At 40.3% G+C, this 71,361-nt stretch overlaps 3 protein-coding genes and 1 non-coding gene across 5 annotated transcripts in view; 1 reads left to right on the top strand and 3 right to left on the bottom strand.

Annotated features, from left to right (window-relative positions):
• DCT (dopachrome tautomerase) overlaps positions 1–15,167 on the bottom strand; it is an 18,983-nt gene extending 3,816 nt beyond the window's left edge. The window contains exons 1-6 of the mRNA XM_054627668.2: positions 14,657–15,167; positions 6,408–6,707; positions 4,898–4,998; positions 3,668–3,834; positions 1,864–2,043; positions 1,638–1,773 (exon numbers count right to left, since the gene is read on the bottom strand). Coding sequence (XP_054483643.2) covers positions 1,638–1,773; positions 1,864–2,043; positions 3,668–3,834; positions 4,898–4,998; positions 6,408–6,707; positions 14,657–14,957 — 1,185 coding nt within the window. The 5' untranslated portion in view covers positions 14,958–15,167. The remainder of the gene's footprint in view (positions 1–1,637; positions 1,774–1,863; positions 2,044–3,667; positions 3,835–4,897; positions 4,999–6,407; positions 6,708–14,656) is intronic.
• A 10,928-nt stretch (positions 15,168–26,095) lies between these two features.
• On the bottom strand, positions 26,096–26,168 carry TRNAF-GAA (transfer RNA phenylalanine (anticodon GAA)). Its single transcript has one exon. It is a non-coding gene; the product is annotated as a tRNA-Phe (tRNA).
• Positions 26,169–30,780: 4,612 nt separating this feature from the next.
• TGDS (TDP-glucose 4,6-dehydratase) lies at positions 30,781–44,112 on the bottom strand. Of its 2 annotated transcripts, XM_054627852.2 has the most exons (12): positions 43,767–44,111; positions 42,242–42,308; positions 41,787–41,855; positions 40,476–40,566; positions 39,361–39,503; positions 37,789–37,887; positions 36,886–36,945; positions 35,196–35,239; positions 34,754–34,919; positions 34,144–34,202; positions 32,168–32,265; positions 30,781–31,795 (listed from the first exon to the last, which is right to left on the bottom strand). In XM_054627852.2, exons 1-12 carry the CDS (start codon positions 43,841–43,843, stop codon positions 31,695–31,697), a joined length of 1,074 nt encoding a protein of 357 aa, XP_054483827.1. In that variant the 5' UTR covers positions 43,844–44,111; the 3' UTR covers positions 30,781–31,694. The 2 variants fall into 2 exon arrangements, with proteins under 2 accessions (XP_054483827.1, XP_054483828.1); XM_054627853.2 differs by lacking the exon at positions 39,361–39,503 and having other exon boundaries at positions 40,480–40,566; positions 43,767–44,112.
• Positions 44,113–44,235: 123 nt separating this feature from the next.
• On the top strand, positions 44,236–67,791 carry GPR180 (G protein-coupled receptor 180). The gene is made up of 9 exons (XM_054627906.2): positions 44,236–44,464; positions 46,835–46,993; positions 49,981–50,175; positions 53,552–53,732; positions 53,930–53,979; positions 57,528–57,685; positions 63,924–64,115; positions 64,454–64,531; positions 66,215–67,791. The coding sequence occupies exons 1-9, from the start codon at positions 44,317–44,319 to the stop codon at positions 66,371–66,373; spliced, it is 1,320 nt and encodes a 439-aa protein (XP_054483881.2). The 5' UTR covers positions 44,236–44,316; the 3' UTR covers positions 66,374–67,791.
• Positions 67,792–71,361: the final 3,570 nt, after the last annotated feature.

Genomic DNA, 71,361 nt, shown 5'->3' with positions numbered 1-71,361 from the left:
CTCAGCCCTGGGGGCATTGGGTTATCCAAGTGTCACCTGCCCCCTGAGCCTTCCCCCTCCTACCTGGTTGGTGGCATACCCACCCCTTCCCTCCCCCTCTCCCTGGGCTTAAAAGACACAGGACCACACGGTTTGGTGTTCTGTTGGAGCTGTTGCAAGATTCAGAGATCTGTGACCCTGGAATAAAGCTCTGGAATAAACCCTCCAGTGGAATCTGTCTCCTTTCTCCCTTCACCATCGCCTAAAGCCTTTCCACCAGAGGTAAAAGTGAGTTCCTGCATGCCTGGACCTGTTCCAAGTGCCTAGCTGCTACATCCAGCCAGCCAAAGGTGTCTCTGAAGTGAAAACCGTCTCAGTTGCCACCTGTGGCCAAGCAGCAAGAGCCAGATGAGCCCAGGCACATTCCATCCAGTAATATTGGGATGATATCTCAATACCAGCTGACATCAAATGGGCAGGTTAATCATCACAAGTGAGGAGCCACCGAGCTCATTCAGGTAAATGTGCCTTTCAAAATTATTTTAATCCTTCTCATCTCTGAACAAGTATGGAAAGTTGCAGGAAAGTTGACTCCATCATGCTCATTCTAGAGCATGTGCCACCAGCTCCACATCTCCAGGTGCCCATGACTTTGATCAGGTGAGTTTATAGATCTAAAATTAACTAAGGCAGGAAAGCTGTTTCAGACAACTATTACAAATGTCTTGAAACTAATTTCTGATGTACTCATGTTTTTTTAATTACAACCCTGGAAAAAACTTGGAAACTATCCTGTAAAAATAATATTTTGTACAAAATTACAGCATAGTGAAATGAACTTCACTGTGTAAGAAAAAAAAACTAATGCAGGAATTAAATAATTATTAAGGAAACAATCTCAAGAACCACTATAAAAGTATGTGGACTAATTTCTCAAAAAAAAAGGTTGAAAACTTAAAAGTAAGAAAGAAATTTATCTACATAATATATAGATATAATATGTAAAGAATTTTTATATGTAATGTAAACACTGTGGTTTAATCTAACAAAGAGGAGAATAAATTTGCATTCATTTACTAGGGGAGAAAGATGTATAAGCAGAGTTAACTACTGGCTTTTGCACAATGGCATTTGCACAATGGTGTTTGTGCTGCTCATGGCAGTGCAGCACTATTCCAATGCACCATTGAAATCATATTCTTTCTATTTCTTAAGATACCCTGACATTAGATGGATTTCCTTTTAGCTTGTAAAATTTTAAACAAAGAAACATACCACTCAATCTACTGCTTTAAAATAACTATCCCCAGTTTCACCTTACCTTGTTGCTGTAAAATAAGGTTTTGTTATTGTTTGATATAAGCCATTAGATTTAGATACCACCTAATGAAATTATTCAAGGCAGCATAACTTGGAATAGCAGCTCTTCTCCCTAGAATCTTATTGTATATTTTACAAATTACCCTGAGATCTTTTTTCTTTTTAATTCAACATTTATGCAGGTGTGGCAGTGCCCAATAAAAGATAAAGGGTTCCTCCTTTTCTATTTAAAGAACTATTTCTTAGGGAATTCACTTTACTTGTTCTGCAAATCTCTTGTGAGAAAGATGCCTTTGAGCCTCAGTCATTGTCAATCACGCTGGGGGTAAAAGACATACCACAAAGATGGGATCATTGGCAGCTGCATGAGGGAGAGCACTGGTCCCATTCAGGAAAGAGTGAACCAAGTTATGAAGGCTCAGCATCGGCGAGTCAAGGGCTCCATCTGGTTTATCAAAGCCCTCCAGCGCATTCCTGCGGATGGGTAAAAGCACCATCAAGTAACCACATTTTGCTGACAAATGTGCTCATAAAGAAAACCAGTGACCCAGCCAAAGAACAAACCTGAAACTGAAACTGGAATTGCGGAAAAAGGGGGGTCTGTCGAACTCCTGCAGGGAAAGGCACCTCCTGACATCTTCCACGGTGGGGAGCTGCTCGCTGGAGCCGCGGGGCGGCCTCCGCCGCAGGGGCCCCTCGTCAGTGCCATTGCACAGCGTGACCAGGCGGTTGTAGTCATCCAAACTGAGCGTGGAACAGGCAGAAGCACAAATCAGAAGAAGGTGAGCACTTGTTTGTTGGCTTTTTCTCATGCAGTACAAAGAGGTCTTGGCTATACATGTGAGAGAGCAGAGGTTTGGGATGTACACCTCCTGGAGCAGCTCAGTTCACCTCCCACAGCCTGGGAGATGAATTTATTTCACAATTGTCACTATGACATGGCTTTCTGTGGCCCTGCATCCTCTGTGGACCATCAGTCATTTAGACCAAGATTTTCCAGGTTCATTGTCCACAGAGAGAGGATGCTTTAGAAAAAGCAAGGACAACTCCCATCGTGCCTTGTACCCTCCCAAGGGCTTTGGAAGAAGTTTTTGTCAGGTAATGTAAAACAGAGTTTTCAATTTTGAATTGACAAACTTTCACTCCTGATTATGAACTATTGTTTTTAACTCTTAACAAAAAGGGAAAAAATTGTGGGAAATGTGAGCTCAGAAAATGCGAGAAATGACAGAAAACAGATTTGCATTTGCCATCCCTCATCCACTTTAGAAGACAAGCAAGAGCAATGCATTGCATCCTTTTTTTTCAGGGCCTTCCAGGACAACATGCTGCTGCAGGGGTTACCCAGTAACTAATGGGGAGTAAATCCCTTATACCAGGGAGAGAAAGAGAGAAGAAGAAAAACAGTGTTAACACTGGTGAAACAAAAAAATCTGCTCTATTCAGTGTGAAATGAAACAGCATTTTCAGAAACTTTTGAACAAAAGCTCTTCTCAGTTTAACCTTGGTGAGACAAAAGTTTAGTCACTTCAAGTTTTCAAGGAAAAATCCAAAGCCCTATTTATCTTCGAGGAAAAAGTAGGGGAAAGACTTAAATCTAGCTGGTGCCAAAAGCTGGAATTTCAAACATCTCTTTAGGTATCCAGAAAAAAAGACTATTTTGAAAAACCCTGAGCTTTTAGTACCTCTGTCTGACTAACTGCACACGGCCCCTGAGCTGAGAGAAGAATGATGTATGAGTATTGTAACCAACAGCATTTTATGTCACAGCACCCTGATCCTGCATCTGAATCCCCTGTCAAAGCCCTGCTCTCATACAAGTCAGCACATTCCCACAGGGAGCTGGCAGCAAGCTCCTGGCTGGCTCTGTGCTGTTTTTCATGTGAAATCTCAGATATTTCAAAGTCAATCCCCAAACTGCATTAAATATATCAGGGTTAAAGCCTCATCCAAAACAAGGTAGCAGACTTTGCAGCCTATCTCTAGCTTCCTGTATGCCAAAACAATTTTGTTTTTCTGCTGCTGAGATCAGTTGGGTGTATGTTATAGAGAAACAACACACAGGCATTTCTTTTTTAGAAAGATACTTGCCAATTGGGAAACTCTTCAGACTCTGGCAGCCATAAATTGGCTAAATCAAAAATCCTGTACTAGAAGAGTCATCTTTAAAAAATACACTTCCACAATATGAGAAAGTTTACACAGAACCATCTACACATAAACTGATGGCAATTTCCAGTTTTAAAGAAGATGGTCTTGGCTCCTTTCCTGCCACTCACTCAAACAGAGAGAGAGCAGCCCATGCTGTCGATACTGAATGACAGCAAGGTTTTGTCCACATGTGAGCTTGCCCTGGGTGCCCTCCTACCTGTTACAAACTACTTGCCACCGGGAGAACCTGGAGCTCAGATTGATCAGGCCGGGGTCGTCGGGCCGGGATGCCCCGAAGAGCTGGTCCGTGCAGATGTCACACTCGCTCCTGCCCGTGGCAAAGTTCCAGTAGGGCAGCGCAAAGGACTCGTTGCCCATCAGGCGCTGCAATGGACAGAAATGCGTTAGTTGGGAATCAGCTCCAAAGGGAAGAGAAAGAAAGGGACTCCTTCAAGCTCTTTGACTGGACATTTCACTGAATATTCAGCTTTTCATTCTGCATTTCAACTACCTGCATTTCACAGTGCCGCTCCAACTCCTTCCAAAAGATTGTGGCATTAAATCAATCTAAGCAAAGACACTATCACTAGTTTCCCTACTGTGAGACTGCACTTCTTTTGGCCATGTTAGGCTTTCTGCCAACTCAGAGACCAGGCAGGAGAGCAGGAGAAGAAATGAATTGAGCCTTGAGCAAGAGGCTTTGAGTGATGTAAGTGGGTAATGGGTAAAATTGTGCGTGTGGTTGGCTTTCGTTCCAGAAAACTGGCCCTGGGGAGGAATCTGAACTTCTCTTAATAGGGGAGTACAGTGCATTTGATTGTGCTTGCTTGCCAGATACAATTTCACACTAGCAAGATCCTGCAGCTATTTTGATAAGCAACCGTTTTCATTAGAGATCTGTAAGGCTGAAATACAGCAACACTGCCAATATAGAAGTCATGCAAATGGAAATGAGTCTATGCTTCCGCAACTGACTCTCGGGCATGTTAACATATATTTGTTTAAAAGGCATATTGCTAAATATATGTATGTATTAAATGTACAATATGTCATATTTAAAGGGAGTAATATTTAGAGCTGGTTTCATAGGAACAGCATCTTCAACATCAGCCAACAATATCTGCTACCAAGTTTTACATGAAGGTGTTGTTTCAATTTTACTAATAAATACTGTTACTTCACATCTTCTATCCTCTGTTGTGGAGATGAAGGGAAAAAATCTCCAATATAACACATCACTGTTCATGGTGAGAAACCATTTAGTCCTCAGCACTCAAAAAGCACTAATTTCACTTAAAACAAAACAAAAAAATGATCAATGAGCAAATACTCCTGGGAGTCTGGGTGGGAAACTGTCCTAGGAGGTAGCTTACCCTTGGCTGGCTCAACAAAGTGACAGAGAAAAGGAAGAAGCTGTGCAAGGAAAAGAAAAGGCTGTTCAACTAACCTGCAGTTCCCTCTCCAGCCACAGCAAGTGGTACCTATGCCAAGTAACAAAGGCAGGTCCTTGGTGGGAGAAATCAATACCTTTGAAGGGGCGGCCGGGACCTACAAAGGGAAGATAAAACAAGCATTTAGGCATCAAACAAGGCTGAAGAGAAAGACAGCACTTCCTTCCAGCTTGGAGTGGAGTTAAACAAGAACCTTCAGCTCTGCATCTTTAAAAAGAGTGAACACATCTGAAGCTACTTGGAACATAAGCTTACTTGGGACAAGTGAAACAAACTCCTCTGTGGATATTTGCTTCAATGCTTATCAAAACTTCACATTCCCTAAAAAGCTGGATATTGTGAAGATTTCTTCTTATTTTGGTGGATTTTGATTTTTAAAAGCCATTTTATTTTCTAAAACCCTATCTCCTTGCTAATAGGTGCATTACCTCATTCTCTTGCTCAGCTGCAAGACTTACACCATGCAAGACCTACACCATGTATCTACCAAGAGAACCCCAGCATTTTCCATGCCAATAGTAATCCAGAATCCTTTGCCAAATTTCTTCAAATTCTGCTTGTTATTTCTTGCATAGTGCTTTTGCTGGGTAAGAGGTGAGAGGCTTCAAACCACATATGGATTTCTTTATCACTGTAGAAACCTTCAAGCCAAATATGCATTTATTTACTATTGCAGTAGCACTAGAAATTTCCCCTTTCCACATCTCTGTCCTGTCCCCTGAAGAACCTTTGCTCTTGCTAGGCCAGAGGCTGCTTCCTTCAGCCCTGCAAAAGGGAGCTGTGTCAGAGGGGCAAACTGAATGATACCCACTGCAGAGCAGCAGTCACCCTCCAGCAATGAGATAAATATGGGCTGTTCAGCTTGCACATGGGGCTGCCAGGTAGAAAAGCCATACTGGTTGGTGCACCTCCTACAGGCAGGCTTTGTGAAATGGGGCTGGTATAGGTACTTCTGTCTAGAAAAGCAATGAGGCCAAGGAATCTGAATTTGGGAGCAAGCATGGGGTTAGATACCCAAACCTCTAAGCTAGGTTTTAAAGGTGACCGTGGTTAGTCAGGCAAATCCCACCCTTGGTGGGGACTTGGTGACTTGCTGAAAGCCACTGAAGGCATTAGCACTCTGGTCCCAAATATCTCTGCATGGCCTGTGCCTTCACCACTGCAGACCCCCTTTCCTACCTTGTCCTATGGATTGGGAACATCTTTTTGAAGTCAGTCACTGCCTGACCACACTTCAGTTCACTCAAGTGAAGACTCTGCATTGCTCCCTGTCAGACTGAAGATGCCCCAGGAGTGCAACTGGTGTGCTCCAGCAGCCAGGGGGTGTGGGGAGCAGACCATGGCAGGTCCAAAGGACACCTCCCTTGAGTACTGATGGCCACCAGCTTCGCACCACCAACTGTTTCACTCCACAGTTCTGTGCCTGCTACTGGGACCCTTGTCCAGCAGTGGCATTTTCACCCCTTTCTTTACCTGCAGAGCCCATTGGAAAAGAAAAGCACTCACCCAAGAGCGTGTCTCTGACTGAGTAGTAATGAAGCCAAACAAAGTAGTTATAGATACTGCAGTTGGCAATCTGTGGTTCATCTCCACTTGGACCAAGCAGACTTCTCCAGTGCTGAGTCGCAATGACATAGTCCGGGTGAATGGTTGTCTTGGCACGGTCTAGAGCATCAAAGAACTGCTCTCTCTCCTCTGCTGTCAGGGAGTGGATGTCCTTCCTGACAACTGCTGGCTTCCTCCTGTTGCATTCGGGGCCGGTCCAGCCAAACTTGCATTCACCACAGTTGTACCCACCAAAGTTTCCTGGATCGAGAGGGAACAATCAGTCATGACATTTAGAATCAGGGAAAACTAACAGTGCAACGTAGAAGAATGAAGAATTAGTGCTCTTCTTCCCCAGAGATGCCAGTTCCTGGAAAGGACAGCAGCTGAGCAGACTTGCAGCTTTGCCAATTGACTAACCAGAAGGATGACTGGCTCGATTCCCAGAGCCACAGCAGGGCCAAGAATCACAGTCAGCCAGTTGGGGAAGTGCTGGGTAATGGGCTTGATGCCCTGAGGTGCTCAGAGCTCTGCAAAGCCCTCAGGCACGTGAGGACTCTCGCTGAACAGAGAGCTGAGCAATTGAGGTTAAGCCTGTGATGAAGTGCTTTGCTCGACTGGCTCTCAAGTACTCCTCTACTTCCAGGATCAAACCCAAAACAGGGTCAATTCACATGGATCCTTAAGCACAGAAAAAAATCCCTAAACAAAACAGTTCTCTTAAGAACAAAACTTATGTGAAGCTAGTGCCTCTTAACAGTGTATCTGGGGCCCAACACAAACCAAGAAAAGCGCCAGGGTTGCTGCTGGTCACACTTTAAGCATTATTAAATAGTGCTGCAATAACAGCCTGTGAAGCACTGCAGTACTGTCATTCCCTGCTGGCATCACTCCTAAGGCAAGTAATCAGGTCTGCTCTAGGATATTAGCTCAGACTCTCTGATGAGATGGGAGAGCCCAGGGAAGCAGAGCTTGCTTTAAGTGTGGCCTCTTGCATGCTGTGGCAGACAGCTGACAGCAGCAGAAAGGCCCTACTGGATCTTGCTCCCCTGTTTCTGGGAGAGCCAGGGAATGACCAGCCATTCCCGCAGTACACACCTACCCCCTGCCCGTGTGCTGGCAGGCTGCAACAGTGTGGGACACAGGGCAATGCTGCCAGGGGCAGGGGGGAGCAGATGGCAACAGGGTTCCTCTGGGATCTCCACACTGCTATCAAAAATCTGCACTGACTCCTTAACCTGTTCTCAACCTCCCCTCCAACTCCCCCACACACTCATTCCAGAACAACCATGACAACTGTTTTCCAAAATGCCACAGAATCTCACTGCTCATCACACATACTGGTCCTGGACTAACATGGGATGAGGAAGTATCTTATGAAATGTTCCCAGATTGGCAGAAGTCCCCAGGCCGTAGGCTTGAGCCTATGACCAGAACAACAATTAACATTAAAGCAAGATTTCAGATTGTTGGGGGCTACAGGGCTTATTACCAAATTCAAGGTTACAAGGGCTGTTACCAACACGGCTCTGGAGCTTATGTCTAACTTTTAGGGTAAGAGCTGCTGAAATGTAAACATCTGTGGCAGACTCCTGTGAGACCTGCCAAGAATATGTGGGGACTCTTACTGCAGAGTTTGAACCAATTGTAGGTTGGTTATGGTTGCTTCAGAGCCCCTGAGATCTCTAAGTTTACATGTTGTCATGAAGCTGAGGATCAGTGCTCAGTTTAGGGACCACAAGCATGAAGGATTCAATGAGGTTTTGGATCATGCACATCCCAATGGCATCCCATGAGGGCAATTTCCAGATATATGGCTTACATTTTGTCATGAAGCAAGCAGAAACAGCTGGGTTCAGCTGCCGTATTCCAGCTATGAGGGAAGGCACTAAAATCCAGGTGTCTGTACTGGCTAAAGGGGATGAAGACATACACCAGGAGAAGCAAGTAAGTTACAGTTGTGTGGATTGTGTGGATTGTATGGACTGGGGGGGCGGGCGGCAGTGAACAGGTTTATTTGATAACAGTATCCTCAGGGTCCCATCAGAACAGCACAATTACTGTTATCAATTCAGTGTACTCCTCTATCTGTGCCTTGTTCATTCTTCATGACTCTGCCTAGATATTAGGGCCCATCACATACTCCAGCCTGAACTGACCAGATGACAAATATCAAGAATATATTGCAACATTGCTGAATTAGGCCATGTATACTGCTCGAGTTTCAGTCACGGATCATGAACTTCTGGAACGCACCTGTTGACCCCTCACACTTGGGTACAATTCAATCCTTAAGAGAAGGAGGAAAAAGCAGGAATTAACCATGAAAAGATCTGCCAACAACCTCTTTGGAGACTGGCAGTTATTCCTCCAGTCATTTAAGGGACCCCTCTAGTCACAATGCTGGATAAGCAACACATTGAAATACATCGCTAACGGAACTAGAGGCAGTGCAGGACCAGGTCTGTGCTGTCTAGGTTGGTACCAGAACAAGACACTCTCAGTCACTTGTTCTGATGAGGCTCTGATGGTGCCTATTCCTCTTTCAGGAAGGGCCCTTTGAGTCTGCAGGTCTTGATGCCTGAAATAATTTTATTAGACAATATCTATGTTTTAGGTATACTCTATGCACCTCCTCAGGCTCTGAGAAGAAATTTGCAAAGGCCTGAAATCATGAGTTATCTTCATGGAAAGAAAGCTTTTTTCCAACTCTATCTGGAGCCAGGTGGACCAATGACTTGTCACCTGTTTCCCTTGGGCAGGTGCTAATTATATCCAATTGCTCTGCAGGATTTTCTCCCTTAACCATCCTATAGATGAAGGAATTCCATCACTTCCCTAATCACTTTTCAATGGGACATGAGCTTTTACTGAGTGAGGAGGACTGCAGTGGAGACTTGCAAACAGGAGACAATTTCCAGGCAAAGTGGTATTTCACACTGCAATATTTCTACCAATTGCGTCGAACATTTTTGTCACGTCTTCAGGTCTATTTGGCAATGTTCCATTGTCAGAAACACACAAAACCACAAAACTTCATGCTATCAAAACTTGCTTTTTGTCATTTTCTTTCAACGTGCTCCATGCATCACAGGACTGCCGCTATGCAGCAGCTGAAATGGCAAGAAAATGATGGAGGTCTGTGGGATTTCTCATAATTCAAAGAGAAATTACTGCAGTGATCAGACCCAGCTTTTTTATGACCCACCCAAACCACTTTTTCAACATTTGTTTCTAAAGCACTCTACCAGGCCACTGAACTGGAAATTATGCATTACTTTCCAGAAAGTTCATTTACTGCCATGTGCACTTCCCACATGACAGCATTGTGAAATGCTGGTCTCTTACAACTTAACTCCCCTGTCTGCTGTGCTAGTGATGGTGGACTTCAATGGTACAGCTCTATGAGAGAAGGAAAAATAACCTCCTGATAGCAGGATATAGTGCACAGTAGATATTTTCAGCAAGGCAATGAGACCCTTTCAAGATCCTTTTGCACACAGGAACTCTAGGAACATGCAAGGATTCATGCCTTAGCATCTTTTCGCCTTCAGTGATTAACACATTGGAACTCAGTGCACAACCCTCCCGAGGCTCTGCCAGGGACAACAGAGATTCTTATCATCTCTTGTGGTTTCCAGAGAATATAGTCTGGGAGGTCATTCTGGTACACAGGAAGGAGATCATATCACTATTGGATGCTCCCAGCTTGTTCCACTGTTTCCAGGAATGTCCACTGTCAAAATATCATCTGTGTATTCCCCATTAACCCTTATGTCTGGAGATGGGATCACATGCCTGGGGAGCTGCCTTCTTTGCACCCAATCTCAGCAACACTTAAAGTGTTCTTTCTCAGTCAAGACTGTTTCTGTAGGCACTATGGCCTCACTACTTCTCCCAGTGGGTCAATCCATGGGCATGGTACTGAGAAAAAAAAAATACTTATGACCTGACACTTGCTATGTGCTCTCATACACATCACTGTTGCATGCTAACACCAGTCATCACACACCACTGTAGCTGCTTCTCAAGCCTGGAGGTTGCCTGAGCTCATGGATTTTCTCCCTCTTAGTGGCCATAACATGTGGGTGGCCTTCAGTCACCAAGCACAACACAAATTAATAACTCCATCAACTTAGTGTAATTTTTTTCAGTAAAAATGCACCCACTCAACACTTGCCATCTTCTGCCTTGTTTTAGTGCACCAAGATGACACCCAGGCAGCTGCCATGCCTCTTCCTTCTATAGAGACCAGTTTTAATGCCATCATTTATGGAATGGGGAGAAAGGACTCCCTTTCAGATTTCTTTAGCTATTGCATTAAAACAGGAGTTACACTAGATTTGAAACACCTGCATACTGCAATTTCTTAAGGCTGGGATCAGGACTGCTAATATGTGGGACAAATGGTTAGCTCTTCTCTCTTTTCTAGCTCTTCATTTGGACAACCTCACAGGCTGTAGGATGTGGAAGATCTGTACCTACACTGGATTTAATAGGGTCGTCAAGGTATGGCTATAATTTAGTATTACCCTACAGGCACATTACCCTACAACAAACAAATTAAATGTATTTTATAATCACTTCAAAAGCCCAGTTTTTACCTCATGGGGTAGCCATCATACCAGCTACATGGCATTACTGATAATTTGATTACAGCTGAAGAACAGATGTTAAATCATTTGTCCCCGGCTTGAATATATTGCACAGGAATTCAAAAGGATTTTTTTTTTTTCTCAAAAAACTTATATTAAAAAATGGAGTAATGTTCAGCACATGCCCATATGTAAACCTTAGAAAGTGGAAGCAGAAAAAAAGAACTATAATTATGTTTAATTCCTCAGTGAACTCAAACTACGTCATTGTTTAATCACAGTCACAATCTGTACTAGCCACCACATGACTGACTGCAGTGGTTTTTCACAATAGTCTTCTGTACTGAGTTTTTAAAACGCTATACCAGATCTGCATATCTATCTACTGCTACCCCAGCAGTACAATGTCATTGATTAGAACTCAAAATAGCATTTAATTCACAAGTCTTCTAAAATAGTTTTCTTCTAAACTTACTATCTCACTGAGACACTGCTTTGTTGTGTAAACAACTACAAGTCCCAATATTCAAGGTTGGACTCACATATCCATCACTTGGTCTAATTCAACACGTACACCTTCTTGAAAACAAATTATCATATTCCCCTTCACACATACTGCACACTGTCTGGATCTGTCAGGTCGTTTCAGTTTAAGAATTTATATAAATTGAATAATATGAGGGGCACCCAAACCAATTGTAGAACACATTCAATGTATTCAAAACTGAAATTAGTCAAGAACTAAAAACTCTTTGCTACCTTCCAACTACGTTCATGCCATAACCCCATATTTTTTTACAGAGATTATATTTTTGCTGCAACAAGACAGTGAAGGAAATGTGAAGCATCCTGACAACAAACTTGCAATTGCTTGTTGACCACGGCCCAGGGCACAAAAAGTGGGAAGCAAAGCTTGAGCTTTCTTTTGTTCTAATCCTGTTCTATTTGTCCTCAATTAAAGAAAAACTCATGCATATTTTCTGCTGAAGCCTAAAAATGAGGGGGAAAATCTGATCCCATTATAGCCATTCATCCATATTTGTGTTTGGGGTTTTCTTTTTTCTTTTTGGCTTGTTAAGCTGTTTGGGAGGAAGGGGGGTTCCATAAATATTCAGTACCCAGACCTGGATAAATTTGATGTTAAGGTATTTTTCCTCAGTGAACGGCTTCTACAAATGGAAACATTTTCTGTTTCTTTTCTCCATAGATACTAAGATTTTAGCAAAAAGCAAAATTTATTGTGAAAACTCCAGAATCCCACTATTGGAAACTCTCAGCCCCTGTCCCTCACCATTCCTCCAGTTTCCTTACCATATAGCCATCAGCTATGTGACAAGTTCAGTTGGCACTGTCTAACCAAATAATCAGCTACATGGTTGTTGGATTTCCCATAGCTTATCATTCTAAACTATAAAGATGGAACACAACAGTTTATATTGTTTAGTTCATATTGTTTATAAAGTGCTAGAAAGAGGGTAGGGTTGGTAGGGTTGGAGTCTGCACAATCCAGGAACTATTCCAGGCAGGCAGTTTGCAGCTTGGAAAATAAGACACTGTAATAGCAGAGATGTGTGCTGTTCCATGTCCCTTTGAATGGGCATATTTAATTTCTATTACCCTGTGTTATCTAGCATTATTTTACACAGGTAGCATAGCTCTGGATGCCTAATAAATACCACATGTCATGCCACTTACAGCTGGTGTGCTGTAAGACAGCCACCAGTGTATTAAACCAAGTGGAAAAGAAACACAAAAAACCCCTAATAGACAAGGAGACACGATCACCAGCATTGTAAAAGTATCAGATCTAACTCAAATCCCTGTGAACTTCTTAGCATTCTCCCAGAAATGGTTTTGTGTACAGCATCAAGCAGAATACAGCCCAGGAAAACTTTCTGAAAATCATGCTTAAGGATACGTTTCACTTACTGTTTTATCACTGGTATATTTAGATTTTAAAAAAAACTGCAAGGAGAAAGAGGAATCCAAGGGATTTGAGGAGCCAAGGGGAGCAGCCAGCTCAGAAGAAGCAAAGCTGAAGGAAAGGACACTACATTCTGCTCACATAACTTGGAATCCAGTCCTGCAAATATCAAATACTAGTGCTTATCTCTACATGGACAAGCAAATTGATGTCTGCCTGTGCAGAGCATGTCTGTCTCTGCTGCTCTTCAATTTTCTCCCAGGTTTTGATGCTCTAATGGCTTCAACTACGTAAATATTCGTGCATGCCAATGTGCTCCAATGTTCTTGTGACCCAGGATCTGTGTCTGTATGTGACACCTTAATTAAGTTTTGGAAGTATATAAGAACCTTTAAGAAAAAAAATTGGCATCCAATTTCTTTTTTTTGCAAACCATCTTGAAAAGTCCTCTCGTACAAGCATTTGAAATCCAGTCAAAGAAAGAGATAAAAATTGATGTATACTATTAAGTCTACTGTTATTATTTTGAGGAGTTTTGCTAACACCTTGTATCCATTTAAGTCATCTGCCACTACCTCTCTGTTTCCAGTTGATAACTGCACTGGAAAATTTAACCTCTTCAGCTGAAATTCTATGCAGTGCTGCCTTCCCAGATTGAAAAATTGGGCTTTCTTGGTAGTGTGAGCCAAACTATACATTTTAGACAAAACAGTGCAGCTCATTCTAAGGATCAGGCTGATGCAAAGCCTTTATTCTTCTCATGTTAAAAAACTCAAACAAATTGATGTTTTCAACAAGAAATTCCAGGTTTCATTTGAAATGTGCCTAGAAAGAAACTTCAGTGCCTGGGATGTTCCTTTTGTCCTACTAGTGGTGCCATCTCCTGCCAGCCCTGCACAGAATTCTGGGCTGAGGCTGCAGCTCCTGCTCATTTTAACCCCCCTTCAGCCAGGGCTGCTGCTGAGAAAGGGTCTTGTCACCTTATTGTGCCCTGAGCTCACCTTCCTGCTCACTGCCTCCTGCCAGCATTAGGGAATTGGTTTCATTAGAACCTTATCCCTTTGGCCAGGGTGGCCTTCAAGCACATCTCCTCCTAGATCCCTTTCACCTCCAGCACTCAAACCCAGGAGCCTGTGTAAAGTCACAGTGAGGAGCAGCAGCTGGAGATGAGGAGGAAAAGGATGGTATGGCCTCTTTGCTTGTTGTACTGACACATTTTGGATCAGTGTAAGACATAAATTGAGTTAACAAACTTGGAAACACCCTGGCCTGACGTGGGGAGACTTTTAGTGCACAGGGCTATGTCATGCTGCAAAGTATTTGTCCATGAGGAATAAATCTTCAAACAATGCATGCTGATCCAGGTTCAGTGCACTGTGAGTAGCAGTGATAGAGGTTTGAAAGTAGCATTGAAGGGTCCAAAACCCTGTGGAGAAAGGGGATTGCTGGCTACAGGGACAACTCCATGGGCAAAGAGGAAAACACAAAAAGTTCACATGAGAGAAAACACTTCTTTGACCCTGATGCTCTGAAGAAGTACTAACAGTATCATGAAAATGGAAGAACTTTTCAGATAATAGTAATATTTGAAGCCTTCTTGATGCCTTATACCACCAGGAATGTCTCTGGCCTTTGGAGCAAGGTTAGCAGACCCCTCCAGCCCCATCCCCTCCCCCCAGCACCCATCTCACCTGTGCAGTGACAGCTGTGGTTGAAGAACTTGAGGGGCCACCGTTCACGGTCATCCACATTTTGGAGAGTGTAGGGGCCACTCCAGGGCTGAGTGTCTGCCTGCACCCCCTCACACTGTCCCCTGCCCTGCAGGGACCCACAGATATTGCCTGGCTCTGTCCCCAAGGGCGGGCAGCAGCGTTTCAGGCGAAGGGCTTCCACCGTCATGCAGGCACGGGGAAACTGTGCCTGTGCCTGTGGGGGACAGCAGCAGCTCAGGTAGCCCAGCCCAGCCCAGAAAAGCCACCTCAGGGCTCCCATTACTGCTGAGTGCAGGCTGTGCCTCCCTGCTGGAGCTGACTGCAAAGAGCAGGGAGATGTGCACTGTGGGACAACCTGGCCTCACCACAGCTCCGTGCCCCAGCCAACCAGGATAATAACCCTTGCTGCTGAGGATGCTGGTGCTGGGTGTTTGTTTAATCCCAGCCTCTAATTGCCTCAAATGCAGCTTAAAAAATGGGTGCTTTGACTCTGTGGTGCCTGCCCAGCAGCCACAGCTTTGAGCAGGGTTTATATAGAGGTTGGGAGAAGCCCTCATTAGAGGGATTAGCACGGCACAAATCCTCGTGTTTTGCACATGACATCAAGGGCAGAAAAGATGCCAGTGTGAAAGCAAGGTTCTGGCAGCTTGTCAGGAGAGTGAATGCCTCAGATTCATTTCTCCAAGTCTTTTATGAGCTTTGAGAAATTGATGGTCTTGTTTTAGCTGAGGTGGCTGGAGAAACACATTTATTCTTTTAATCAAAACCCAGTAAACAGATGATAAATAAAAGAGGAAACCTCTTCTCTTTTAGTTCATTCACTGCAAGATAATACTTTCCATTAAAGCAGTAGCAGTGGAAAACTAACTGGAAGCACAGAGGATAGAGATGCACCATTAACAAAAATTAATAAAGTGGTAATTTGTGGTAAATTTGGGATGGAGATTCCACCTGCCAACTGCTGAACTTCACTGCTTGCACTAAAAACATCTGAGTGGCAAGTGGGGAAGGGTTTGCTTCCTAATAGCCTTTTTGCATGCAAAATTAATTATTTAATTGTTTTAAAGAGTGAATGGTCCTTATTTGCTCTGTAGTCCTTTCCCCATCATTACACCAGAGGTTGTTGTAGAGGTGGGCTGGCTGTTAGACTTTCAGAACTGTCACAGCTGAACATTTATTACCCACCTGGCAGGAGCCAGTCTCTGAGATCAATACACACACCAGACATGCACTTCAGTGGTTCTGTTCAGTACACCGACAAAAATATCCTTAAAAGGCTCCTAGTATGCAGCAGTTCTTGCCCTCAATGCAACTCCTACAGCAATAAAATTAATAAACAAAAATAAAGTAGTGGTAAGTGATTCTGTGAGTCTGAAGCAATAGCTATTAGTTCAGATCCACCATACTAAATAAAAACTGGCAACCCCCCTGCTTCACTGAAAGCTTTCACTACCTTCCCCCTCCACCTTCCCTGGCTCTGTTGTTTAGCCATTTTTATAAGCATATATAATGAAAAAAAACCATGGTTGTTGTGTCTGTGGTATTCAATCCTTCCATGGATGTTCAACCATTCTGCCACAAGAAGTTTTTCATCAATGCAGCAAATTATTGCCATCATGTAGCTAAAGAGTTCATCCACACCAAGAACACTGTCATCAGCACTTTTAGGTTCTCAGATCTTTATATGAAAAGCTTACTGTTTGACAGACAAACTGAAATATGATTCTACCTCATTTATGGAGGCATAAAGCATATTAGCAATACCATGTATTCTGAAATGGGTTTCAACTCACCTCACTTTGGATTCAATTTACCTGGAACTGGCTTTTTTCTGCTGCTCTTGACACAACATGTGAAAAGGACAGAAAGTATGAATAGCTGCTGAAAAAATATCTTGAAGAAGCTCAGGAGTTATAAATGGAAGAACTGGCTCAAAAACCCTCGGAAAGTCACTCCTCCCCACCCCACTCAGCACCAAAGTGCATCTCTCTGCTGTGTGAAGGATCTGTCTTTGAATCAATCAGACAAGGTCTTGTACCAAAGTCACCCACATAATATCTGAAAGCAATTAAAGTGAACGCTCACTTATCAGCATCACCAAAACAAACTCAAAATACACAGATAGCATTCAGCTAACCAATCAAACCCCTGAACTGGTGGGTCTATATGCAAAATATGTGTCCAAGCAACCATTTTAATCAAAGCTGGCTCAATTCAGACACCGATAGGAAGGTTTCTACAGCTATTTGAAACCTTATATGAGACAGAAAGAGTAAGCAGAGAGAAAGGTGAGGTACTGAGGCAGGCAAGATAAGGTAAGGCAAGAAAATAGGTTTCTAATGTAGTACATGAGGAAGGAGAAATCTGCTGTTTTTAGAGAAGTTGCAGTGTGGAAAAGGAACAGCAGGTAGAGAATGACATGGAAATTACTTAGTGTGCAGGGAAAATAAAACTGAGAGTAGAAGAGTGGCACATGTGTAGATTTTATTATGATTACTTCCCTCTGTCACAACCACGTAATTCTACAACACTGGGAGCATGCAGTCCTGGCATAGATGTAGCAGCAGTCTCTTGCCCTCAGTAATGCATTAGCATTTTAGGAGTGCCTTCCCTGGCTGAGGGGGAACACCCAGACAAACAGAAGGAGGATGCACAGATCCCACATCCTGGCGTCACTGCGTCGCCAGCAATGGTGGTTTCTGCTGCTGCATGACACGCCATGAGGAACACACTGAACAAAATTACAAAAAGACAGTTGTATTTCTACTAATCACTGGAAAACAGCAGGCACTGTCCATTCTTTAGCGTGTCACTACTGAGAAGTTCCTCTGTTTTTCCCACGCAATCACACTCAAATAAAGGAGCTGTTTTTGGGGCTGCACAGAATCAGCACTATACCAGTTTACAAATTAGTAACCTGAATGGCTTTCTATTTACTACAGAGTTTCACTATGCCTTGAAAAATGGGTCATGCTGTGTGTTGGTACTACTGCCCTGAACCATCAAAGGACTTTTCAGGCAGCCAATCTGAGCATATGAGCCATGCCAATTAACCAAACTGTGATTGCACTGCCTTATCCACAAGCACTGGGCTAGCATGCCACAGTTTGGCAGATGGGGAGCTACAGGAGTGGTCTCTGTGAGAAGCTTCTAGAAACTTCCCCCATGTCCAAGAGAGCCAAAGCCAGTTGGCTCCAAGGCTGAGCCCATCAGTGAAAGTGGCAGCACTTTGGGGATAACAGATTTAAAAGGGGAAAAGAAATTACTGCATAATGGCAACTGCAGACAGAGAGAGGAGAGAAAATATGTGAGAGGGAAAGCCCTGCAGACTCCAGGGTCAGAGAAGAAGGAGGGGCAGGAGGTGTTGCAGGTACAAGAGCAGAGATTCCCCTGCAGCCCCTGGTACAGCCCATGGTGAGGCAGCTGGGACCCTGCAGCCCATGGAGGTCTACAGGGGACCAGAGACCCACCAGCAGCCTGGGGAGAGCTCCACACCAGAGCAGGTGGGTGCCTGAAGGAGGCTGTGATCCTTTGGGAAGGAGGGTCCTGGCAGGACCTGTGCAGAGAGGAGGCTGTGCTGTAGTAGGGCTGCTGGCAGGACCTGTGACCCTGCGGGAACCCACACTGGAGCAGTCTGTTCCTGCATGACTGCACCTGTGGGAAGGACTCATACAGGAGAAATTCATGGAGGACTGTCTCCTGTGGGACCCCCCCAGGCAGAGAAGCAGGGGTATACTGTGAGGAGTTCTCCTGCTGAGGAGGAGGGAACAGAAGAGGCATGATAGACTAACCACAGCTCCCATTCACTGTCTCTCTGCACTGCTGGTGGGGAGAAGGTGGAGAAATTGGAGTGATGTTAAGCCCAGGAAGGGGGAAGTGTTTTTAAGATTTTATTTCCCCCCAGGAAGGGGGAAGTGTTGTGAGGGGAAAGTGTTTTTAAGATTTTATTTCTCGTTGCCCCAGTCTGATTTGACTGGTACTAAATTATACTAATTTCCCTGAGTCTGTTGTGCCCATGATAGTAATTGCTGAATGATCTCTCCCTGCCCTTATCTCAACCCACAAGCCTTTCTCTATATTCTCTCTCCCCTATGCAGCTGAGGAGGGCAGTGACAGAGTGGCTTTGGAGGCTGTCTGGCATCCAGTGAGAGTCAACCCAACACACCACACATCTGAGCTACTGGATAAGGCTGGCACATCTGAAACTGTGTTCAATTTTTAATTACATTATTTAGGATTTACTCTGAAAGTACAGGAAAACAGTATTTCAGCTACCTTGTAGTTTGGATTCATGCATAGGGTGACCCCCCACAGAAAACTTCTCAGCCTGTCATCAAAGGCTGGCAAAGAAGCTTATCCATAGGCCAACACATTTCTGGGACAAATACATTCACATATTTTTGTGGCAAGAGAGGGAATAAAGAAAAAGAATACTCAAAACTACAGGCAAAGAAATCACTAAACACAATTCACACAAGTAATACAGGATTCCTGAGTAGTAAGTAGGCAGCAAGTTCACTTTTTTTTCTCAATGACACTATTGTTTCTCAGGCTCCTTCTACTGTACTCAAGCACAGATTAGTATCAAGCCAGAAAAGTATTTGGCCTTTGGAATTTTGGAAAGAATTTTGGTCAAAATAAAATATTCTACATATAAACTGGCATGGAAACCAGTATATCAACAGAAGAGTAAATAAATTACATGACAATTCATAATGACTCTAGAGATAACAAGAAGAAAGATCATTTTATAAGGAAACCTGTCGCAGAGGTTTTCAGACACCCGTTCATGTTCTAGGTTTCCCCAATCTCCTAGCAAATGTATGTCTTTGGGATCTCTCAACAAAAGCTACTGCCCTGTCACCACCTTACCCCTTGTCTCCCTGTATGGTATGTGGGAGAATGAGGCCAAAGTCTGGCAATGTCAGAACAGCTCTGAGGATCTCATGATCCTGCCATTGCATAGAAACCCTCTTCTATGAACTATGAACAGTCTCATCATCTCCTGGCTTCTCATATTTAAGTTATTTATCCAGTCCTTTTCTAATGCATGGAATTATTTTCCTGAAAACCAATGTATATTATTTATATGATTTATATGGAACAACATGTTCATATGTTAGAAGAGCAACTCAGAGAAGAACAATATGCATGAGAGGTCTACGTTTAGACAGAGGAATTCCCCCCAGATTCTTCATGGATTCCTCACCAGGCCTTGTGGTCCAGCTGAACTCGCCTCCCAGAGGTCAGGATCTGACTGCAGCGGGAATTCCTCATTACTTAAAGACACACACAGTTCCAGAGCTCTGAATTTGCTGGCACTTTGCTTCTCCTCTCCCCAAGGACACATGCCAGCTGAAGCATGTACCCTGCACAACTTGAATAGAAAGTCCTACACTCATAAACTGCTTTGGAACAGCACATGCCAACTTTGTCAACTTTGTCAAAGTTGTGTCAACTTTGCCAGATCTCTCCACAGCCTTAAATAAACATTATTTGCAGACACATTTTTACACTTTTAAGTCAGGTGTTGCCTTACTGTGGTTTTATTCGTTTCTCTCTGAGATAAAGATTGAGCGCAATTTCATTTCTTTTGTAAGATCTTTCTTTCATCCTACTCCCTCGTTCAAGATGTCTGAGAAACTTCTTCAGTGATCATGACTATCATCATTTGGTTTATGGGACTCAGTCACTTCCTAACTAAACAAGCACATTTTTTCCAGTGCCCATATTATGTAGGAACATGGATATAAGCTTAAGCCATTTATAATTTAGATTAAAACAATGCTGACTGGCAGATCAAACTGTTGCTGTGGCGACCACCTATCCAAAGACAGCTTTACCTTCAGAATTATTTAATAAGATTCTATCCTGGGCTTACTATAAAGGCAGACATAGAATATAAAGTATGATTCACTTAAGAAAGACAGAATCTGGAAGGTAAGAGAACTAAATCTCAGTTACCCTGATGTTCACCAGTACCCTATGAAGGGAAAGAAGCACCTCCAGGGAACAGCACACCCCATTCTCAGGCAGGCATCTTGGCAAGGTCTTCTGTCCTAATTTCTCTACCTTGATGTTAAAAGGAGGTAAGGGTGACTAGTTTGACTTCAGACAGACACTGAAATTCTAAATGTCACTGATATCCAATGAATGTCACTAAATGGCTGTGGTAGGGGAGGGCCTGATCTACATAGAGCAGATCTCTGCCAGTTTACAAAATATGAAGTGAAATAGGTAAGACAGAGTCTCTTGTCTCAACAATTCAGCTATGAAACAAACTGTCCCTGTCACAGGGGAAGAAATATGAAGAAAGAAATCCAGATTTGACTGTACCTTATTTTTAAAAAGCTGAAAGATAGGACAAGTATTTGAAATAATATCTGAAATTATAGTCACAGTGTAGTTTGTTTCGGAACCTTACATTCAACTTCCCAGAGCTTGATCCAGAAGGCATTCTTCTCTCACAATTTTTATTCAAAATACTAATGCTACTACTTATCCCAACAGAAAATATAAAATGGAACAAAATATATTCATCCTTCATGTCATGTGGTCTAAATTCCAAGACCATTGTGAACAAAGTAATGAATGCTCCCTTGCTCTAAGCAAGAGGATGTATGTAGATTTAAACAAAAAATATAATGTTCCCCCTGGGGTTCACTGAGGGATAAAGACAGCATTGATGATCTTAGCTAGACTGAAGGCTAAGCTTTAGGTGTCCCAAATTTGCCTTGGTAACTGTACCATAAATTCAATAGTTCTACATATAATGGAATAAGAGTCCTATATTATTAGAAATGCATAAAGTAGGAACTCTGGAATAGATCACTGAGAAAAAAAAATTAAAAAGGAGGAGGGGAAAAAAAAACAATCACAGCCCAAATCTCCCAAGGAATGGGATCAAATGAGGTTCCTGAGCAGAACTCAAACAAGATAAACAGATATCCTATTCTGCTCGCTCACAGGGGGACAGGGGAAATAAAAGACTTGAATGTAAACTATTGGATTCTAGAAATGCATCATCAGCTGAAAATTTTTGTTGCCTTTTTAACTGCATTTATTTCCCAGAAAATTGAAAAGCACCATTCTAGCTCTTCTACAGGATCAGAAACCAAATAGACTATAACTAAGATTTGTCATTAAATACATAAAAAACCTAAATGTGACTCCTGACTCATGTTTTCTAAACCCCTTGTATCTGTCCCATCATGTAACTAAATGAGATTTACCAGATATCTGTAAAGAGTGAAGGAGACAAAGTCAGAAATCCTTCAGTCAAGAGACAGAAACAAATCTTTTCTAGCAAACAAACCCAATTTTTAATCCAAAGAGAAGGAAATTTTACTGCTGAGAGGTAGACAAGACAGTAACAAATATCAAGTGCAGAAATTCCTTCGGGGACAAGGAGGAGACTTTTTAAATTATGTAGATGTGCAGCTCTACAGGGGGACATGGAGGAAAAGGAGGAGCACTTCACACAAGAAACATCTGAACTTGAGCCTATGGACAACACCAGGCACAGCAACTTTGTCCCACCACTGTCAGAAATTCCAAATAGAGGTATTTCACAGTAAAGCTTTGAGCTTCTCCATTATTTGTCATGTTCCATGACTGCAGCAGAGCCAGAAGGTGGGGTGTGCCTCTCTCTGATCCTCTCCTTCTGCCCCAGTTTTCATGCACTTGAAACAGGAGCCAAGGATGGCCATGGAAAAAGCACATGAACCAAATCCACCAGATTTTGAATCTTTGCCTAAGGCTGAAAGCACATGAAAAGGTTTTTTTCCTCTGAATCCCTGCCAGGTATTAACTTCAGTATTAGGTGGGCATTTAAAAAAGCATATGTGAATTTATCTGTAGGAGCAGAGAAGCTTCCCAGTTGCAGAGAAGGAACTTTGTGACTAAATCATAAAGGCCTACTTAGACAGCCTGTATTTGTGTCCTAGCAGGGGGTTCATCTTGAGGGAAGAAGCTGATAGAAAAATAAATGGAAATGTTTGCTGGCAAGAAGAGGCCCACAGTGCAGCAAAAAAAGATTGTGTAAAGAAGGTACAGCTGAATGAAAAAATGCCTGAATATTCTGTGACAAGCAATAAAGCAACACTTGAGGTTATTTTCACAGAACCTGCCAAATCACATTAGAAATCTGCATCAAGCCCGCAAAATCAAACAGACAGGAGTTAAAAAGTTCCAGAATTGGGGTTATCTCTTAATTTTATCCTCTTCTTTCACATAAGACTTCAGGCCTTACTCAGTGTGCGCAACCTAAATCCCACACCAAACAAAAACCAAGATTTTCTTCTCACTCTCCCCATGGCTACCACCATTAATATTTCAGTGCTCCACAAAATTTCTGTTTAACATCACAAAAGCTCTGAGATTGGAATTGCCATTACAGGTAATATTATCTTTATCAATAAAATAGAATTTTCAGACACTAACATAACACATATTTGTCATAGATTCTTGTGCCTGGGTACTCCTGCTAAAAATCAGACCCTTTTGAGGGTGAGGTGAGACCCACACCCTTCCTGGCCCTCGAGGAACTCAGAAGCAGAGGAGACCAAACCTCCAGAGCAGCATGGGAGGTTACAGCCATAACCTCCCATAAAAGGAGCACTGCATAAAAGCTGTCCCTTCATAGCAAATGACCCTGAGCTGTCTCTCAGGGTGCCAGTGCACAAGCCAAGCAGAGAGTCAGAGGTCTGACACCCAAGCTTGCACCATGACTCTCCTTTATTCAGCTGTGTGGAAAGGCCAAAAAGTAAACAGCCCTTCTCTGGTTTTGCTTCTTTGATCACATATCTGCAGGAAATTAATACGTCCCTAACTCTTCCCCAAAGCACTATAAAAGTCTTTGATGAATAATTGAACACTTTTGGTCAAAAAAAAAAAAGCTACTTAACATTTCCTTCCATCCTTGAGTACTCAAGTGTGCAGTCTTAATGTTATTTCAAAACCTTAAAAAACCTTTAGGAAAAATAGTAATATAAACAGTTATACTACCCCTTACATGTCTTATCAGTAAGGATCTAAGCAACACTACTCTTGCTTTGTACTAATTAGATATTCATCTGCAGCAAGTGCTCCTTGTATTGGACAAGTAATTCAATACCAGTGCTTGTTGTGATGCTGTGATTAGAAAAGGACCAGTGACACCTTCTCATGAAGAGATGAAAGATGCTGAACAGAGAAGTAAGGGAGATGCTTTGCTGCTGTGTTTTGCACTGGTGACATCAATATTGAAAGTCCTTTCTCTGTATATTGTTCTGGTGTCAGCGTATTAAAAAGGTCACCAGAAAAAATAACCCAAAGGCAGGAAAAAATGTTTTAAAGACAGAAAAAATTTAATTTCTTCAGCTTACCAATACAAACGTGGGTGCTGACTTGACAGTTTTGTAATGACCAAATGCCAGGTACCAAGAAAGATCTCTGATCTAGCAGAGAAAAGGTTTAACAAAGGGCAGGTCCAGATTAAAGGTATATATTTGAAAAAATTGCAACAAATTACCAAAGACAACCAATGAACTGTCCACCTCTTCATGTCTTCAAATCAAAACCAGACACCCTCCTAAAAAATATGCTTCAGCAAATCCAAATTATTTTTCTCAATTTACATGTAAAGAAAGGATCAGGAAGACACAGATGAATGGTAAAGACGAGGTGACATTAATCACCAGCTTTCCTGGCCTCAAAGCTATTCCTTTGGCCTTGTGAAAAACGCCAATCTTTAAAATTTTAAAAGTTTAACAGCAATAAAATGGTTACAAAAAGAGTAATATAATGAGAGTAATAAAAATTTGGACAATTAGGATTTAGGACAATATGAGACAGTAAGAACAAAGAGTTATGGACAGTCCGGGTACCTCTTTCTGGACAAAATAAGCCCTAAAAAGGACACTCATTAACAGAGGATTAACCCTTAAAAACAACAGCCTGTTGCATATTCATACACTTCATACATGATGCATAAATTCCATTCAAACAAAGGACTCTGTCAGTGTCAACTTCTTCCTTTTAATCCTGACGGTGTCTTCATGGCAGAGCAAGGCTGGAAGAAGTTTGTTTCTTCTGATAAGGGAGCAATAAATTCCTTTTCTCTGAAAGATTTAGGTGTCCTGTGGCTGCTACCTGATGCAAGTACCTCAGTCCTTTCTTTAAAAAAAATCCCACATCCATAGTTTCTATTTTGACTACAAAAGTTACATTTTAACTGCAAAACTACATTTACCATACTATTAAAACATTAATACAGCACTACTACTCAATACAACATAATACATATTGTGAAAAACACCAATCACTTGTTTTTAAAATTTTAAAAGTTTAATAGTAATGAAATGGTCATAAAAATAGTAATACAATTAGAGTAATAAAAATTTGGACAATTTGTATTAGGACAATATGAGACAATAGAAACAAAGAGTTACAGATGTCCGGCTACCTTTTTCTGGGCAGAAAAGGACACACGAAAAAGGACACACGAAAAAGGACACAGGTTAACAGAGGATTAACCCTTAAAAGCAATAGCCTGTTGCATATTCATATATCTCATACATGATGCATAAATTCCATTCAAACAAAGGATTCTGTCTGGTCAGTGTCAACTTCTTCCTCTTAATCTTAACGGCGTCTTCAGGCCTGAGCGAGGTGGGAAAAAGTTTGTTTCTATTCTGATAAGGGGGCAATAAATTCTTTTTCTCTGAAAGATTTTGGTGTCCTGTGGCTGCTACCTGGTGCGAATACCTCATTCCCCTCTTTAAAAAAATATCCCACATTCATAGTTCCTATTTTAATTTCAAAAGTTACATTTTAACTGCAAAACTACATTTACCATACTATTAAAACGTTAATACAGCACTACTAATCAATACAACATAATACATACAGTAAATATCTGCGTAGAGCCATATAATATGCCCTTTTCACACTTTTTGTGAAGTAAAACAGTTTCGGCCATCTATTGAGAGTAGAGGAACAGTGAGGTCCGGGAAGTTTTGAAGTGCGCTTCAGATTTTGGCAAGAAGCAACCTCTAATCGCTCTGTCCCCGTCCCAATCCCCTCGAGCCGCTCTTTCCCCCTCCGTCCCTTCCCTCCCGCTCACCCCGCTCCTCACGCACACTTTCACTTTCTCTTCTGCCGTCCCTGCCGCCCTGAGGTAGCGAAGGGCAGAGAGGGAGCAGGAGTGAAGCTCGCTGCTTTCCTCCACCCTAGATAAAAAGCTTGAACTTAGAGGAGCCGGAAAGGGAACCGGGAAGGCAGGGCACGCTGCGCCAGGAGCGACGCTGTGGGTACGAGCCCGCAGGGCAATTCCCAGGTGCTGCCCAAGCCCCGGGGCGCTCGGAGCCCGCGGGCCGGGCCAGCAGCGGGATCCGCTCGCCGCCTCCCGGGAGGGCGAGGAAAAGGAAGAAAAGGTTCTGCCGAAACCCGGGATCGAACCAGGGACCTTTAGATCTTCAGTCTAACGCTCTCCCAACTGAGCTATTTCGGCTGCCGTGGTCGCCCCTTTGCGGTGAGATAACACTAATCTATTTCTCCACACCCGTCACCCAGTGGCTCGTAGTTTATAGTCTAAATAAAATGGTTGTTATCAGTCCTGAGGCGCTGGATGCCGCAAACGGATCAATGACGGGTCCCCGCAAACAAAATTACGCCGTAAGCCAAAGACAAAGCAGCAGTAACACAAAATTGTGTATATACAAACATCTATGCATAATACACACGTTAGAATGAAGGTGTTTTGACAGTGGCTCCGTGGATTATTGCGGGAGGTAACAGGAACTAGAACATTATGTGGGACTCAGGAGCATGGAATTGGCAACATTTTACCTTCAGTTTTCAGGGATTTTATTTTAAAGCCTGACAAAATATGTGCAGAGATGATGGTGTCACAAAAATACATGAACAGGAAGGGCACCTGCTCCTTCTTGTCTCCATGGTCTTCCACTGGAGAAGCTCCCTGTGTCCACATAAATCACAAATCCTGACTAAGTAGTGTAAGAAGAAAAAATAGTCTACATTCACGTTGTGGATTAGGCATTGATTTCAACAGGCAACTGGTAACACACACCTGTGGCTACAGGGAAAAGGTATAGGATGCATCAGAGTGCCCATGTTAGTGCCTGTGGTGGGCACTGACATCTCAAGTTTGTGCTGATTTGCACAGCCCATGGTGTAGGAAAAGCCACCTGTGAGGGCATCTCCTACTCACACTTCCTGCACACTGTGAGGGGAGAGAAGCTGCTTTGCAAAACTGTCCACTGCTGCTCCCTCCTGTTAGTAAAAACACCAAGACTGTCTTCCATAGTACTAGAGGAATTTAACAAACCCCTCCTTTTTCAAGGAGGGAAGAAGCAGCCTCAGCCCAAGCCAGGCATGTGAATATTTGGTAACATAAATCACCCTGTTTCCTTTTATTTTTCAGAGTGTATTTTTCCTCACGTTGTCCCATATTTGTGGGTTCTTCAGAGCTGCTAAGTTTCCAGGAGTCAAATACCTGCTTTCAGAAGTACAAAGGCTGAGGACTGAGTGAGCAGTTTAGCGACTGAAAACAAAAACTCTTCACAAAAATAAATTCAGTCAGGGAGAGGTTAAAAATCCACCCACACTTGTGTTTAAGAGGTGTGTGAACAACATACTGATACAAAATCTCATCTTCTCATGATTTTCCATTGCCACTGGCAATGATTGTTTTGCTGAGAAATGATGAACATAATCCCTTAACAAGAATGTCTCCTACTGATGCAGCTAACACAATCTGGGATCTCTGGTGCAGATAAACTCCAAATGTGCCACGGCATGCACAGAAGTCAAAACACCATTGACTTAAGAGTTTTCATACATTACCACAACAATCAGAGGTACTAGGGAGCAATGGGTTATTCTGATTCTTATTTTTAGAAATCTCTGTTTTGCCAGGTGAAGTGGAAATAACAATGGGAATAAAAATAAAAACTAATGGTAATGCAAAACACAATTAAAGAGAAAGACAATTCAGTTTCAGATATAGCATATTTAATAAGAGTCAACTTTTCCCCTATCAGAATTTGGTGAGGGGGTTTGTATTAAGTTTCTCCTTGTGTAGAGAGATATTTGCATTTCGTGCCTGCCTAATGAGCAGAAGAACACAGTTTCAGCAAAACGGAGCATTCTGAGTCAAAAAGCCACAAACCAACAAAAAAACCCCCACATTTTTTACCCACAGTCTTTCTCCTACATCAAAGAAAGTAGAGTGTGGACAAACCAAAGGTATTTTCAGTCCGTCATCTCAGGACAGTGTAAACTATCCTAAACCACAGCTGACACCCCTTAATGCAAGCAGCACACAAATTTAAGCAAGTGCTGAATTCAGACCAGAGAAGGCCTTGGAGAAAGTAAAAGCTCTCTTTGTTGCACAAAGTGGAGCTGATACACACACACCACAAATGCCCCACAGGCCACAGCTGGCAGGGTAAGCTGTGCCTGCCCCATCCCTGGCAGTGCCCAAGGCCAGGTTGGACGGGGCTCTCTGTCCCTGCACATGGCAGGGGGCTTGAACTAGGTGATCTTTAAGGTCCTTTCCTGGCTGAATCACTCTGATTCTGTGAGTGCAGATGGCCCTGCCTCAGCTGCCCACTTCAGTATCTTCCTGTTGTATTTTTTGAGACCCTCATGGCAGGAAGGAAATGATGAATCTGACTCCATGTTCTCAGAAGGCTAATTTATTATTTTATGATACTATATTATATTAAAGAACACTATACTAAACTATACTAAAGAATACAGAAAGGATGCAGACAGAAGGCTAGAAAGATACTAATGAATCTCATGACTCTCTCTCCAGAGTCTGACATACCTTGGCCCCAACTGGCCAATGAGTGAAAACACTCACAGCAGAAACCAATGAAACAACCACCTGTTGGTAAACAATCTCCAAACACATTCCAAAGCAGCAAAACACAGCAGAAGCAAATCAGATAATTACTATTTTCATTTTTCTCTGAGGCTTCTCAGCTTCCCAGGTGCAAGATCCTGGGCAAAGAGATTTTTCCAGGAAATATGACTGTGATATCTTCCAAATCCTTTCACTTGCTGCTGGCAAGGGATGCACTGAATGGCAGCTGTGGTACACCAAGACAGTGAGTAGCAATCTTGGTTTTCCCCAATGCACAAGGGATTTCAGGAGCTGCTTCCCAAAGATCTGATCCAATTAAGAACAGTAATCCCAAAAAGAGATGCAAACCACCCAAGTTCCTGATAGAACCTGAATCCAAACTTCTGCCAAAGTCCAGCCCTTCTCCCTTAGAAAGTTTTAGCAGTTAAGTAAAATACATCTTTACTCCATTTATTTTTCTTACTGGTGTGGCCTCACTTTGCTCTGTGACATAAACCTTGAAAGAGTAGACTGAAAGGTTACAGTGTTCACAGTATTTTAAACCACTACCTCTGCCTTCTGCAGAAATGCTCCCCAGTAAAATCAGTGAGAAACAAAACCTGAAAGCATCACATTTCTCCACACTGACAGTTCACTAGTTGATCCTTTGTCCTTTTCTTCCTACAGAAGCCAGAAGGCCAATGGCAAAATAAGCTGTTTTCTATAACAGAAAATACTTTCCCTTGTGAAAGAAATGCTCCTACCACATCACTCAGCTGCTAAGAAAATCTGCTGTACATCAAAGTAGCTCAAAGCAAAAGCCTCCTACATTTCTTAAATACATATATTTCAATATTTTAAAATGTGCATTTGTTTATATATATACAAGACAAACATCTCAAACCCTTTGATGAGTTAAATCTTCAAAAACATTTAAATAAACTAGAACAGCTTTCACTAAAAAATTAATAGACCCTATTGAAAATCCACCAGGTAATATCACTTCTTCGGATAGTCATATAAATATCAATGCTTGCATCTTCAGCATCTATACATTAAGAACAACTTTCAAAAGTTCTGTTCAATAAACCAATCACTCCTTACTGCTTTCTTCTGTGTATTTCTGATAACACTGGTTTTAATGTTCCAAGACACTGGACCTATTTTCAAAGGTTAAAAATATTTTAAAGTTAAGGTTTATGCATGTTTAAAATAGTAAGATTTTAGTTATCTGTAATCTCTACTCTTAAAAACACAACACAGCCAGTATTCCAGTATAAGGAGATGTGAAAGACACATATTTTCATGCAACCCACCCAAAGCAGCTGTCACAGCAATGACAAATACAGCTAAGACAGATATTTCCAGCACTTTAGCTATTTCTGGTACTGACTTTTACAAAATACAGAACAGTAAGATGGATATCATAAGGAAGGATGCACTTTGTAAGGAAGTCATAGATCAAGAAAAGTACAAAAATTAAGGGAATCTTTGAATGTAGTCAGCAACATGCATTTGACAGTGATTCATCCATAAAAGCACATCTGGTAAGCCAAGTATGCAACAGATCATTACATATGAAATCCTGTATCTTCTATCTGTCCCAAATGGAGGCTTTTACTTCCAAATCAAGCATCAGTAACTGCCACACAATTCTACTATTATTATCCCACTGTGTAACAGAAAACTCACCTTCAATAACAGGCCCCTAGACTTTAAAACCCATACTTGGCACTGGAGTAAGCCTAGAAACTTCCTGGTTAGCCTTCTTTTAGAGTGACTCTTGCCAACCACAAGTGGCACTTTATCAACAGCACCGTGCACCACAAGGGAACACTTGTGTTTCAGGAACTAATTCTCAGTTGCTGAGACCCTTTAGGAGTCACAGCTTTTTCTGAGTACACCACAGCATCCCAGTCCTGTGCCACTTGCAGCTCTGCCCAGGGGCCACACAGGATCAGGGAATGGGCCAGCTACAGAAGCTGAAGTGACAAAACCAAGAACAGTGGTCCTTTTTATGTTTGTCAGATTATCTCAAAGACAAAAAAGTGAAGGTAATTTTTCAGGATAGAGGAAGAGGTAAGAAATACTTTTTTAAAAAATCCACCATCTTTTTCAGCATGCTCTTCTTAATTAGGAGAAACCAGATACACCATAATATTTATTATTAAATCAACTTTGAACAAGATTCATTGACATATTTCTAGAATTAGAGTTTTTTTCCAAATTTTATATTAAAACTCAAATACTGTTTTATCTTTAAAATGTTTATTACAGAAAAAATGCTGATACACTGCATTGATTAAGGTCTGCCAACACACAATTTACAGAAAAAGAAGAGTTTTAAAAAATTTTCTCCATAAGTAGCCTTCATATCACAGGAAATAAAATCATTGGAATGTTAACTGTGTTCCAGTATTTCAAGTTTGTTACAATTACAGCTAAGAAAAAGGAGTTAACATGTAATGGACAGTAATACAGTAAAAGGAGTACAAAGTTTAAGGAAATACTTCTGGTAATCTCAGCGAGAGCATCTGCTACTTCTTGACATCATTCCCCCCTTGTTCCCCTTAAAAGGGGCATTTAAAGTTATAGTGTAGGTAAGTTTAATCAGACAACTATAAAAGCTAAAAGTGCACCAGCAGAGAAATGGACGGAACCATACAGGTGCTGTGTCCAGATTTTGTCAATTTATAGTCTCCAAAAAATATGTAATTTCTCCCTTTGATTAAAAATAAAACCCAATTCTTTGAAGTGACAAAAAATTATATATATTACACTGTAAAAACAAACTAATACAGATTAATAATTCCAGTACTAAAACAAATTTAACTCCAAGTCTCAAAAGCTGCAATCACAATTATTCTTAATACGGCAGATTTTTCTTCAGTACATTAATTTATAACATTATAAATATTCTTCACTCCATACAGTTTTTTAAAATCAATACCTAGTGAGAATAGAGTATTGCACAGAAAGCTGAAACTAAGAGGTTCAACTTATAAAGTGCTGAAACCATTCCAAAGTTGTGCCATACTGTGGTTCTTTACTCATCATGGTTCATGTATCTTGAATACATTAAGAGTCCAGTGTGGCCACTTGATTGCAGGCTTTGAAGAAAAGACCATATGAGGTAGAAGAAACTCCTTCAGGTTCTGTGCCATGCTATGGACCACTGAGCTGGGCAAAGGGGTCTGTCACAGGAAAGGGCTCCAAAGCTTTCTCCGAGTTTTTCCAGTTGTGGAAATTTTCTCTGTACCATTCAACTAATATGGGAAGAATGTTGATGAGTCAAGCTGACCAGAGACAACAGAGAAATCCAAATATTCCACAAATACATGACTAACAACATGCTAATTGTTCTTTATGGAAGATTTTAGCCCATAATATTACAAAAAATCTAGTTTAAACTTTTAAAGTTCTTTATGCAAGACTTATTCTAGCACTAAAAAGTGATTAACTTTTTTCTTTTACGTCATGCAAATTCACTATTTAGAAAGCAGCCAATTTTATGTAAAATTCAAGAGTTATATTCAATCTCTTCAGCTTCTCATTAACTAAGCTATATACCCATTTCCCCCTTTTCCCTCTCCCTCCTCCCATCACTCCTAAATCAATGCAAAAGTCATCAGTCTTACTTGTTTTCGTTATTCCTTCTTTCCAAGGCACTTTGGGTCTCCAGCCTAAGTTGTGCATTTTTTCTGAACTCATTGGATATCTGAGGTCATTTGTAGGCCTGATAAAGTATAAAATGCACACAGAATCTGATTATACTGCTTCCTCAATTAGAGATGCAGTACCTACACTGTCTTCCAAGGAATATTAGATATGCTTCAATTTTGAAAATTCCCATCAACATAAACAGGTTGCATTGCCTTCAAAAAATATGTGGCAGCTGAGTGCAGCTACAACAACACAATTCAGTTTGTACAGTCAACTACTTGAAATTGACTAGAATAAATATTAATTAGTATTTTACTGGCACAAAAATAAACACAAAAATCACTGCCAACGCATTTGCACAAATCAGTGCATTTGCAACACAGAGCCACCATTTTCTAATATTAGCATTCATGTTTTTTACCCTGAAAACCCAGAAATTTACACATACTTCAGATTTAAAACACACAGGCTTTCAAAGGGGCATCATTGCAGTGGCTCATTAACTACATCAGCTTAGTAATACTGAATATGTAGAATCCCAAGCTGAAAGATTCAACACAGAAAGATACATCTGATATTTAAGCATGGCAGAAATTTTCACTTCCACAGTCTGGCAGATAGGTAGCCCAGTCTAGCATCCTGCACTGGCATATTGAATAGTCAAGGTACATGTGCAGGCACAAACTGAGCATTTATCACTTTTACTGTAACATGCTAATCTGAAGCAGAAGCAGAATTAATTTTTCCATAGCAAGTAACCCCCATGACCTTTAAGTCACTCATTATAGAATTATATAGTCATAAATTAGGTATATTAACAATTTTTTATAAGACCTCCACACTCCTGAAACATGTATTCCCATGTGGTTAGTTTTCCCCAGCCCATTTATGTTTAAACATTAGCAGACAAGGCCCAATACACGCGAAGAAACATCTCAAAATTAATTACACTGAGAACTCCTAAACACTCACATCATGTGAGCCAAAGGCAATTTGTTTGAAGTCCTGTAATACATTGAGATAGGATTCTGAAGAACATTTCCTTTTAAAAACAAAAGCTAGCACATTTTTAAAGACACTTCAGTTGCCATGATAACAATCTAACTGTGATCAGAAAGTAAGAATTCTAAAGGCCATAATACTTAACTGCTATCAGTAGACACATCATTTCTAATCACTCTGGAGAGAGTGATATCTAAAGTAAGCAGAGATTCATTGTTGCTGCAGAAAAGAAATGATATAAAAGAGCAGAGCCAAACCAAGCCTGAAATTAAGGATGGAAACATACAGCAAAAGCATACCTATGAAAGCTACCCATTTTTCCACTGCCCTAACTTTGGTACCTTAGAGCTTTACATCTACTTTTGAGATAGCAGCTTCAGCTTAAGATAGAAATCTAAAGTTAACTACACTCCACAGGCACATATTTCTGTCCGTGGAGACTGAGTCTTACTACAAAGTACATCTAAGTCTGAATTAGTCACATTAATGCCAAAATACTAAAGCTAGCAGTATTTTGGAACAGACGATGGAATTCATCTCACTCAGTGATGCTGAATAAAAAGTACACTGAATAAACTGTCCAAGCTACAGTTAAGGAAAGATTTAGTTGCTCTGTAAAACTTTTCCTCTTCCCAGAGCAGACTTCAGTAATGGCAAGTATGAAGTATGTTTGAAGACATATAGCATTACATGCTCCCCTTCAAGACATTTATTCTGACCTACAGATCCAAGTAATAAATGGAAGTCCTGATCATAGATATCAAATCCACTAGAAAAAAAAAAGAAAAAATTAAGGAAGCAAAACAGCTCTTACTCCCTAAAAAGTGTTCCCTCCTTTAGAGCAGAAACACTTCCACAAAAAACTATTTGGTTGTGAGTCTCAGAAAACCTGCAGGACAAAACTATCCTGCACGAGCAGCTCATCCTGCATGTCCTCCACATTTCTCACCTGTCTTTGACATAATCCATCCAGTGTTCCATTTCAGACTCTGAACTGGTCTTCTTTATCTGTCAAGAAGAAAAACAAGTTTCACTCCCATACATCTTGGGCTATCTAAACATATATTTAAAAACCAGTTTTTTTCTTAACAAACTTAAATCTTATTTAAAACTCCCACCAAATAAAAAAATATAAACCACAAACAGAAATGGTCTTTTGTATACTGAGTCTTCAAACCACCGAAATTATCAAAATTATCTTGAACATCTCCAACCTATCTCCTTCATTCAGAGCACTGCCAGAACATCCATAATCAAACTGTTAGATTTTAATAGTGCCACATTCTCAGACTAAAATTAAAGCAGTCAGCATGGAAAAAAATGGGTAATTACTCATGATGCCAGTCAGGATAATTGATAGAGCAGCCCAGCACAGGACAGCCCATACTGCAAACTTACACAGTCCAGCTGCCACAGAAAGGGTAGCACATCATTCTGCTGCAAGGATCTTCCAACAGCCACCACAAGTCTAAGCTCTTTCAGAGCTACAGAAGGTCTGTGTAATTATTTATATGTGCAATGAAAACCAGTAACAAAAAGCATCAGAACTCTTTACTCACTAAATGGATTAGCTCCTTAGCAAGCTGGGCAATGGACATCTCAAAGTTAGTTCCAATGTTATAAATTTCACCTGGTTTCCCCTCCTTCAGGACAGTAAGGAATGCTTCTACCACATCAGTTGCATAAAGGAAATTCCTTCTCTGAAGTCCAGAACCATGAATACAGCTTAAGACAAGAAAGAGACAAAAAAAGTTTTTTAGTTCTCAAATAGACACATTCAATTTAACTGGACTGTTTTTAGCAGTTTTGCTGTTAGATGGTGCCTGAAGGTACCTTAAGTAGCTGACATGCAAACAATCCTTTACTTTAAGGAAATCCTGCTATTAAAATAAGTGATTCAGAACTTTGTTTTGTAGTTATCATTTTACAAACTAATACGTATTTATAACTGCAATTACAGTTTTATAGCAGAAATACTACCGAAAAATGTGAGTTACCTACCATTTTCTGTTCTGTTGCAACAAAGATATAAACTTTGGAATAACCTAAGGAATTGAACAATAACAAAAAAAATTACTCCACTATTTTACAAGCTGTTATTCTACAAAGAATAAGGAACTTCAACAGTTATGAAGCGTTAAGTATTTTAATAAGATTCTTTAAATACTTCTAAGTTTTATTAAATATATTGAAAGAATATATCAAGCCTAGAAACTGCAAGGATTTTGGTTATTAAGAGTACATGCCTTTACTGTATTGTAAGCCTTATCTTTCTGGCTGTTACAAATGTAACAGTTTTTCAAAAATAAAAAAGTTTCCATTACTTTTGCACATGGCAGTGAATTACAAACTAGAAATATTATTACCAACAGTTCAGAACAAGGTTTAAACATCCAACAAACTGCAGTAATTCTAGAAACCAAGAGTTGTAAAAATAGTTAAATTTGGAAGAGAATCAACAGAGAATTTTAAGACAAGAGACAACAGATAAACAGAATTTTAAGACAACAAGACAACAGATAAACACAGATCAAGTGACAGTGTGCTCACTGCACAAAGATTTACATTATGTTAATCTAAAAGCTTAGATCCATTCATAATGCCCCAGATACTTCAGAACAGTTACCCCCACTATTAAAGTCCCTAAACTGAAGCCACTAGAAAAGTACTCAAATTACCTAAATTTAACTTCCTGCTCTAAAGACAGGAGCAGAATACTAGATAAAACGAAAAGTTCATGTAGCCCAGTGCTGTGTTTTTAGCAGTAACTACAATTTGGTATGCAAAGAAAAATATAGGTAAGTCAAAAGCTAGCAAATACATCCCCTAAGATACCCCCAACAATCATGCAACCTGTAGCAAGACACAGATCAATGAAAAATGCACTCTAAAAGCCATTGCTTATCCACCTGCAATAATGCAGGTGAAAATAAATGTATTTGGGAAAAAAAAAAAAAAAAACAAAACCACAAAAGGTAAAAAGCAATTTAAATTAAAAAACAGCTCCACAGAACTGTAAAACATAGCTACATTTTCCACCAGTTCCAAACTGCAAAGAGTACATGTGATGATTACTTTCAACAGTGTATTTCCATTCACTAACCAAGCAGATTCAGGTATTGACTTAAAAAGGCAATTCCTTCTCACAAGTAACTGCTCTAAATAGTTATCCTGCAAGGTCTGTATGAAAACAGGCAAAGACAAGTCACTTTACACTACTTCTCACCTTATATCTGAATGTTATAGTTCCATCTTACTTATTTTCTGTGCAGGTTGGAACATCCCTTTCTATACCAGACATTGTATTCTCAGTTTACTTTTTGAAATGTTTCCCTTACTTATTGAACACTCACAATTATAGAACATGACATGAGTTTATGTAATTTGTAGGGGAACTCTGTCAAAATATCTTTTGAAAAATAGAAAAATTACAAAACAAAGTTGCTGTCATAAAATTCATTTAAACTACAAGTCTCTAATTGAAGTTTTATCAACAACCAAAAAATATGTGTTCAGGGTAAGACACATTAGTGCAAGCTCAAAATACATAATCACATTAATTCCAAGAGTGCTTTTTTCAAAGCACTCTTCCACACACTTTTTCATCCCATGCACATGAGAAAAAAGTAACATCACTGCAACCCTGAATTCTGCTACACTGAAGCTCAGAGTAAAGCACAGTTTAACTTACTTTTTCTGGATACTGATGTGGTCCATAAACATTACTGCTCCGTGTGATGACAACTGGGAACTGGAGAGCATTAAACATACACGTGATTACATAAGCAAGCATATACCAGTAAAAATCTGTACCTTCCTGCTGATCAATAAACAAACCAACATATGCACAGTGCTTGCACAAAAATCTGCAAGCCCTTACAAACATTAGTGAACTAAGCTTTCTATATTTCTGTCGAAGAGGCAAAGGCCTCCAGCCTTCTCAGCCTGTCAGGAGCACCACCAGTGACGAATGTTTGAAATCTCTCTAGCTCTGGAACCACCGCAGGACATTGCATATGTGTATCTGGTTGACTGAAGACTGGCTTACTCCTACTTATTCCAGTATGTTTCACAGGTCATTAACATCCTGTTCTTGTTCACTTTAGAGCAAAAACATCATATATCAAAAATAGAAGTCTAAAATATCCAAAATGTGGATAAATGTGTTTGCTTAAACAAATCTGACTAGAAGCGATTTCTCTTGGTTTTTTTTTTTTTTGCTTTAACTATAAGCCTAGTCTTGATGCAATTTGATTTATGCATGTGTAATACTTTTGTATTCCTGCAAGCTTAGCACTGATTTTTAAAATTCCTAATGTTCTTTTTGACCATTTTATCAAAGCACATTTTTAGATATTACAGCTCAGATTTAAAAAACAAAACTTAAAAACATTTGATCTGTCCCCACTGTCTTGCAGTGTATCTTCATAACTTATTGATGGAGATTCTCTAACACATCTGAACTACAAGACTAACAATAAGGAAAGAGTTGGCACTGTGAGGACTAGTACTGATTTTTCTTTTATACTCTTACATACAAAATACAGACACTAAATTACAGGCTTCAGAATTTTTGAAGCTTCCATGGACTTACTTGGTACCTTTCCCAGTAAGACTGAACAAAACACTCTGCAGCTGCTTTAGAGGAGGCATAGGGATTTGTTGGACGTTTTGGTGAGGATTCATCAAATTCCTAAAATGAAAAGAAAAATTTGCGTTGCTCAATTTCTTTTGCCCAGATAAGTCTTAAAGTTACAAAAGAAATAAAAATCCATAGATATCCAAGCACATCAGCCTAATAAAGTCCCCTTACAACAGAAGACCATAACAAAAAAGGTATTTACTGAACACAGGAGACAGACAGAGTACCAGCAGTAATATTTTTATACTTGTAACAGAGTTACCTCACAGCAGCAGGTCCTCAGATTTTTATCTTATTAAATAATCACTGTTGCTAGACAGGCTTAATATTTTTCAGGTTCATATTGCCTCAGAGAGCAATTAGGCCACCATTAGCAAATTCACCTTTCAGCAAATAAAAGGAGTCTTTTCTTAAATTTTTGTGTAACTTTATTTCTTTAAAAAATGTAGAATTGCAACCCAAAAGCTTCCAAAGCAAGGCTTCAACAATTCTGACCAGTTCCAGCACAGGTATCTTCCAGACTATCCTGACACTTTAATCTATTCTCACTTGAAGAGAGAAAAAAACAAACCCAAAGAAGGAGGGATACTACCCAAGGTGTGATTGGTAACAATCACCTTAACGTGATTAAAACACTCACTGTTCTTGTCTAACCTTTGCCTCTGAAATGAAATGGCCTTCCTCCCCTCAAAAAAAAATTCTAGTGTGATTCACAAAGAGAAGAAAAAAAGAGATTAAAGTTCTCTTTTCAAGGCCCAGAGACAGAAAAAATTCACTTGAAGGTATCAGCCAAGCCACGGGTCTACACACAAGAAAATATCATCCTTAGGTATCACAAAAGCCCACAGATGGAAGCTGTGTTGAAGGAACTGATAAAGACACTGTGATAATAAGGAAGTGCATAGAACTCTTCTGAAATCCATTAATATTTCCAGGGACTATGGCAACAGGCTCCTTGACTTTATTTATGCCTTTAAAAAGATGAACATGCATAATTTGCCTTTTTACTGAGCTAAATTACATTTCCTGAATTAAGGTCAGGTATAAATTCTCAAAAATCAAAGATGTGCACATAACAACAAGAAACATCTGAATATTTATTACAGTAATACAGGAATTGTTTTCTATTTGAACTGTCACTGCCTACACCTCTGTTAATATCTTAGCTAGAATATAAAGCAGTTCCCCACCTGTTAAGCTGTGTGTGCACATTACTGAAGTTCTCATGAATGCTCCAGGACAAAACCTGTACAATACACTCCTTTGATACTATCTCTGAGTAGTGACACCATTCATGACTCAAATCTCACAATAAACACTCAATATAAAACAAGCTGTGAAAAAAAACCAAAAAAAAACCCAAAAAAACCAAAACAGGACAATTTTGATACTCAGCTTTCTAGAAGCCACCAGTGCTTACTTAAAGTCAAACATTTACAGAGGCCAAGAAAAGTTAGACTCAACTTTGTTTTCACTATTAAAAGCAGGTAAACTAGAAAAATCCTCATACATTTTTAAACTCACCTCATCAGTGCTACCTCCATATACTTCATCTGTACTAACATAGACAAATTTCTCCACATTGGCTTCATGTGCAGCAGCAACCAGCACATTGGTGCCATAAACATTCACGTAGGTGAATTCCAGGGCATGCCAAAATGAAAGATCTACATTAAAAAATACAGACAATTCTGATTAATATTTACAAGACAAGGGCTATAAATTAAATTTAGCAAGACAGGGCTATAGGTTCCACTTGAAGGCTGCAATATAGACCTGTCAGACAGCAAGGTCCTTATTAAATGAAGGCCCCTTCTACACTTACTTGAAGACAAAAATCCTTGTTCTCAACAAGAGGCTGGAATCATGAGCAAAAGCTTGCTGGTTATGGATTTTTTTTAATCTAAAATAGCATTGGCTAAGTACAGTAAGGAAAGTGTCATTCAAAGACAGCTGCAAGATGCAGTAATATGGACCCATGACTAATAACTCATCAGCAGCTGTTTTGATTCTCACAGCTGTTCCCCTGACCTAATGACTTTGTGCCTATCAAATCTGACAATTTCAAGAAGTATTTTCCTGGAGAATTCTTTGAGGATTTCTTCTCATGATGGATGGAGTATGGTGGGGATTGCTCTTTCTAACAGTGATACTGAAAAGCAGCCATCTGAAATATGCACTTTATAATTCATTCTCTCTTTTTAGCACAGAGACAAGATTCCAGTGGCATTTATGCCTAATCCTTCAGCTTTCACACTGTTTCCTCATGTGACATTGGAGCCAATTAAGTAAAAACTTCAGACTATGTACAAAGCCCCACTCCACTGTCTTTATGACTCCCTCAGTACATTGTCAGCTACGTGTCAGTCTAGATAGAATTTAAAAATGTAATGCAGACAAAAAGGTACATTACCATTTATATGCAATGAAAACAAGGCAACAGTTAGATTAAGAACTTTTTAAATCGAGGCTGTGAATCCCTCTGAGTTAAAAAGGACACCAGATGCTCACTCATGTGATTTGTAGAGACAAATTGGATCCTTGATTTATATGAAGACAAAAGACAAAAGGTAGGCTGGCACATATTTCAAGCAGGTATAGCCATGGAAAACAATACCAAAACATGCAGCAATGCTCACCTACATGTGTTTGGGCTGCAAAATGAAGCACTATATCTATTTTCTCAGTTTCAAAGAGCTGCTTTATAAAATCAGGTTCACAAATATCCCCCTAAACAGGAAAGAAAAAAAAAGGCAAATTATTTTTGATAGAAAATAGTCAGCTTCCCTTTATACCAAGTGTCACATAAGAAACCATTACAAAGGGAACACAGGATATAAACAGCACTATCAACTGAGTTCTGGGCCACTTATCAATGCCATGTCTAAAATAAGACCATACATAAAATTTCACCCATTTTTTAAAAAATCCTAAATGAAACTTATTTCAGAATTTATATTACTATTAACATTAGAAATAGCAATGTGCCAAAAAAACACACAACAAAAGTACAGCGTGGAGCTCAAACACTGAGGCTGAAATTCCAAGTTTCCAGAGCAAGTAAGAGTTCCCAGTCTGGCAAGCTGGCAGGGACATCTAGTGGTACTGCAAAATCTGAGAAGCAGATTCCCACTAAGGGGGATTAGATTATGTCTTGCAAGGGCTTTGCTGTTTGCTGTTTATTTGGGTGATTTATTTTTTAATTGACATATTTTTTTAAGAGACATTATTTTGAACTAAATGGCTAGTTACTGATTTTTTTTTAATGAAATTCAAGCTTAGTACATGCACGCTGAACAGCACCAGAAATTGTGATTAAAACATATGTTTCATACAGTCCCCGAGTCAAATTTTCTAAACTTACTGTTCTACTTTCCAAAACAGACTTCCTTTCTACAGTACCACTAGAGAATACATCCTTCTTGCTGTCTCCTAAGGTCAGGACCAATGTTACAGTTCTAATTATAAGGGCTGCACATTGGAAATTATCTTTTCCAGCACATTTTTTCCTGTCAGTGTAAACTGCTTGGTTGCATACCAGCTGGATGTTAAGCTGTGATCATAACCCCCATACTGAAATAAAGGGGTGGTGCATAAAAACATAAACAGCCATGGGGGTCACCAACAGGTCAGGGCAAATTCAGCTTCCAGCCTCACCTAAATGTAAGGAAAAAGGCAAGTTGACATCTACTACATCTGAGAAAGGTGCTGTTTCAGCAAACTGAGCTATAAGCATTTCTCAGATGTCCTGCAACCCTTGGCAGACCCCAAGACAGAGGGATGAGCACCAGCACTGCCTTTTGTAGACAGGAGGAACCTCAGCATACAAGCCCAAATATTGATCTGAACAATAAATCAAAATCCATCTCCTGTCTGAAGACAAAACTGTGAAAGCAGTACACCAAAAATCTGTAAAAAGTCACATTTTGTGGAATGAAAGGTTCTATCACCTGGATAAACTTGTAGTTTTCCTTCCCAGAGACAGTTTCAAGATTCTTCAAGCTTGCACAGTAGTCGAGCTAAAGAGAAATACCACACAACATCAGTAAGTGGGCTTCATGGAAGCAAAAAGGCTACTCAAACCCAACCTAACCACTGGAAAGTCTAAGAAAAAAGTAAAAACTTATTTTAAAAAAATCTACTTCACAAGCAGATGAGAAGCTTTAAAAGCAAAAATCTTCAAAAGAAACCCTAACTGCAAAAATTCTTAAACAGATATTTAGAGCTTGAAGTCTTGTTCTTTTTCTGAACACCACTTGACTGGTTTTTTGTGCACAGAAACAAATGGAAAGTCAAACAAAAATGAGTAACAATAAGCCATATAAATTTCAACATATTATAGATTACATGATAAATCACTTAAAACAAGTTGCCCATATCAAGAAAGAAAATAAGGTATTATTACCTTATCCAGATTTATAATCAGATAGTTTGGATAGTTTTTCACAAGGGAGACAACTACATGTGAAGCACTGCAGGATAGAAGAAAAACATATTTTACAGTTATAAACTTGGCTTTAAGGTATTAAAGAGATGAAAAAATACAAATAAATTCAGCGTTTTCAAAAGTCTTAGGGGGAAGAAGGGGATATATTCAAGACAAATGGAAGAAAAATTCAAAGATATTTTAACACATCAACATTATTCTAATATATATTCTATACATTATCCTAATTTCCTATATGTAAGGTTAAGAAACTAAAAATCAGAACAAAAGTTCATCCTGTAATGAAAGAAATCAGCACTGCCCACAGTCACTAAAAAAAAAAAAAAAAAAAAAAAAAAAACCTGTTATAGGCATATTCAGTTGCCACTGTAACATATTTTTGCAATCTAAAGCTTACATATTAGGTATCAGGGAGAACCAAACAGTCAACACTCCTAACCCACGACAGTGACTGCCACACTCACGTCTCTGACACTGCTGCTAGGTGTAAGTGACAACCAGACAACCAGGTGGCACTGCCCCTTTGGCACGGTCTTGTGTACATGGAACTCATTCTGAGAGTTCAGGTCAGTTCTGGGTTATTCATACACAGAAATTTTACCCTCTCACAGCTTCCACACACTGAGGGGCTCAAGCTTAATTCGGGCCAGACCCTTCTCTGACTCAAACTGAGCCCACAGCACTGGGGGTTGATACGGGAAATGGCAGCTGGCTCGAAGCCCTGCCACCTTCAACCCGAAGAATCCATTAGGCTGGAAAAGACCCGAGATGATCGAGTCCAACTTACGACCAAACACAAGGGTTAACCCCTTGTTAACCAGACCACGGCATTAAGCCCCATGTCCAGTCGTTTCCTGAACACCTACAGGGGCAGTGACTCCTGACCTCCCTGGGCAGCCCATTCCAATATCCAATCATCTTTTCTATGAATAAATTCTTTCTAGCGTCCACCCTAAACCTCCGCAGGCTCAGCTTAGACTGCGTCCTTTCGTCCTGCCTGGGAAATAAGGCTGAACCCCACCTGGCTACACCTCTCTTTCAGGGAGTTGAAGAGACGATAAGGTTGTTTCGCCTGAGGCTCCAGGCAAAACAACCCCAGCTCCCTCAGTCGCTCCCCGTAAGGTCTGTGCTCCAGGCCTTTCCCCAGCTCCGCTGCCTTCCTCTGGGCAGCCCCGTCCCGGCCGAGGCCGAGCACCGACCGCCAGCGCCAGGCGGTCCCTCCTTCCCCTCCTGGCCGGCCGCAGCGAAGGCCGGCGCGGGCAGGCTCCCAGCTCGTCCTCCGGCACTCACCACCTCCAAACCCAGACACGGGCGAGCCACCAGCGGCCCCTGAGTGAGCGCGGCCCGAGCCAGCGGCGCCGAGGAACCGGCCCGGGATGGACAAAGGGCGGCAGCACCGCGGGACCCCCACCCGCCACGTCTCGTCCGTGCTCCCGGACAGGAGACCGGCGGCCCCCCGCTCCGGCCCCGCGGGCTCACTCACATGAAGCCGGCGCCGCCCGTCACCAGGACCCGCTTCTCGAACGGCGGCGGCGCCGCGGGGCCCGCCCGCCCCGACATCGTCCGCGCTTTACGGCACCAGCCCCTCACTACCTGTCCCCCACGGCTGCACGTCAGCGGTACGCGCCCGTGGGTTTCACGGGCAGAGTCGCAGCGCCTACAAGAGGTTCATTGGAAGATCGCCTTCCTCGCTCCCCGCGCGGCCCCAAGAGCGGAGCTGTCACCCTCTGGGAGGCCACTGACAGCGGGGCGGGCGTGGCGCCTGAAAAAGGCCAATACTCCCCCTCCGCATTCAGCGGCAACCAGCCGTCTCTTTTACGACTCTGGCCCTTTCAACTTACGGCCGGACCTGGCAACGGGACACGTTGCCGCAGGGGCGGGGCCTGGCGCTCGGTCTCGCCCCCAGGGGCGGGCGCGCTCCCTCATTGGCTCTCTCGCCGCTGGCGCCTAAGGCGGTGGGGGCCGTCACGTGACGCGGCGGGGCCGCGCGCGGGAGGGGGGAAGGAGGATCCCGGCGTCCGGCGGCTCCGGGGATGCGGTGGCGGCTGCTGTGGCTGCTCAGCGCCGCCGCCGCCGGCTGCTGCTGGGGCCTCGCCGCGGGCAAGACGCTGCGGGGCGGCTTCGCTAGCGCCGCCGCCCGCCGGGAGCCGTGGCGGCCCGTGGCGCACTTCCAGTTCCACGGTGGGTGCCCCGAGGGCGGGAGAGCGGGGTAGCGGCGTCTGTGCCGTCCTGGAGCGGCGCCGTGGGGAAGGGGGAGGCTGTCAGGAGCCGTTGGGGTGCGGGGGGACCGGTGGGGGCCGGAGGGGCCGCGAGGTGCGGAGCGGGGTCAGCCCCTGCAGCTCTCCGTCCTCCCCTGCTTTTCTCTCCCTCTCTTTCCCTCTTTTCCTCCTTCTCTCTCCGCCTCTGCGGGACGTGCAACAGGTCCCATCCGCTGTCCGGGCAGCGCCGCGGCGGGGCCGGGGGTCCCGGCCGGCAGCAGGACGTGGCCGGAGCGCGGCGGGGCGGCCCCGGGCGCAGCAGTTGGCAGCGGCCCCTCCCCGCTGTGGCTCTCGGAGCGGAGCAGAGCAGCGCTGTGCCTCCCTTCGTGTCCCCAGCCCGTGCGGACACTCCCGGCCGGCTGTCCCGGAGAGCAGACGCGCTCTCGCTGCCACACGCATCGCTCCTTGCCCCTGGGAACTGCCCCAAATGGCAGTCTTCACGTCGCCGTGTGGTCTTGGTGACACCGCGCATCAGGATGTAAAATTCTCACCTGGTTATTCCCAATGGCTTTTCTTTCCTGTGTTAAAAACTCCTTGTTAGTCATAATTTCTGACTGTTAGTCAGTAATTACTTAGTAATAATTGCTGACCGCTATCCTGCTGAAAGAGCCCTAGCAGTGGCCCGCTGTGCTTGCTAGAGAAGTTTTACTTTATATAAAGAGATGTGTGTAGCCATGACAAGTGCCGTGTCCAGCCAGGCTGTGCTGGTCAGCCTGCTTTTTTTCCTTTGTGCTCAGCATTTCAGTAGCTTAGGCTGTTTTTCTTTCCCACTGAGCTTCGTGGCAGAACAGTTCTGCACATGCTTCAAAATCTAACGGGAAACAGGAGAACGTGACATAAGCAAAAGAGAGTTGGAGCATGACCTTCCAGTACTGAATGAGGAGTGATGGATAGGGTGGAGATAGCTTATGAAGTGACTTGAAAGCAGTTAATTAGCACTGTCCTAGAAGTTAACTGTACGAGTGCTCTAAATAGATCTGAAGGAAAAAATTGCACTGTTTAAATCTGAGAAAAGACTGTCAAAATTGAAGATGAGTGGTGTAGGTGTTCAGATATAATTGTATAAATTGATGTTGCATATTTGCATAGAAATACTTCTCTTCCTGCATGAATACCAACAACTATTTTGGGTCTCAGTGAAGGTTTCTTTAGAACCTTCTGTTAATATTTCAAAATCTTAGCTAAACTGTAGTTCATTAACATTTTACTGACTTTTCTTCTCCATTAAATTCTACCTTTTAATTTAGGATACTCCTAGGTTTAAAAAGTCTATGACTCTAGTCTTCTTTCATACTTTCGTATATGAAAGAAATTATGACAACAAGTTTGAAGGTTGTGGAATTACTCAGGCAAGATAAATTTCGTCTAATGAGCTAGTTCTAAAAGGGCTAAAATATTTCTGTGTGTCAAGATGCAGCCTATAGTGTCAAGACAAGGAAGAATGGTTTCAGACTGAAAAAAAAAGTAGGATTAGATTCGATATAAAATATTTACGGTGAGCGTGGTGAGGCACTGGAACAGATTACCCAGAGATGTTGTGGATGCCCCATCCCTGGAAGTTCTTAAAGACAGGCTGGATGGGCCTTTGTGCAACCTGGTCTAGTGGAAAGTGTCCCTGTCTACAGCAGAGGGGTTGGAAGCTAAGTAGTCTTTCAAGTCCCTTCCAACCCAGGCCATTCTGCTGTTCTCTGATTCTACAGGTAGACTGACACATTAGAGAACACTTTTGAAATTTGATTTTCTTTGCATCAATCTGTCATCTATAATTAATATTTTAGCAATAATCCACCCATAACATGAAAGTCCTTTCACATAAGTTCTTCTGGTGTTAGACTGAAGAGCTACCCTGCAATGCTCATAGTCATTCCACAGAGATCATAAACTACTAGACTTTGAACAAGATATTGAGACTATTGAGGCACTGTCTTTAACTTGAAAACAATAAAATTTGGGGTGGGAGGGAGTAAGGGGGAAAAACATTATCTGGAAGTCTGTTTTAAAAAAGAGGGGAGAGTGAAGGCTGTTTGTAGTAGTGAAGGTTAATGACACTTGTGCTATAGTTAAGGTTTGTTTAAGTACTATCATAGACAATTGTACATTCACTGGTTTCTTAATGAGAGACATAGAAATTGTTCCTGAAAGACCATAAATACTTCTAGCAGGAAGTAGTGGTAAAAAATTAAGGATAATATGAAGGTGTGTTGCAGCTAAGTACAAGAAAAATCTGTGCCACACTGTTTGCTTGTAACTGACATCAAGACAGAATAGTTGATGTTGTTTTTTAAATATTAAGGTGACCATGCTGTTCTGTGTGTCAGAATCAAGAATGTAGCAGTAGCTGTGGCAAAAGCAGCTAGACTTCACCTCTTTCAAGCACAGGAATGGCAGAAGCTGGAGAACAGTGTCCAAGACCACAGCTGTACAGAGAAGTTCTCTAAAGCTCAGCTGACAAGTGAGTTACTGGTTTTTTTCTCCTTACAGCGTTACTGTGTATTTAGAACTCTGTTAAGTTATCTATGTGTTTAGAATATTCATTTCAGTGAATTTAAGCTTTGCATCAACCAGGACTTTGGTCTTCTGCAATTAAAAATACTACAAGGAAATAAAATTTCTTTCTTTGTATCACTTCAGAAGAATTTGTTTGCAAGTTATGATTTAATGTGCTACTGGAAAATGAAGTCCATGACAAACAATGGCTTTAGTGGAAACAGCCAAACTTCATGACCAGTTCCAGTTCATGCTTTGACATGTTCACAACTCAGAAAGGGTACATACTTGACTGAAGTTTTCATTTAGTCATTCAGTACAGAGAATTTTTTTAGCTCTGCTTGGAATAAATGTCTTTTTGTTTGGTTTTTTAATCTCAAAATTTCCATAAAATAGATTATCTTGGGTATGAGAGAGAATTTGCAAAGAATACCCTTGTACTAAGAAACTGAAGAACTAAAGAAGCTGGATGTTTCGGACAGTCAGATGTTTGACTTGTTTGAGTTGTGACTCGTTTGTGTTTGAATTGTGACTTTCATTGCAGTGGAATGAAAAACAAACTAGAGGCAAAGTGATGGAACCTGCTGCAGTTGCCTCTAAACTTCTGAAACAAATGCTTGTAAGGTGGGAGTGTGTAGGCCAAGTACAAAGTAAAAGGGTAATTTTGTACCTATAAACCTTCTCTTTCACTACCTCATAATAAGTCTTTATTCTCTACAAAAATTAATCTGCATCATACTACCTTACTTTATAACTTCCCTCCTTAATGCTATTTCACCCTTTACTTTTATAACTTGATATTTGTTACTGAATCTCACATTCAGCTGTTTTTAATGTTTGAGCTAAGAGTTATACCAGATTAGAATATGTAGATTGTCTTTTTGTCTCTTGTTTACAAAGGAACATTTCTCACTTGTTAGGAGGCTCCCATTCTCCAGTTCCATGGAAATGGCATTTTTCAAAGCAGAGAAAACAAAAATAAAATTATATTTTCATGGCAGCACAAATCTGTCATGCTTCGATGTATAAAACATGCTAGAAAATTTTTAATACAGTATTAAAGGTGAGCTAATCAAGATAAAACTTAACTTGAGTATCCATCTAAATGTGAAAGAATAGTAAAACACTGAAGCATTGAGTTATGTAACTAGAAGACAGACAAATAATTTTTGCACCATTTGTTTATCGTAGTGGTACTCAAAGCATAAATTTTCCTCTAAGAAGGTAAATTAGTGTTAGACTCTCCATTCAAATGTGTTTTAAGTGACTTAAGCTTCTCTTTTAAATACATTTCCTTTGTGCAGTCAGAATCCCAAGAGTAACAGATCGATCATTTGTCATAATGAAACCTTACACAGATGTCACTTGTAGGGATGTGGTTTCCTTACCCTTCATCAGAGCTGGACAGAAGTGCTGCTGGAATAACTGGCAGTTGGTCTGTTGTTCCTGACTTGTCCCAGTAGTGTACTCACTGTTTTCTGCTCCATTAGGAGTTGTGTGACCACAGGGTGAGTTGGATTTCTTTGCTGATCTTGGACAATATCAGTTGCTTTTCTACCTCTGAGTCTGCTTACAGATTGAGAGGGAACTGATTAAACACACTGTGTAATCCCGTACTCTTGGCACAAATAACAGTGTCAGAACTCAGCTGAGAGGTGACATGGGGAATAAAGCCACTCCTGTCAGCCACAGTTTGCCTCTCATTTGGATTAAGCACCATATGCAATACTGGTTTGTGTGTCATCCAAATCTGTACCTCGTGACAGTTGCTGCAAGGACACATACACTACAATTCTTCCTGGATTCTAATGTTGCTCAGTTCATACCTGAAGAGAACAGAAAATAACTTCTTGTAGTTGAAACACGTTTATTGGAATTACATTGAAGTTTTTTACAGGTTGGCTTCAAGTTAAAAACTTGTTCTAAATTTTGTCTACAAAATATTTAGGGACAATGAGGTTGTATGTTTGCAGCTCTTATTTAGAAAGGCCCTTCACAAAAAAAAAAAAAAACAAACGTGTTTTGTGGATTTTTTATTAAATTTTTTCTTCATCCTTAGCCATTGCCATTTTTATGTGTGTTAAGGTGAATTATTCTGTTATTGTTATTTCTCCTGCAGAGAAATGATTGAGCTGATTAGCCCTCAAGTTCAGTAGCCAGTGTGACAGTGCTTTTGTTTCTTGCAGTTTCAGCCAAACATAGGGAGCCACAGGTTTCATTTGCATCAAGAGTTTGTTTTGAAGAGACTGTGCTTGGTTGACTGTTGTTTTCAGGCAAAAATAGTGGTAAGACAGCAAGAAGATGAAACATGAGTATCTTATGTAGTCATTTTTAAATGTAATCTGATTTGAAATGGGTAGTTTGATTACACAATGGTTTCAGACCTTAGCTGTCAATCGAAAATCAGTATATTACAGTTTGGGGAAGATCCTGTGAAATAATACTGATTTGCACCTTTTAAGCATGCCATGGTATTGTTTACTGAGCTCACATGCAGCTGTTCCTCTTTGATGTTGTAAATCTCTTCAAAAGCAAACTCAAATAAATTTCATAAAGGTATTTTTCATGCTGCAGAAGTACCTGGTGAGTAGTAGAGAACAGCTAATCCTGTCAGTACAGAACTAGAGGATGGAAAATGCTAAGCCAAGAACATAGTTTGCCCTTTCTGGCTTCTAGAAGGAGGGAACCCTCCCAGCAGAGCTGAAGGGTGGGATGCAGTGTCCTCCCCAATCCTTGCCCGCACCTACTTGAAACAAAAGCTGAAGTTGGAGGTCTGCTCTCTGGTGTTATGGATAGCTTTCAAAACTCACTGTGTTTTCTACTGTGTGTAGTTTATAACCTCTCTACGATGCTGTGGATTTAAGTTTTATCTTCATTCAAGCATGTGTTTTCTAAAGCCAAACTAATCAAGTATTTACTCCTATTTTTGTTTTTTTGTGCTTTCTTCCAAAGTGACTATGAACCACACAGAGCAAAATCTGACAGTGTCCCAGATTCCTTATCCGGAAACATGGTATGTGTTTTATGTAGACAAGTTTACCTGCGAAGAGAATTATTCTGAATCCGAGGATATTCAGTTTGAAATGGTCTTACTAAACCCAGATGCAGAAGGGAATCCATTAGATCACTTTAGCGCAGGGGAATCTGGTAAGATTTTTTTTTCTTAAAATTAGATTTATAAGTTAAGGATCTGATAACTCAAATCAGTACTTACTGTGCTTGGAAGAGTATGGGGAGTGGATAGCAGAGCCTTTTTTATTTCATATTCTGGTTTTGTAGAAAGAGTAAACTTGAGTTCGTTTTCTGTCATCACAGAAAAATCCTTTCTTTTCCCCAGATTGACTTTGCAAAACTTGCCTAACTAGAAGTGTAGATGCACAAGGAAAGTCAGTGTTAAATCCTTGCTGATAGGTATTTTGAACATGTTGAAATTGTAATCTTCCACTTGAATGTAAACTTAATACCTGATTTTAATTAATTAGTGAAATTCCTTAAATGTGTGAAACTTGATTCTCTGCAACAAGAGTACATGCATGGTAAAACATTTTACCAGTACAATTTCAGTTCAGTGTTTAGATCTTTATAAGTATCTTAGTCACAGGCTGTATATTAGCTTTGTCAGGCCTGATTTTGTTATAATTAAGAAATGTAATTTTAAATCTTTAAGCATCCAAAGAAAAACTCAAGACAGCAGCTAAAGAAATGCCTGTATAAAATTGTATGCTTTGGACAATCCAGCTTAATGTATTCTTGGTTGCAGTGAATAGCATCACTGCTCTTTGAGATGTTGAGGCCTCATCAACATGTCACTCACCTGGGTCTGTTGTGAGGAAAGGGCTCTGAAGGCTTAGTCTGCCTTCCTATACAGAGAGAGCCTGAATATACCAAGGATAGGCCTAAAACCTGAATATACCAAGGATGAGCCTAATTGCTGTGCTCAGAATCAAATGCCCTGCTGACACTCATGACCTCAAGAGAATATAGAAGCAACAAATACAACTCCGTTTTTGAAAGGAAGAAAATATTCCCTGGAATATTCTTTGCAGAATCTGCAAGAAAGTAGCACATTATTAATCTGGATTTCAAGGCTCATAATCAGACCTAACCTCTCTCTTTAACTTCTTAAGTTCTATAAACTTTCTAGTTTTTATTTGGTGAATTTGGCCTTCAGAAGTGAATTCTAGGTTAATTTACTTACTCTCAAAGAGGAGTAATAACTAAAGGAGTAATTGCTAAGTCAAGGGGCAAAGCAGCTACATGGCATTATATGGCCCACTAAAGTGATGTAGAGACCTCCTACAGAGGCATCTCAGCTCTGTATTAATTTTGTAGGAAGACTGAGCACTGGGAAGCAGAACTCTGAATAGTTTATGTGCTGAGTAAGGAGGTGTGTAAATGTGCTGGATGTATGTATTTCAGTCTAACAAGTAGGAAGCAAGGTGAGCTGTACATGCCATGTCTTTCAGAGTTGCAGAAGAACACTTCTGTTAATTCAGAATTAAAACCTGCATTGTTGCCATGAATCCTGAAGCTATGTGCACTGGTCTACTTTCAAAGAGCTGAGGAGCATTTAATCTCTCTGTTTTTCTCTTTTTTAATTTAAATTAATGCATCTCTGGGAAATAATCTTTGCTATTTTTCCACAGAAACTTAGAATGAGAGGGTATCAAAGAGAAGATCCAGCTTCGTTTCTTGCATATTTCATGCAGGCAACTAAAAATTCTGTAATTGCAGAAGGTTTTAGTTAGGTCTTCCTTCACTTGAATTACTTTAGGCTGTGGCCTGGCACAGAACATCTCAAAAATTAAATTAATAAGAAGGAAAGCATGAGAGAGAACTTAGGAGGCTTGTGATTAAGACATTTGCCTTCAGAGATGAGGGGGCCTGACTTCTAATCCCTGGCAAATAGTCTTATTTTATATGGTAGGGTCTTCTACATAAGACATTGTGTCAGTGGAATCCAGGGTTTCTAAAGGCAGATGAACAGGTGGCATTTTGAAGAGCTTTGAAGTAAGATATTTCATGTAATATTTTACTTTGTCTGTCAGCTAGGTTCCTTGAAAGTCAGGAAACTTAGGGGAGATAGGTTGAAAATTGTATTTTTTATTGTGGGTTTTCAGTGCAGCTTTCTCCTAAGCCTTTTGGTCTCAAACCAATAATTTACACTCTCCCTATGGCTGGAAGGAGTGTTCTATCATAAATGCTTAGTGTCTGTTAAAAGCTAGGTGATTTTCCTAAAGAGTTTTCCAAGGGTTCTCACTCCTCACGGTGAGAAATAACTTTTACTTACATGGTCTTTGCCAGCTTCAGTGGGTATCTTCTGAAGCAGAAAGAAGGATTTGATCTATACCACATAGATGGATTTGTCATTGATAACTCATGCTCATATATTGGTGTACAAGAGAAGCAGAGTGGCCTGGAATTTTTAATCCTCTTAATTACCTTAAGCTCTTTTTCTCCCATTTTCCTGTGTGTATGTCCAAAATGCTTCATTTCAGTCACAGAAGCTATAATGCTAGCTACTATTCAGAACTCATCCAGTTCTAATGTTTTTCAGCTCAGATATTTTTATATATACTTGCTCTTCCCAATCTTTGGGGGGAGGTGGCTGGGAGCTTTTACCAGAGTTATTTTGCTGCTGGAGAAAAAGCATTTTTTAGAATCTGATTCTATGGGCACCACTAAATTTCAAAGAAGGTTAGAGAATGAAAAAAAAGTTTTCTGAGAGAAGTGTTTGCTAACCTGTTTTTGCTTATATCTCACTGGCTTTGACCCTTTGGGAGCTCCTGATGGGTTGCCAAGCTTACTGACAATAGAAAAGATTTCCAGGTCTTAAGGGAAGCATTCTACCAGACTACTGCCAGACTGAAAATTAGAGGACTTCAGTTTTATAAATGATCTAAAAAAATTGGGGGACATTTTTTTTAGACAAGTCCAAAAAATGCATGCTAAGAACGAATTACTGTTTTCTGTGCTACTTTTCTTTATCTCTAAGTTTTCAGACTTGATCAGCTGTGCTTCTTAAGTGGCTTTATGTGGAGGAAGGGTGACACCCAGTGGTTAAAAAGATTAAACAGAAGTCTGTTTGAGGTTTCTCTCACCTCAGATTGTGCCTTTATGGAATCAAACAAACAAGCAGAAAGAGCTAAAAATGAGTCCTTTAATAAATATGTTACTTACTGAACAAATGAGCTACAATTGTTTTGTGTGTATCAAGAAACTGTGCACTTTATACTAGTCTGGTAATTGCTGTAAACCTCTCTGCTCAGAAAAGGTATTGTTGATTAAAAACACTTTGCCAGATCAAATAATAATCAGTTCTTTGATAAAATTCTGATTTTCTTGGATAAAATTGACTAGGATTTAGACCTTTTATGTGTACTATCACTTTTGGGTAACAGTTGTTAAGTATTTCCCAATGATTGTATTAAAGAAAACCCACTGTTTTGGATTTTTTTTAGTTACTTGCTCCTAGTAGCAACGTTTCTTTGTAAAATTAAGCTGTATTTTTTTTTTCCCACAGGATTACATGAATTCTTTTTCCTGCTTGTCCTAGCATACTTCATAACTGCATGCATATATGCACAATCCCTGTGGCAAACAATTAGGAAGCGTGGACCTATGCATGGTGTATTAAAGGTGTTGACAATTGCATTACTGTTGCAGGCTGGTTCAGCATTTGCCAACTACCTGCATTTCTCAAGGTACCTTTGATTCTTTCTGCTTTCAGTCTTTAAGAGCAATGTGTTGTGAAGATGAGTACATGATTTGCCTGGGAGGGATTGTGGCAAAATACAGGACTGACTTTTGAACTGCGTCATTATCTAAATGTACTTGTGAGAGAGAACACCCATTTAAGACACACCCACTTAAAAATGCAATCTTTTTGTTCTTGTTTCAGTTATTCTAGAGATGGGATAGGAGCTCCTTTTATGGGAAGTCTGGCAGAATGTGAGTCTGTCCTCTGTTTCTTACATATTCCTACCCATGCATCTGTATAATACATAGCAAATGCTGTTGCTGGACTATACTATGATATTGGATCACATCGTTTGATTTTCAATATAAAATACTAAAAATTGCTCCTTCAGAAAAAAAAATTGTTTTATGTGTTTACAATAACTGTATTTGAAGTTACACATCTGTGATATTGTTTAGGATTTTTCAAACGGTTTTTTTATCTCTAGATTCCTTACTACAAGCACTTAAAGGCATGAATATCACCTGAGCAGGTCTTTCAGTACATTGAAGAGTTTTGTTGAGTTAGATCTAGAAAGCCAAGCTTTTTAGGAAGCTTAATCATATTTTATAGAATTTGTTATTTCACTGACAAATTCAACAATTATTAAATGGAAAAGTATTTTACAGCACAAATCTTATGATTATCATGATGCAAAAAATGCTTATGTGAATGTTTGATGCTAACAAAGCATTTTTCTCCACTCTGTATAGATTCCAAGTTTTCACTGGAACTAAATTCCTGTAGCATACCTTTCAAAAATGCACTAACTTAATCTTGTTCCATTCTTCATTCTCCATTGTTGTTGGATAGTTTGGGGGTTTTTGTCCTGCAGTTCACCTTTGAAGAATTGGGGGTTCATTCCAAGTAAATACATTTGCTTTTGACTGGCTTAAAGCACTCCAAGAAAGTAGTGCTGCAGTAGTGTGATAGTGTTGGGGAGTTACAGCCTATACAGAGAAATATTCCCCTTTGCAGAGTTCATTTAGAAGGCTGCAGTTGGAATTATCAGCCTCTTGATGGCACCTGGCACCACAATAATTGCCTCTTTCTTGTTTTAACCATTTGAGCTGGCAGCTCCTTGCAGCCACTCCAGCAGCTGTGTAATTAAACATTCCTTCTCATCTCATCTTATGAAATGAAATAAAATGGAGAATATGAAGGTAGTCATAACTCCACCTCAGTGTTAACTATCCAGCCAGAACTTGAGAGAATAGCTTCATGTTAGATTTCTTTTTTTTTGTATATGTGTTGTAGTCAAAAATCCCACTTTTATTTATATAAGATTATAATGAATATTATTTTTGAATCAGTAGCTGAATTTCTTAAATTCAGCTAAGAAAGTTTTTACTTTCTTACTGTCTCTGAAGTTGGTAGTTTCCAAAACAGTAAGAGAGCTGAAGTAATAAAAATGTGGAAAGCTTCAGTAGCAATTGCAGTTCTGAAGAATGGCTGATGGCAAGTAGTATAGTTTGAAGGAGAAAGATGATACCATTTTTCCTATATGGGAGCAGAAATTTGAGTTAAAAATCAATGTTAAAATTTCTATTAATTGCAGTTTGGCCAGAATATCTTTCTAAAAACCTGTTCAGGTACCATCTCAAGCAATTATTTTTTCTTAGTATGATGTAGTCTTTGCCATGTATAAAGAGCTGATCCTCAGTCTAATTAACCACCTAATCCAATCTCATAAATCACACAAATAATGCTGGCACTCAGAAGCATTGCAAATGCTGTTGTTTTAACTTTTGGTAAAAATAAAATGTGAAGAGTCAAAGACCATTATTGTGTCTGTTGAATAGTCAAAAAAGGTGAACTGTGATGAAATCAGACAATTGGTATCAGCTCAGTAATGTGACTTTACACTGACATTGAATATTGTGAGATTATTCGAATCTTTAAAATTTTTCTTACCCTTTTTCTTTCCAGCACAATGTATAGGATGTCACAGATTAAAGCTGGTTGTGGATTTTTGTCTTACACAAATTTATGTGAGAATCCACTTGAATTGTTACCACACTGAAGCAGAGCAGTAGCTATATCCATATGATGGAGAGATGATGTCTGGCTATAATAGGGCAGCTTATCTTAAGGAATGACAGAAAAGAAAATGCTCCCTAGAACACACAGAATTATTCAGTCATTTTTCTAGTTTAGATTTGTGACACTGGTTTGGCATGCCTTTGGTTCATATAGCAATTTATTTTTCTAGTGAGTACTGTCTCTCAATAAGATAGCATTGGAAAATAACTCCATGATCATTTTTTTTCCCAAAATCAGCGCTGGTTGATTTTATTAAAGAATTTCCAATTTTGTATTTACTAAAAGTTCTTGACAGATCTTAAATAGCAAAGGTGTCTTAATACATTAAGAAACATTTAAGCATGTAAACTCTGAGAATACCAAGCATATCCCAGGAATTACATTCTGAAGTCTGATTTATACTCTTTATTTTGCTAATATTGCTGGATGTCAGGGGAATATTGTAGATCTTCTTTTGATATGCTTCCCTTGTATCCATATTAATTTCTGTACAGTAGCAACATTTCCTGTGCCAATATCTTTAGTAAATGTAGTATTTATCTTTTTTAATACAGTCCAGTTGTCTAAAAGTAGAGCTTTGCTTTTTTTGTGACAGAAATATTATTCTTGTACCTGATAGTGTAAGTGAAAATTACAAATAAGGAACAAATTTAAGTGAACTAAAACATTAATGAAGCAAAAAAGAAAGCATTGCTGTGTGTAGTGCCCCATCTCTTGCTTCTGAACCAAATTTACAGTATACATAGCGTAAGAATCTATTTTTCTTTTACATCTCTACTATGCGAGTACAATGAGTCAGATCCCAACACCATCTTTAAAATTGTTCATTAAGTCAAAAACTTACTAGGTCTAAAGCTAACAATTACCCAGAAAGGAATCTTCAGGTTTTTCTACTGTCAGTAGTGCTGCAGCAAGCCTACAAATAAAGGCTTTAATATATCCTAGCTTAAAGTTTTCTTTATTCTGATGCAGCTTTAAACACAAGTTTGAGACACTGATTAAGAATGTAACTTTATGGAGTATGTGTTAATTGTTCCCAAACAGAGGTAAAAATGGACATAGCAAAATGAGGTAAAGGTACTTTGCATTTAATAAAATGAAATACAGACAAGTTGTTGATCTAAATGAAGTTTGTGTTAGGGTTATTCATTATATTTTCCCCTTTAAGTATCTCAGAGTGGAATTTGTCCTAAATATTTGTGCTTTCTTCTGGAAGCTACTACATCCTCAAGACAAAGTGCAATTAATTCAAAGTACAATGTAACTATCTGATTTTTGAACAAAAGTTCTTCAGAGTGAAGAAAGAAGTTCATTTCATCATGTTGCATATTTGCACTATGATTAACATACATATGATTTTAGTTCTTTAGCATTTATAAGTCTATTTATGCAGATGGACTCCTGAGCCCAGACTACTCTGACACAAGAGTGGGATTTGGAAAGACATGGCACTGTGCCTATGTTCTTGCAGATCTGCAGCATAACTGCAGGAAAGCTTGATAGTGATCTGTTTGGTCACTGAAAACTCCACAAAATAGCCAGATTTTGTGGCAAAGCAACCTCATCTAATCTAACTCATCAAAATTAAAAGGTGATACAGAGGCATAAGCATCCATCGTTCATTTGCGGGTATATAGAACATTTCTCTTTGATATAGGAAAAAACCAAAACTTTATTTTGGTTGTAATTTTATTCCTTTTCCTTTTGTTTTCAATAGTGTGTGACATAATCTCACAGATACAGATGCTGTACTTATTGTTGAGTCTGTGTATGGGTTGGACAATAGGCAGAATGAAGAAATCTCATGGCAGACCTCTTCAGTGGGATTCCAGTCCAGCGTCTACCGGCATTGCTGTAGTAGTTGTTGTTACACAGGTTTGCATTTCATATTCTTTCTTACACTGAAGTATACAGCTGCTATTAAGTATGACAGAACTGTGAACCAAATAATTTCAATATTTTAATTTTATGAGGGAGGGAGGAGTATCAAGACTGGAAAAAAGCCCACAGCATAATGTGCACCCAGTATGTCTAATAGGTAACACCACCTTCTCTTTACTTGAACAATTTAAGATGTAGCTCCACAGTATGTTTTTGTCTAGCAGTAAAACCACTTAAGAAGTTCCCACAGTTTCCCAAACTCATGATTGTGCCAATTGTTTGTAGCATTATACTGTGAACCAGATTACTGGAACAACCTAGACTGAAAAAAAAAAAAAGTAAAAAAAAAATTTTTTACACAGTCATTTTATTGATCTGATTTGCAATGTGGTTCTGTAAATAGTTATAGGTACAGTACAGCTGAGGGATTGTGAACTACATTATGCAGGTTGACAACCAGCAGCATGGGAGGCAGGACAAAAAAAGTTGCTGTGACAAAGTCTTTGTCATGAAACCACGGAAATCATCAGCCCTCCTTTTGGAAGCACTCAAATAGAATGTCTAATGGTCCTTTCAATCAATAAAAGGAAGGGAATTCTTGAAAGGTTCATGTGCAGGATTGGTCTTGCAAATATACAAATGGTCTGACACATAATTTCATTCAAATATTTTCCATTAGTATAAATTAGAAAGTTAAGTAAACCAGTAAGTTAAAAGTAAATTGTAATGGAAATCATTCAACCCTGGTGGTGCCTTTTGTAAACAAATTTTTTTAAATCACATCATAAAGACGAGAATCTGAAAACCATTGAGAAAGAGAAGAGCAGGGAGAAACTGGAGACAGTAATGAGGAAGAGATTATACTGAAGATTTTTGTGCCATTTGGGTAGTATCTGTAATTAGTGCTGCTTCTAAACTAAATAAGTGGACTTCTAGAACATTAAGAGTAGCTGGCAGCTGGCATTTCTTGCTAATTAAGAATATAAACCAAAGGCTGTTAAGGTCAATGGGACTGTTGAAATTTAAAGATGGGTGTCAAAGTAAGGTGCAATGAACCTATCCAGCACCAGAAATTTTACATGCTGGTAGTAAAGAAGACTTCTAAAGTATTTAATTTCATTCTGCACTTGTGCATATGTATGGGTATGTTAGTACTCTGCTGCTTGAGACTGGAAACTTTTTTTCATTGTTGTTTCCCTTTACTATACATAGAAAAGACAGTATAATCAGCTTGATCTTATTTTGGTTGTTACTTATGGTAAAAGTGGGGCAGGCATCATACATGTGAGCTGCTTCCCCAAAGACTGGTCCATTAGACATCTTTTGGTTCTTGGAGCAGCACTGGAGCTGCATTAGCACACAGTTGTCTGTCTTACTTTTCACAAGTAAGGCACAGTTCTACCACATCTCCTTCTGTACCATTGGGATTGTCAGGTTTGGCAGGAGTCTTGTCAGAACACAATCTGGATATTGGAATATGTCATTGCCTAAGTAGTTTTGCACCTCCATATCAGTGTTTACTGTCTCCAGCAAAATTTCCCTCACACCAAGAGTATCCCTTCTGGAGAGGATATTTTCCATCTCATGGTTCAGTACATACAAAATACACCTTCTGTCAGATTTGTTCTCCTAATTACAGAGTGCAGTTGTTGGGCTCAGGGAAACAGGATTTAGACAGTTTTTCACTGGTCTGTCTAGATTGACATGGATGTTTGACCTGCTATAAACACTCAATTGGCCCTTTTAATGGCTAAAAACTTGGAATAACCTTCTTCCTGTTCTGATCTTTCCCAGAGATTCTTATAGGGGAACCAGCTTCCTCTTATGCCAGAGATTGGACAAACTTCATGTGGATAATCAGAGTTGTTCTGAGGACTTGCTGTGGAGGCTGCTGGAAACTATGTGTATTAACCTAATGCAGCAGATAGAGGTTGCACCATGTTAGTTTTACTGGCATTCTCCCATACCTGTCCTCATCTCATCTTCAGGGAAGTCAAGAAAGTGGACAGCCTGAGAAAACATGTTGTTCTTCAACTTAAATGCAGTTTTGATTAGCAAGCTATCTGAGCCTGTTTGCCTACTACTAGTTCAAATTGCTCAGCAGATTTTCAGGGGTTTTTCTCCTCTTGGTACTGATGCTATGGATTTTTTTCTTATTATTCTTTCAGAAGCACTAGCAATTTCCTGGGCTATGTTCATGGGTTGCCTTCAGTGTCAGGTGGACACAGCCTCCTAGTCAGCAAATGTCTTGTGGTCTTTGCAGCTGCAAAGAGGTAACATCTCAAAGGAGGGACAAGTCTGCCATTTAGCATCTCCCTTTGCCTTAACTTGTTCTTTATTTCAGCCACAGAATAAAAGATTCCCAGGCTGCTGTGCATTCATTAAAAATTCCACTTTCTGCTGCTGAATCACAAACCTTGTACAGAACTTTATTGATGGCAGGCCCTTCCCATCACATAGACCTGAGTAGTTTCAACTTTCAAGGCTGATCAGACTGTAGGCAATGATTCTGGAAAGATAGCTGATTGCTCTGAACCTGATGAAAATGGCATAGAATCTTACTGCATTAGACATCACCCTACACAGGGGTTCTTAGGTGTGCTCAGAATGAGCTCTGCCTCTGACCTTAGATCTAAACCATTTTTTGCTGTACTGCATTGCATGACGTCTGATAACTCAGTATACTAGATATGGTTGGAAACAGCTAGTTTGCCTTGCTGCTCCTTCTAATTTCCCTTTTGCTTCCCCCTTCCCCTTGCCTCTCAGGGGTGATCTGTCCCATGAGAACCTGTCTTTGCTGGAGATTGATACCTTATCTCGGCTTGTCATAAAGTCAGTGTTGGCATCGTGAAGGGAAGGAGGAGTTCTACCATAATTGTTTTCTCATGACATAAAGGAAGAGTTCTTCTTCATATGGATGTGGAGGTTCTGCTTGTATATCTGGAACATCAGGATGATATCTGTGGCCACTATTCCTCTAGTATTTGAAGAGGAAGGCCAGTACTGGACAGTGGTTCATGTCCCCTGTGAGCCAGGATAGGTCAGGATTATATACAGGTAAAGTCAGGCATTTTGAACAGTGTGTTATGTAAACAAGGAGATGGTCATTCTGTTTCATCTTATGAAGAAGCAGTGACTTTATTATTGGACATAGCATAGTGTGAGTCAGCTCTTTAGCTTCCTCTGTCATCCAGTTCTTTTGTCTACAGCCTAAGCACAGTTGTTCTTCTGGATAACAATTAGAATTGTCCCCCCTGATTTCTTCTCAGACCTCAAACATAATTCTGCTCACTGCAAACAAAAGAGGTCTCTGATGTCTACTTCAGCAGGTTGATATCTGGTGTTTTTAAGTTTGTTCCTGATATTGCAGCTAAGTGAGCTGATACTTGCCTTTCTGTGGTCAAGGTAAGGGACCTTAGGGTTCCTTGACCTCGATTTCTCAAATTTTAATTTTTTTTTTTTTATTTCACAACCAAAGAGATTTTAACTTCAACATCATGCTTGTCTATGAAGGTTTTTCTTCATTGAAAATAGATCGCCTAGTCCATTTTTCTCTAGAAACACTTGAACGCACAGTTTTCTGTGGGATCCTGCTTTTCCCAGGTAAGTGAGAACAGCCCCAGCTCATAGAAAGGGCAATGATACGTTTACTTTGTCCAAGTTTACACTGTGCTGCACTGACAGCCTCTGCCTTCCATCTCTCCCATCTCTGCCTCCTCTTCCATCTCTGCCTCTAACACCTCTGCCTTCTGCTTATTTTGGAAAAATCTAATGAAGCTGAAAGAAACTGGACTTCTGTGATCTCACATTCCTGTCACCATACACAGCCTTTGATCAACTGATGTTGTGTTGTTTACACTCTTTAAAGGGCTGGTCCAGAACACACTCTGCTCTCAGACACTATTATCCTATGAGGACTTGGGCTTTGTTCTCATGATCCCTTTACTCAGCTCTTTGTCATCTTCCCATGAAAGTGCCTTTTTTCTTTGCTGTTACTCTTGGTGTAGACTAAGGAAAATTCAGGCCTTCATGAGCTCTGGCTTTTAAGGTAAGGTAGGTTCCAGTGATATTTTCTTAGAGCAGTATCACAGTTCTGTCTCCATCAGCCTGTATGGCTTCCCCCCAGATGCTTGAGTCAGGAAGATTCTATACATAAATTCAGGGAGCCTTTTATTTTCTCAAGCAGAATATGTACAGTCCAGGGAAGTTAAATATTTTGGCTGTTCCCAAATGTAAATATCAAAAGGGAAAATGCTCACAAAACTGCAGTGATTCTGTAACTGGTAGAACCGTTGTTCGTTGTCTAAGCATGTTCTAACTGGACTGAAATAACTTCTGTGATAGGAATTCATCAATTTCATGCCAAAACTAGTGCTGTAGACACAACGTTACCAAACACAGTGCTGTATCTCAGGGATTCAGGAGCAGTTTAGCCTTACTTCAGTCTTACTCTCTGACAGAATTCTCAGTCAAGTAACTTGATCATTTGAAGATGTTTGCTTGAAATCACTCTTTTTCTGATCATTATGGTTAGAACATTCAAAGCCTGTTGGTCAGATTGTTTGCTAGTAGTCCGTGATGTTGAAAACATGCATGCTTTATGTCTGTCCCTCTCCCATCCTTCCATTTTCCATCCAGGTGGTTGAGGAGTGACTGAAGTGAGAGCAGCTGTGAAATGACAGGGCTGTGTCCCCCTTAGGTAAGGGAGGGGGAAAGGAGGAGAGTACTCTGAGGATATTCTTAGCACAAATTATTCTAATACTCAACTGATGAGACTCAAGGCCACCCACCTTTGGGAGGCTCAGGTCGATTACACATTTTTTAAAAAGTTAATATTAGGAACCTTTTTGTCTTTATGTAGTGAGAAAGCCTTTGAATGTGTTCAGAAAGGAATTTGACTAATTTATATTTCTAAATTGAGCCATACAATGTCTGCTTCTGAAGGCCTTCAGAGCTACTTCACTCATCAAATTTGCTTACTTTTCTTTTAAAAACCTGCTTTATTAGGCACCTGAAGCCTCAGTGCAAGTTAGATATGTGCAGTAGGTGGACTGGATTTCAGTGTATATTCAAGTTATAAAATGCCATTCAGCTGCTACATGATGCTCTGAGAGTCTAAACTTTGTGTATTCTAATTTATAATGTTAGCATTCCCAAAGTCCTGAAAAGGTGTTCTTCAGCAAGACACATTTTTTTATGCAGCTGGTTGGGGCCTTCTTCACAACTAAAATCCAGAAACTAGGTGCTTGTTAGTCTGTTTTTCCTTGGAGAATATCAATATTGTTTCTCACAGTGCTCCCAGAAAATGGGATTCCACAGCAGATGGATACAATGCTGGGAGTTAAGAAGGGGGTTACTATCTTTTATGTAGTTATCTGTTGGCTGGAGTGCTCGGCCAGATGTTGGAATGGCATTTGGAGCCGGTGACACTCCCTTTCCTAGACCCTAGGAGGTTTCTGAGCCAGGTGTTTGCAGAGTCAGGCTCGCTCACAGTTTCTGACCTAGCTGATGCTGAATTCTTTTCTCCACAATGGCACAGCTTCAATAGAAGGGGTGGAGAGTGGCCCACCCAAGAACACCCTATAGCCTGGCAGTTGCAGCACTCTCCAAGGAGGTGGGAGATGTGAATTGGATATCCTTTAGGCAAAGAAGGGAATTGTGGGAGATCCAAGTTCAACCTGGGTGAATGCTTGAGCCTTAAGGCTATTGTATAAAAGGGGCAGCAGCACCACCCTCTTACTTCCCCATCTTTGAAAAGAAAAGTGAATCCTGTTAGGATTTTGAAAGAAAAGGCGTAGTCGCCTGCCTTTGAAACAAGCTTTACAGGTTGTGGATCACAAGTGAAAGGAGACACCTCCCTGTAGCTCTGTGAAATCATTTCAGTGGTCTTCCTGCAGAGTAGGATGAGTGTGCAGGTGATTATTTCACATTTTTTTTCTAAGGTGTTACATTCCCTCTCTTCACATTAGAGGAAACTTTAACTTGTCAAGATTTCTAAAAGTTACAGAATCCAAGAAGTGAGAGCTCTGTTCCTGCCAGTTGCAGTTGGAGTAATAGGTCACAGCAAAAAGCATTTCAGACTAGGGTTTGTTGGATTTTTTTGCTTAGGATGGCAGTCCCTAACAAGTAGACTGGAGCATTACCAGATAACTTAATCTGTGACAGGAAGGTTAGTTGAGAGTTAATGTAAGCTGGTTTACTCTAAGTGCACTTTGCTGTTGTTCCTTTTCAGAGCTTTTTGTTAATTTGGGAGCAGTTTGAAGATACAAATCACCACAGCTACCATTCACACCATGGCTTGGCGAGCGGGCTGCTCATTGGCCTCAGAGTCTGCCTAGCTCTGTCCCTGGCTGCTGGGCTGTACCAGATTATCACAGTGGAGAGAAGCACACTGAAAAGGGAGTTCTACATCACCTTTGCCAAAGTATGGGTTACATCAAGAAAACTGATCCCTTCGTCTGTAAATACAATTGTGGCATGCAGTTGACTGAAGCACTAAACTCTTTCCCTCCATAAGAAAGTGTCTGACTTGATTACATTGCACCCTGTCATCATACTCTGAAGCAGGCATTTTAATTTGACAAGGAGTTTAGAGCTTTTTAAAACAGAAATCCCACCTTTCATTGTGTGGTTTTCGTTATGTTGATTGAAAATTAAACAATGGGTTCATAAAATAGACAGATGTAGTTCCTGTAACTGTCATCTCTTTCTTCTAAGCTGGCATGTAGTCATTTTACAGCTTACACTCATCTTCTTTTTTAGGCCTGCATTCTCTGGTTTCTGTGCCACCCATGTCTTGCAACCATTGCTGTAATATTCAGAGAATATCAAAGAGAAAAGGTATGTACAGGCAAGATAAAAGAGATGAAATTTGAATAGTAGTTGTTCTTCATGTTTAATGTTTGTTAGCAAACTCATGCTCTTAGGCTGTTAATCCTGTGACCCCAAAGCAACTTGAAAAGTCTTAGTCACACAGCTCTCATTGATGCTAATGTGAGTCATATTTTACAAAGGCATACAGGGCTCGAATTATCTAAGGGTAGTCATTTCTGGGTTAAGGGAGGGAGAGGGGGAGATTGTTAAGTCAAAGGAAAATGTGGAGGGGGTGTTTTGTTTTATTGTTTGCTTGTTTGCTTTTAATTAAAAACACCTTGGAGATTCTTTTAACAAAGGGAGTAGAAAGATAAATCAGTGGATTTTTTTTGTTGTTTGCTTTTTAGTCTTCATTCTTTAAAAGCTTTATGTGGCTAAATAGGTCAGGGAACCTGTAGCTGAACTGTATTCCTTAGATCAAGTAGTCTGTCCAAATATGTCCAAATATGTTTGGTTTGTAAGCTCTAAGCAGGTAAAAACAAAGGTGGACTTGCTGAGTTTCTCGGTTGCTTAAATGTATTGGGAAGTGGAGAACTCTGTGTGTGCAGCCTGCCATGTTCAGATGATGTGCACCACTGTTCTCAGGTGATTGACTACCTCCTTCCAGCATAGGGTTTGCTTCTTTTCTTTATGCTTATAACCATCTGTGCATTTGTATGCAAATATATTCAGAAAATGAGCTTTTATTTGTGTAGAGGATATGTAAGGGAAAGAAAAAGGTTTTATTAAATATAAATAATAAATTAAATTCTGTGTTTGATTTACAAAAAAAAAAAAAAGGAAATCTAGGCAGAAAAAATTGATTCCTCTAGAGTTACTAATGAAGAGACTTTTTGTTTTGCTTGATGAAAACATCCTCAGGGCAGGAGGACAGTCTCCAGAGGTATCAGTAAAGTAGTATTTTTGCAGTATTTTGAGCTTACTAAAGGAAGACTACAATTGCTCTGCTCTTGCATTTGAGCAACTTTAACCATTATGTGCAGCTGCAATTCCTACACTATGATAATTCAGCTGTGTTTGCTTCTTCAAATGCACCTCAATACAATAAAATGCACAATCAATAACTACCATACTTATTTAAGAAAAACATGCATTTTAAAGGATTGCCTGCACATAAACTGAAGACTTGTGCTTTCTCAGAAACAAGTTACACCTTTAGGCATTTGATAAATACAGCCTTAGACAGCTTTTGCAGATGAAGAGACTTGAACTGAAAGAGATCTGGCTAAGTGAGACTGACAAATCACTATCCTCAGCTCCATGATTTTGCTAGTGCAAAGTGTTTCCAAGCTTTCTTCCCCCCCCCTCCCCCCCAGTCTGTTTGTTGTAAGAATAGAATATCTAAACATCACCTCTGCTTGTGAAACTGCATGGGTGGTGAATTGAAAGTCTGAAATTCCCCAGAACAGAGACTGCCAGAAGGGTTATGTGACTTGCCCAGGGCTATCCACTGATTTAAAAACACCCAGGTGTGAGAGTCTGATTCCTGGACTTGAAATGCATGTTCCAATCTTTTGTAACTGCAGCAGTGTTAAAGGGTTTAATGTTAAACCTCGAGCACTCATGCTGATAGAAATTTATTGTGGCTTGTTAGTGAGAGAGTTTTTTTTTACTTACTATTTCTTTCTCTCTCTTTTTTTTTGTCTCTAGATTATTACCATAGGTGTTATCCTCTGTCAGTGCATCTCCATGGTTATCCTCTACAGACTTTTTCTATCTCATAGTCTATATTGGGAAGTATCTTCACTGTCATCAGTGACATTGCCACTAACAATATCCTCTGGACATAAAAATCGACATCACTTCTGAGATGTTTAGGAAGAATACATTACGTAATAAATGTGCAATAATGACTTGAATATGCAGGTATTTTGTCACAAGTGTATATGATACATTGGTTTCACTGGAAAACTGAGTAATAATATCAAAGCACTTCACAGACCTTTGGTCTGACAAGATTCCTAGATTAATGTGTTTAAAAATATTGTGGAGTTGAATACTGAAGAGTATTGAAAAATATTGAAGAGTTTTATAGATACTGTTTAACAAGTGGTGCTGAGTTGTATCACAGAAGAGTACAATGAATCTTTTCTCTCCCATTCACGGACAGGAAAAATGCCATTACTTTGTGTCAGTACTAGGTTTGAAGGTCTTATAAAATGGAATTCCTAAAACATCTACATGCTCAACAAAAAATGCCATTACTTTGTGTCAGTACTAGATTTGAAGGTCTTATAAAATTGAGTTCCTAAAACATCTACGTGCTCAAACAAGTTTAAAATAGGCCAGTTGTGAAATTGGTGTGATGCATAACGATGAGTAAAAGGGTTTTTTTGTTTTCATGCTTTAGAGAAAATGCATTTTATGTATCAGTGTAAAAGATAGGGAAAGAAAGAAGGGAGAATCATCTAGAAAACATATGTAAAATGTTCACAACTGACTGCAAGAAACCTTCCTTTATCATGGGTGTAAAAGAAAAGCCTTTTTTGCATCTAATGTTCATACTGGTTAAAATCCTAATGGGAATGTAAATAGGGTTTATGTCTTCCTTTTTAAAAAAAAAGTAAATGTAACTAAAAATTCCATCCAGTAATCAAGGTCTGAACAGTTTTTGAGGCTTGGAATACATAGCAACATAAAGGTAATTAAAACAGCAGCCTTGCATCTTTTAAAGGAGAAAAAAAAGGCAAAGAAAATGGAATGGGTGATGTGGTACTAGAATTTTAATCCTGATATAATTCATTTCTGTTACATTGAGGATTCAATCATAATTAAGCCATATACACAGATTAAATTAACAGAAGCATTTCAAATAAATGTTGGTTTCAGTCATCAACTACCCATGAATTCCTGCCCAAGGATACTTAATCAGGATTAAATTTTCTATGAATAATTGAAAAACAAAATACTCACTGGATTTGTTATAATCCATGTTGGCACTGGGTTCTAAGTAGTTGCCATCTTCCATCCATTGTAATAAAGCCATTCTACTTTGTGATGCCCTAGCATCCAGAAAGCCAGTGTAAATATATACTTTATTGAAGTGCCTATTTATAGAGTATGATTAAATCATGCTGACACTTTTTTTCTTTCATAATAAGAACATACCTTTTTCCATTGTGAGTGAAATTTTTCATTTTGGATTTAGCTTAGTTTAAACTTCATACATGTGTGTTTCTTCACAAAATGGATTTTATTTTCTAGTAAATCAATGTTTGCTTCTTCTTGTGCATTTGATTATGTCTCTGTGAAAATGTGAAGACACTGGTTCTATCTTTAAAATAGCCCTAAGTTTTCCATTTATCTTTGCCTGTTGTGAGCATAGTTGAAACATAAGTCTGTTCCATTTTAGTTTAGAGGCAAAACTAGATATTTGCCTTTGACTAAGGCAAAATGGCAACATGACAAAGTTGCTCATTAAATCATCTCCTTTCTTATTGTTTGTAATTCAGATCAAGAATGGCAGGTTGAGGCTGGAAAAGATGAGATATTATGATTTCACACCATCTTTAGAATGATTAAAAGATTAATTATTACATTCCTCTGATAACCACACAAAAATATTATTGGTTAAAACTTCAGTCTTTATTTCCTTGCTTATCTCTGTACTTTTCATCTTCTCAAGAAAAAAGCATCCTGGTTTTGATAAGTCTCCAATAATGTAGTAAAAGAGTTCTATCTGTCCTCATGTATAAGACTTCAAATTCACACATAAAATAGAATTTTCCAATAGACACAAGTACTGCTTTACAGTTTATGATCCATCACGATAAAAGTTTTAATCTATGCAAAAAAACCTCTATGTGACTTTCAGAAGAGGCACTCCACTTGTTTTGTTCTCCAGAAGTACTGTCTTACTTCCTGTAGTTCTTCTGACTTGCCTTGGTCAGTATTATGATGCCATTTACCTTCTTTTCACTTTATAGATATGTCCCACAACAAATCATGGTTCATTAGTATAGGCATGAAACATAAGGTGGTGTCTTTTGCATCTTTCCCACATTGCCCCATAGGTCAACAGTTTCTTAGTTTGGCATTGGATCCAGTTACTTGGAAATGAATTTTAATTTTGCTATTAATGTACTGTAGCAATGAAGTATCACTTTCTCAGGGGAAGTGGCACAAAGGGTCTCTTTAAATAATATTAAATTTATTATTAAATAATAAATGCACACTGTAGCAGTATGTCACTATGACTGCGGTAATATTCAGTTTATATGGTATAGGATATCTTGGGGAGGAAGGAAATCTTCAAGTATGACTAATGGACAAAGCTTCATACTTAACCTGTACTCTGTGTTGTAACTTACTGCCTCTGATCGTGCCTGAGGAGTGGTTCAAGTATGTAAAAGTCTCTCTCTTCTTTCTAACTTACATCTCCTGGGAGAACAGCTGATAAGACCTTGCTTTTTTCCTGCTTATCCACACTGTTACCCATTCTATCAATTTGATTTCATAACTTCATCTTGAAAAAACAGCTTCCAGCCTTCTTCCAGTTGTCCTCAATCTGTGCATCTCAACTTGAAAACTTCTAAAATGTGCTTTCTGTCACCCCCCAAAAAAAAAAAATACTAATTTTCTGTCACACACTGAGGCTTTTGTGTGCATCAGCTGGTGCTGCACCCTACATCAGGACTGTGTTAGGTGACAGTAGGGGACAGAAGCACTCTCCAGTGCGCCCATAGCCCCAGTGTGTACGAGGTGTGGGCTTGTGCCTGCTGCCATGCATGTGGGGAATGTTCGGGGAGAGCTTCAGCAGTTGCAGGCTCCCTGACACCTCACTGCTGCGCTGGGCTGAAGCAGGCTCCCCCTGAAGGCAGCAGTGCCCCTGCTGACCATGGTGAGCAGCACTGTTGAGGTCAGAGGACAGCATCTCACCTGAAAATTTCTGTGCATTGTGCAGTTCTGTTTTAAATACAGTTGGGGTTACAGTGTCTGCTCATTCTATGGCCTGTGTGTTTCAGTGCTTGCAAAATAGGAGTGTGTATTGACAAGACTGCAAACTGAAGTTGGTTGTGCTCTGAAGAAATCCACTTCTCTGTGTGAGAGGGCATCACTTGGCCAGCCATCACCATTTCTGCAGATGCCAGTTTGTGTCAGCTGTGATTTACTGGTTGGGAGGGAGGATCTCAGTGCAGTAGACAAAAGGGTGAGATCACCACCTCGATCTACAAGACCCCCCACAAGCTCTCAGGAGGGATCTTCCTGCATTGCTCCTCACCAGCAGGGGAGACTGGAGCAGTTCTGGGCCCCATCACAAGTCTCCTCAGCTATTCACTCCCCTTCCACATAGACTGTGTTTAGTGTATATTTATTTAAAGTGCTTCAGGTAGGAAAATGAATATTTACAATTAAATATATGTAAATGGAAGTGGAAAGACTTGATTGGAAAAATACCAAGTTTCTAATACATATTACAATACTAAGACCTCCCACACAAGATAAATGTTTATAGCCAGATCTAAATGAATATTTCTTTCTGGTTCCTGTGCCAGTGGAAAGCCATGGAAGTATGAAGATCTTTTTGTTTGCATCTTAGTCCTCTTCAGAACTGGAAGAATGCTTTATTTGATTTGGTTTTAGTTTATTCTGTGCAATGTCCTGCCTCTAATTGATAGAATAAATGTATGGGGCTAACCAACACTGATGTTAGGCTGTACCTTTTAACTCTTTGTGTGATTATGCAGTGTACAAAGAGCAGGTTCTCCTTCCAGATGTCAAACACGAAAAGAGAAACTACTGAGCTGGTTTTCAAAGGATCCTTCTTTTCTAACTGCACTGATCTGATCAGGCTGTGGTTTTCCAGTGAACGCTAAGTTCCGATTCCAGTTTTCCTTAAACTATTATTTTCTGCAAATCTATTTCCTGCCTTGTGAATTCTCTCTCCCACTGTGCTCTCCCTGCCCTCCCCTCTCCCCCTCTCTCATACATATGATTTTGAGTGTAATGGGTGTCATTTCTCTCTCTATCTCTCCATCTGTTCCCACGATCAACACTCACAGTCCAGCCCCTGCTTTGCATGTAGTGTGTGTGTATCCTCTTTATTCCTGGCCTGTTTTGATTTCGCGCTTTTCCTGTCTCTCCTTTGCCCTCTGTGCCATCTTTCTAGTCTCCATAGCCATCAGAGACCTGAGGGTGTGGTTTGACATTGCAGCTAATTTGGGCTATTAGCTGTTAAAAATAGTGTCCCTGTTCCCCTGGCCACACACTGCTCTCACTTCCCTTGAACTGACACTGGCTGTCACCTCGCAGTTTGAGTGAGGAATCGAGGAGTTAAACTGGTTAACAATTCAGCCTTTAGCAGCAGCCAAAGAAAAAACAATTTCGTTCTCAGTGGTTTTAGCTCAGCAAACCAGGTTCAACAAACTTTGTTGAGTGCTGATGACACTGCTGGAGATGGGGACGGAAAGGCACATTGAAGAGCGGCCAGAAACCCTTTAGAAGTCTGGCTGCAAGGTTGGTCAGTCTTTCATAGGCTGTCAGCCTTTTAATTCCTCCATCTCTCTTCTCTAGGTCTCCTGCTGCATTTTGCATGCTGAGGGTTGGACTGTCCCTGCCCTTGACCACTGTCTTTCAACAGGAGCGTGTCATTAGGGCTAGAGGGGTTCCAGCAAAAGGAAGACTGTTCAACTGCTTTGAAGTATTTTAACTTGAATTGAAGTTGTGCTTTCGCAGCCTTAAAAAGGAGCTGGGAGGTGTCACAAGCAGCCCCCAGTTTAAGGAAGTATTTTTGAGGAGAGAAAAATCGTGAAAACAGACACGACTGGAGTGGGTGCCATTTTTTTCAGCAGATGGTA

This window comes from Agelaius phoeniceus, chromosome 2 (genome assembly GCF_051311805.1).
Source record: "Agelaius phoeniceus isolate bAgePho1 chromosome 2, bAgePho1.hap1, whole genome shotgun sequence".
Lineage (NCBI taxonomy): Eukaryota > Metazoa > Chordata > Aves > Passeriformes > Icteridae > Agelaius > Agelaius phoeniceus.
The sequence above is the reverse complement of the archived record's forward strand: the minus strand, read 5'-3'. Positions and strand labels throughout refer to the sequence as shown.

Coding starts and splice junctions, on each gene's coding strand:
- TGDS (XM_054627852.2), bottom strand. CDS start 43,843: ATGTCGGGGCGGGCGGGCCCCGCGGCGCCGCCGCCGTTCGAGAAGCGG. Junction 36,946..37,788: donor CTTACTGGGAAAGGTACCAA/GTAAGTCCATGG, acceptor AATGCTCTCCAG/TTCCCAGTTGTCATCACACG. Junction 35,240..36,885: donor CACATCAGTATCCAGAAAAA/GTAAGTTAAACT, acceptor TCAATTCCTTAG/GTTATTCCAAAGTTTATATC.
- GPR180 (XM_054627906.2), top strand. CDS start 44,317: ATGCGGTGGCGGCTGCTGTGGCTGCTCAGCGCCGCCGCCGCCGGCTGC. Junction 57,686..63,923: donor TAGTAGTTGTTGTTACACAG/GTTTGCATTTCA, acceptor GTTCCTTTTCAG/AGCTTTTTGTTAATTTGGGA. Junction 64,532..66,214: donor GAGAATATCAAAGAGAAAAG/GTATGTACAGGC, acceptor TTTTGTCTCTAG/ATTATTACCATAGGTGTTAT.